Source organism: Vigna umbellata, chromosome 1 (genome assembly GCF_029865625.1).
Source record: "Vigna umbellata cultivar VRB3 chromosome 1, Vumbellata_1.0, whole genome shotgun sequence".
NCBI classification, from domain to species: Eukaryota; Viridiplantae; Streptophyta; class Magnoliopsida; order Fabales; family Fabaceae; genus Vigna; species Vigna umbellata.
Window position 1 is genome coordinate 42,941,336 of NC_142165.1, and position 72,089 is coordinate 43,013,424.

General features: G+C 28.8%; 6 protein-coding genes and 2 non-coding genes across 9 annotated transcripts in view; 6 read left to right on the forward strand and 2 right to left on the reverse strand.

The window, feature by feature from the left end:
* LOC124827296 (protein ROH1A) overlaps window positions 1-70 on the reverse strand; it is a 1,683-nt gene extending 1,613 nt beyond the window's left edge. The window contains exon 1 of the mRNA XM_047300320.2: window positions 1-70. This exon is cut by the window's left edge and continues 1,613 nt beyond it. The gene's annotated coding sequence lies outside the window, so the exon portion shown is untranslated.
* A 15,029-nt stretch (window positions 71-15,099) lies between these two features.
* On the forward strand, window positions 15,100-19,045 carry LOC124819927 (transcription repressor MYB4-like). Its single transcript, XM_088103223.1, has 4 exons — window positions 15,100-15,354; window positions 15,712-15,841; window positions 16,774-17,015; window positions 18,118-19,045. Exons 1-4 carry the CDS (start codon window positions 15,222-15,224, stop codon window positions 18,543-18,545), a joined length of 933 nt encoding a protein of 310 aa, XP_087959349.1. The 5' UTR covers window positions 15,100-15,221; the 3' UTR covers window positions 18,546-19,045.
* Window positions 19,046-22,577: 3,532 nt separating this feature from the next.
* Window positions 22,578-25,131, forward strand: LOC124819926 (small ribosomal subunit protein eS10z-like). Its single transcript, XM_047291536.2, has 5 exons — window positions 22,578-22,712; window positions 22,796-22,844; window positions 22,942-23,221; window positions 23,427-23,559; window positions 24,886-25,131. The coding sequence occupies exons 1-5, from the start codon at window positions 22,710-22,712 to the stop codon at window positions 24,958-24,960; spliced, it is 540 nt and encodes a 179-aa protein (XP_047147492.1). The 5' UTR covers window positions 22,578-22,709; the 3' UTR covers window positions 24,961-25,131.
* Window positions 25,132-28,239: 3,108 nt separating this feature from the next.
* LOC124839907 (mitogen-activated protein kinase homolog MMK2-like) lies at window positions 28,240-31,464 on the forward strand. Its single transcript, XM_047315842.2, has 6 exons — window positions 28,240-28,681; window positions 28,784-28,913; window positions 29,037-29,174; window positions 30,013-30,345; window positions 30,817-31,000; window positions 31,102-31,464. Exons 1-6 carry the CDS (start codon window positions 28,497-28,499, stop codon window positions 31,275-31,277), a joined length of 1,146 nt encoding a protein of 381 aa, XP_047171798.1. The 5' UTR covers window positions 28,240-28,496; the 3' UTR covers window positions 31,278-31,464.
* Window positions 31,465-31,826: 362 nt separating this feature from the next.
* On the reverse strand, window positions 31,827-34,067 carry LOC124839906 (putative polygalacturonase). Of its 2 annotated transcripts, none has more exons than XM_047315840.2 (6): window positions 33,913-34,067; window positions 33,460-33,798; window positions 33,245-33,365; window positions 32,983-33,157; window positions 32,797-32,867; window positions 31,827-32,690 (listed from the first exon to the last, which is right to left on the reverse strand). In XM_047315840.2, exons 2-6 carry the CDS (start codon window positions 33,793-33,795, stop codon window positions 31,984-31,986), a joined length of 1,410 nt encoding a protein of 469 aa, XP_047171796.2. In that variant the 5' UTR covers window positions 33,796-33,798; window positions 33,913-34,067; the 3' UTR covers window positions 31,827-31,983. The 2 variants fall into 2 exon arrangements, with proteins under 2 accessions (XP_047171796.2, XP_047171797.2); XM_047315841.2 differs by having other exon boundaries at window positions 33,460-33,806; window positions 33,913-34,038.
* A 6,701-nt stretch (window positions 34,068-40,768) lies between these two features.
* Window positions 40,769-40,884, forward strand: LOC124839915 (U5 spliceosomal RNA). Its single transcript, XR_007028972.2, has one exon. It is a non-coding gene; the product is annotated as a U5 spliceosomal RNA (small nuclear RNA).
* Window positions 40,885-43,633: 2,749 nt separating this feature from the next.
* On the forward strand, window positions 43,634-43,749 carry LOC124839916 (U5 spliceosomal RNA). Its single transcript, XR_007028973.1, has one exon. It is a non-coding gene; the product is annotated as a U5 spliceosomal RNA (small nuclear RNA).
* An 18,832-nt stretch (window positions 43,750-62,581) lies between these two features.
* Window positions 62,582-66,584, forward strand: LOC124839908 (uncharacterized). The gene is made up of 3 exons (XM_047315843.2): window positions 62,582-63,925; window positions 65,496-66,038; window positions 66,185-66,584. The coding sequence occupies exons 1-3, from the start codon at window positions 63,017-63,019 to the stop codon at window positions 66,284-66,286; spliced, it is 1,554 nt and encodes a 517-aa protein (XP_047171799.1). The 5' UTR covers window positions 62,582-63,016; the 3' UTR covers window positions 66,287-66,584.
* The last annotated feature ends 5,505 nt before the right edge of the window (window positions 66,585-72,089 follow it).

Here is a 72,089-nt window from a genome sequence, read left to right on the forward strand (position 1 = left end):
TCTCTCTTCCTCGTTCCCTGTTTTTTCCCACACTGTCCCTCTCTATTCCCCCACAATTACAACACTAAAACTGGAACCATTTATTACTCACCGTTACAATTTTTATTTCTCAAATCAACGTCTCATTTTACACCTGTCACTGAAAGCAACCTAGATAATAATCAATTACGGTTCTATTTCCCTCACTCCATCTATTCAACTTCGTTCACTTCACTCTTTTTTCATTTTTTTTATATAAATTCATTTGTTGTGAAAATAGAGTACCCAAATACATAAAATTGTAATAATTTTAGAAGGAGCAGAATTATCATGGAATAATTAATTAGTTACCCTTTATAAATATTCTATTTGGAGTTAAACTCTGGTGGTTGTAATGTATAATATTTACAAGTGATTGAAAGTTTCAACAATGGATATTTTTATGAATGTGACTCAACTTAATTAGAAGACCAACTAATCCTCGTATAAAAGAATTAAACCAATTAATGCTTAAAATATTAAACTCGGTATGTGACATCACCACCACTAATGAAATCAGAATATATCAAAGTAATTGACAATCCTTCTGTTCCTGAAGTGATGTGAGGAATTTTAAAAGTAAAGAGTATGAAAAGTTATAGTTTTATCCATTCTTATTTACATGCATGTTAATACGTGATTAATGTTTTCAAAAGTAGGTAATAAAGAGGGGAAGTTCGCGCATAGAATTTACATTGCATTTGCGTATCTCATAAATCTTATAATATTTAATGCATTGAAATTAAATGGAGGTTGTTTTAAATTTACTTATTTTTTAAATATTTTGTTTGAATAAAGTAATTTTAAAATATTGAAATTATTTTTTAATTTAAATGAACTATTTTAATTATTATCAAATAAAAAATTTAATCGTTATATACTTATTATTACTAAAAGTATCATTATTTAGAATTTAGTTTTAGGATTAGCATTTTTTAATTGATTTTGATTCGTTTTTTCTTTTGTTAAAATTGATTAATAAAATATTTATATTAATAAATAAAATTCTATACTGACGTCAGTTTAAATGATTGTTAATCGATTTTGATGGTAATTATTTAGATTGTAAAATTCTATTTATGACATTGTTAGTTGAATTTTACTTGCGTTAACTTTTTATAAATGTAAGTTAAATTTTTTCTCAGTTAGTATTAATAATAATAAAAAAGTTCATTTTCAATGTTAATTGAAAGTCTTTACAGTTAACATTAGAATAAAAAATTCTAATAAATTATTGATAAAAGAAAATAATAATATTGATATTTTTGGTAAAAAAAATGTAAATATTTAAAAAAAAATCATGACAAACTTCAATAGAATTAATGTGGTTCATATTCATAAAAAAATCTCCACATTAGCCTTTAAAATCCTACTTAGTTTGAAATTTTTTTAACAATGTAATTAAAAAATAAATCCTATTAATATCTATGATAAATTATAATACCTATCAATTAAAAATTGAAAAATAATTGACTTACACTGTTCAAAAAATAATTTTAATTGACATTAGTTGAAAAATAATTTTGACTCAAATAAAAATAAATATAATTCACAAATTAAAAAATAAATCTTTAACCAAAACATATTGTTAATATTAAAATTCATGGGTCTTTACAGAAAAATCCATTAAACACCAATGAGATATAATCTAACAAATATAAGAAACTTATATCATTTTTAACCTAAAACTTTAACACAAATTTATGGATATTACTCAATTAAGATATTACACAAATTTATATCATTAAACACCAATGAGATATTACTCAATTTTTCTATTTCTACTAAACGTAAAAGTTAAACTTATATTTAAATTTTTAAAATTAAGATATTCAAATATTGTTAAGATAGCGATTATTTTACTCTTTGTCAAACCAACAATATTTGTACTAAAATAAATAAGATTATTGAAACTTTTAATGTCTAACGTTTTTTTATTAGGGTAGAGTTTAGATTTTTCTAATTTTAAATAATTAAATTATTCTAATGAAATTTCAAAATTTTAATTTCTTGTATAATTTATTATTCATACGTAATGATTTTGAAGAATTTTATCGGAACATGACATCAGGGATTGTACTCAGAATTATCCCGTTTCAACATTATTGTGTAAGAGATTAATGAATTTAGAAATATTTTTGTAGTAATCTTTAATTATTGTTATTTTTAACTGTTTGAACTGAAATCTTTTATGATAAAATCGTTTTAAGTATATTCAGTTTTAAATGTTTCTATTCTTTAATTTTTCCCATTTTATGCTTTCATAATGTTTAATTTATTCAATTGTTTGTCCCAAACGGGCTGTTTCTTTCATAATAGATACTTGTAAGAATTACTTTTACGCACGAAAACAATGTTATTCCTTTTTATTCTTGCATTATGTTTGAGTTTGTCAATAATGATGATGTCATTGGCGAGGTTATAGATATACAGAAAGTAATATAAGTAGATAATAAAGACTTCAAAGTTGGAAGCACACTTCGAGAAGTTCTTACAAATAATAAGAAAAAAAAAAGGATTTAATTACTCTTTTAATTTTCACTTTTGTTAGAAAGTTTTAAGTAGATATTTGTTTTTGAAAGAAAGTTTTAAGTAGAAATTTGTTTTTGAAAAGGTTTTAATTGTATCGCAATCTTAAAAAAATGTATAAGGGTTTTCTTTTTTAAATATTATCAACGGCATTAACGTACATGTGTGTATTTTTTTAAAAAAAAATTGTAAAAAAATGTTAGGACTAAATTGAATAAATTCAATGAAAATAGAAACAAAAATAGTATTTAAGTTAAAGAAAAAAAAATACTAAAATAAATGAAGAAGAAAATGAAGAAGTAGATGGGTTCATGCCTTATGGATCCATCATTTCATAATATTTTTTTTTTGTACATTCCGGATAGGGTATTTTGAAATTTTTACATTGATAAATACTCAATTCCAAATATATTTTGAATGAGTGTTATGAAAGATATTTTCTAATCATGAAATATTTTTTAAAGTTCAATCCCAAAAATATTTATATTTAAATTGGATTTTCCAAAAGTTCCTTTTGAATCCGAAAATATATTCTAAAATAGTTATTTTGAAAATATATTTTGAAAATATATTTTGAATTGGATATTTCGAAAGATATTTTTAAAATTGATATTTTTATGAAATATCCAATTAAAAAATTAAAAGAGGTTCAAAGATTTCATTATATTTTTATTGAGAGTAGTTTGAGACTTTCAAGTTTTATAAGGGTGCAGAAAGAAAAAGGAAATGCAAAAAGAAATGTCCTATAAAATAAAGAAGAAAAAACCATGTAGATTAGACGATTTCTTCTTACAACCTTCTTTCTCTTCCTATGACGCCAAAATTTTGAAATCTCATATTTGTCCTTATTAAAGTTATTAAAAAAAATCTTCTCCTTATTTTACTTCTAATGGTTCATTATACTTATTCTTCTTAACAATGTATCTTGTCACAATGCATCTCATTTTCTTAGTGCTTGTTGTTTTGATGTGTAGTAAGAGCTTATCCATCAAAAGTTTTATTGATCTTAATAAAGAAAAATAGGTATGAGTTTTTAAAATATTTTGTAGCTTTTCTAGTAGGGTTCTGGCAAATGTGTGGTAATCAAGTATTAATTCCTAAGTTTGAGAATGTTAATCGAATTACAAAAATTAGAAGTTTAAAGTTGGTTGAATATCGAATTGAACTATCTGGTATGCATAATCGGATCTGAAAGATCATTTCATATTAGTTAATCCGGTTTGAAAAAGTGCATACCAGATTAAGTAATCTGATAAGTTCTCTTGTGTCGATAATGCATTATCAAATTGGGTAATCCGTTAATGCAGTATGAGTTTTTGACCTAAACCTTTTGTTCTTTTTGAAGGTGTTTAACGTGTTGGACATGAATAATTATTTTAGTAGAATATCAAATGAAGTTGAGCAAAGTTTATGCATGGAAGAATATGAAATATTAATGAGTGGAGATATGTTACATGAGGAGATTATAGTGGACAATTTATGACAAATGATATATTTGCCATGTGTGATTATTTACTTAAATGGATGCGAGATATTGCTTTGGTCTTAGTTTTTTTGTTGTCATTCTCAGTTATGACAAAACTAATAGACAATCTAAAGAAAGACATATTGCTATCAAGTGAACGAGAGAACAACTTCATATAGACTCTTTGAAGACTACACAATTGTTATTGAATTATGATGCATTGCCAAAAATTATTGTCAATGATAAAACTCGACTTTGGTTAATGTTATAAACATTATATTTCTTAAAGCTTACCATAATTGATTTCACATCAATAATAATGTCAAAGAAAAATACAAGTTAGTGGATTTAGGTGAAACATAGAATGTTGTAATGAATGCATAAAACACTGTCATGGATTATGCAAATGAAGAGCTATTTGATGAATTTATTTCTCGATTTCAAATAATTTGTTTTCTATGTCAATTACTTTTTAAGTATGTGAATAATACATGGATATTCTTAAGAAGAAAAAGTTTGTAGAGTTATAAATTGATAAAATTATGCATTTAAGGAACACAGTTTCAAATCGGTTTGTGACAGTTCTTTCATGGTTGAATGTACTATATTTGTAGGAGTGTTTCATCCTACACCTCCAACATCTCATCCTGCACTTCCAAAAATTTCATTTTTAACCTTGTGACATCCTGCACCTCCAACCTTTTTAACTTTCTTCTCTTTCTTATTAAAGATATTTTAATAACTATCTTTTTATTTTCTTCTCTTTTTTATTAAAGACACTCTACACCACCTTAAAATTAATTTTAATTTAATTTAAAATTTAAATATTATTTAATATAATTTTATATTTTAATAATTATTAAAATATGATTTATATTATAATAATAGCTATATTAAAAAAGTAAAAATAAAATAATTAAAATAAAAATAAAAATAAAATAATAATAATAATATAAAATTTGACTTAATATATTCAAATATATTAAATTATATTAAAATATTAAAATAAATTAAACAATTATTAAATTGTAAATAAAAACAAAATTTTTTAAAAATTTGTTATCGAAAATCAGTTTTGTTTTTTATTTAAAATTTAATCAATATTTAATTTAATTAAAGTTATAGCATTATTTATTATATTTTTATATTTTAATAATTATTAAAATATGATTTATATTTTTATAATAGTTTTATTAAAAAATAAAAATAATAATAACTAAAATAAGAGTAAAAGTAATAAAAGTAAAAATTATATTAAAAATCATATTTAATATATTTAAATATATTAAATTATATCAAAATATTAAATTAAATTAAATAATTATTAAAATTTAAATAAAAAGTAAAATTTTAGAAACGTTAGTCGGATATTGACGTCCGATAAATTTATAATCGGATATGGATATCCGATAAATAAATTTTTCTAAAATTTTGATTTTTATTTTAATTTTAATAATTATTTAATTTAGTTTAATATTTTAATATAATTTAACATATTTAAATATATTAAATGTGATTTTTAATATTATTTCAGTTATTTTTATTTTTAATTTTTAATAAAACTATTATAAAAATATAAATTATATTTTAATAATTATTAAAATATAAAAATATAATAAATAATGCTATAATATTTAGTTAAAATAAATATTGATTAAATTTTAAATAAAAAACAGATTTTCGATAACAAGTTTTTAAAATTTTTTGTTTTTATTTACAATTTAATAATTGTTTAATTTATTTTAATATTTTAATATAATTTAATATATTTGAATATATTAAGTCAAATTTTATATTATTATTATTATTTTATTTTTATTTTAATTATTTTATTTTTATTTTTTTAATATAGTTATTATTATAATATAAATCATATTTTAATAATTATTAAAATATAAAATTATATTAAATAATATTTAAATTTTAAATTAAATTAGAATTATTATTAGGGTGATGTAGAGTGTCTTTAATAGAAAAAGAGAAGAAAATAAAATGTCTTTAATTAGAAAGAAAAAAAAGTTAAAAATAAAAATTTTAAAAAGGTTGGAGATGCAGGATGTCAGAAGGTTAAAAATGAAATTTTTGGAGATGCAGGATGAGATGTTGGAGGTGTAGGATGAAACACTCTATTTGTAGAGTAAGATTCCGGCCCAAATAAATAAGTCCTAGTACTTGATAATTGGCCAGCTGTTAAAGACACTGAATTATCTTTTTTTTTTCGTCAGAACCCTGTTGCCCAATTATGATGGCAGTTTCTTTCTGCACCTCCATAATCTATTGTGTAATTCAAAAGATAAAAATAAATTTAAAAAAATTGAAAAGGGTTAAAAGAAAAATAAAATTAGATAATATGAAAGTAATTTAATTTTTATTTATATAATCCAAACATTATTTTTAATTTTCAGATTGTGGAATTTAAAAATATGTTTTTTTAAAGAAACAAAATGGTTTTCGTATGATCCAATGAAAAAGTTATTCTTGATTGTTGGATGGCATAAATAATATTTTACTTCTGAAAATGAATTCCTAAGTTATAATATTCAAAAAGCACATAAACAAAATTTTCTATATGGAGTGCAGGGGATTTATAGAGGTGCAGATACCTTCCATCATAAATTGGGCAACAGTTTCTGACAAAGAAAGATAATAAAGTTCATCAAGACTTGTGATAATTGGGTAAGAAGCTCATGTGTCAATTAAGTTTTTTTTTTAATTATATGCACTCATAGAAATCTATGCTACAAGTAAATAAATTACTATAAAAAAAGTGAATTTTTATACAAAACGAGTTTTATCAATTTAATTTAGTTTTATGATAAATATTTCAATGTTATATAAATATTAATTTGTAATGGTTAACAGTATAAAATTACTTTATATTTTCCTTACAAGATCATTTAATTCATATCTTATTTTTACTTTTACGTAAGCCTTTTAAATAAACTTCGGAATTCTAATTTACATTCACAATTCTTACAGGAAAAATTACCCCTTTTTTTCACAAAAATTGAAAAATATTTAAAAACTTAAGAAAAATAGTAATTAAGCTTTATTTAAATCCAACTCAACTTTGTATTAAAAAATAAATAAAATCTTGAATTCACACTAATATTTCATTTCCAAAAAATTATTATTCGATATGCAATTGATGCAAAAAATTCACCTGCTTCCCTTATCACAATTTTTGTTCAAAAACATGACCATTAATCTCTTTTAGTAGAGTGACTTCATTAATCACTTTTTGTTTTCAAAACTTGAATGTGGGACTTTATTTAAGAAAATCACTTTTAGTATCAATTCGATTGATTTTGTACTTTGCATAATTTAAATTTAGCTAAATTTAGATTTTAAGTGGCATGTTGGATAAAAAATAATAAAATTAAATATCATAAACATAAGATAACATATTGTTTTAAGATTTTAGATTGATGATTTCAACAATATGAATTAAATTAAGATTTCATTAGTCTTGTTTTCTCAATTAATCCTCTCAAAAAAAAAATCTATCAACAATATGGATGTTTAAAATATTTATAATAAAACAATCACTTATTATGATTTTTAATTTTTAATAGTTATTTAAAAGCATAAAAAAACAGTTTTCTACTTTTATGAACAACCTGGAGTTACTTATCATAATAAAAAAAACATGACAGAAAGGAAAAAGTTAAAAAAACAGTAAAAACACATCCTTGTTTAAAAATGAGTTAAAAATGAAGAACTTTTTATGAATATTTATTTACAAACAATAATATTATTGTAATTTGAAAGGTTTGGAGTTGGAATTAAAAAATATCCAGAAAAGAAAAAGAAGCTATAATGATTGTTGATATTGACACATTGCAAGAATTTCAACTGAGATAAGAGGGGCAGTGTGTGTGGACCAGAAGCAGAGAAGCAGAGTGACTTAAAAGTGGAATTGGGAGTGTATTCAAGGCTGTGATTTGGATAATAATCAGACGTACAAGTTCATTGTCATGTCCACTTAAGCACTTATAACCACACACAACCAAACACTGCAATCACATGAATTTCTTTAAAGGTGAAAAGTGCTTTTCCTCACTCCAGCTTTTTAGATAACTGGGAAATCAATTCATTTCATATTCAATATACTGCAATAAACATCATGCGGTTTAGACTAATACAACTCCTCACCTCATCATGTTAAAAGAAAATGCATTGGTTAGATATGGCTTTTTTAAGAGCATATGTGAAAAGAATTGTTGCGGGAAACAAAACTTATTCTACAAAAAAAAAATACATTTTACAAAAATAATTTCTTATTTTTCTGACTATAAATTTAGAGATACTTTCATGGTGGATTTGATAGATATGAGAAAAATAGAATTGATAAAGAAAAAAAATGAGTGAAATATTGATAAAATGCTTCTTTTTTTTAGTTTATCGTAACTTTAAAGTTGAAAAAAAAAATCATATTTGGTTTAGTTTTTAAGAATAATATTAGTAGAAAATAATTTTCATAGTTTTTTATGAAAAATCTAATTTATAGAATAGTAATACTGATAATTTATAATTTTTTATTTTGACAATGTTTAATGTATGTGATTTTAATTTGGATTCACACAGTAATAATTATATATCTATCATATTTTAAATAATTTTTATACATGTTTTAATGTATGTATCATATATCATATCCTATTATTTTTAAAATAAACTTATAGACATATTTGATACGTGTTGTATCAGCATCACAAGTTTTGAAATATTGTATATAAATAATTATATTTTATATTTAGTTTGTTAATATATATATTTATTATAAACAACTATTACTATTTATAAATTATATACATCGTGTTTAATTAATTATTTTATATTAATTTCTTGATATAAATTTAGAATCTATAACGATTAATATTTAAATGTTACCATGTCATTTGTTATTTAATGTTTTTCAATTTCTATATTTTTGATATCTCAACACGAAATGTTTTTTAATTTCTATATCTAATAATTCAACACGAAATGTTTTTCAATTTCTATATTTAATATCTCAACACTAAAATGTATTGATTAAATATAAGATTAATTTATAGTGAGAATAAAATTTCTTTAGTATAGTTATTTTATATTCCACTGTTTAATATATAATTGTTTTTTTAAAAAAATTTGAAAAAAAAAATTACAAAAAAAAAATTATTTTGATAACCTTGAATCTCACGTGTAAGCAAACGTCGTATGTCGCCATTGAATGATAGGTCCACCGAAAACCCTATTAGTTATGGAGGTGAGATCATGCTGCTATTACACAATGACACTGCCTCTAAAAGCATTTTCATGCAATGAACTACCCTGCTCTTCTTCATGCTAATATATAATCATTTTCCTATAAATTAGTGGATTCCAAGATCCTTTCTTTGTCTTGAAAATGATTGGATAAGACAGTAAGTTGCAATGTGCATGTGCATGTGTCATATATAGCAAAATATTATATATATATATATATATATATATATATATATATATATATTAAAATATGAATAGATCACTTCAAAAATTCAACTAAGACACTCAAACAAATGAAGTTTCAAACTTCATATTATTCCGAGAGATAAACCAAAACCATAAATGATCAATCTGTTGCTTGTTAGAGTGCTTCTTAGTCTATTTGTCATGTAATAATTTAATATCAAAACAACATGTTTTTCATAAAGACCTCAAAGAAGAAAAATACGGAGAAACAAGAAATTTTACGTAATTTGAAACTAAGTCTTGCTTATGATCTAAAACCAGTTTCAAGATAATAATACAGAATGGCTGATCTCTTCTTAACCCAAAACATTTTCAAGAAGATTTACGTGTACATTGTGTGTTTATGAAGAATAATAAAATGGATTTTCTCCACTAACACAAGGATATTTTATTAGTTTTACAATGGGAGTTATTTCTTGAGAGTTCAAACTTCAGAACTATATTGCATAAAAACCTAAAACATGATCATATTATTTGCAACAAAGCTTCGAAAGACATGCTATGAGTGAAGAAGTTCCTAAGTAGCTTTAGGGTTTACGTATACTGAATTGTGATTATCATTCATTTAGTTGAGAAGATTATGTATGTATTCATACTTCAAACATATCATATGTATAATTGGATATAAGATAAATTGTTGATGAAAACATCTATGTGATATGATGATTAAGACAATGCTATAAAAAGAAATTGTTGTATGAGACTATGATATGATAATACATACAAATTAAGGAAGGATTTTTTAAAAATTTATTTCCTTAATGGTTGAATTACAATTAATTGTTGTGCATATATACTCAAAGTATATAGTAAAGACTACCATTTCTTTAATGCATTAGGATGGTAGATAAATATCCACGTTTTCTTTTGAAGTTCCATTTCACATTCAATTAAGATTTTTTGCCCCTCTAATAAGAAACTTCTGAATATTGGCTATTATCAAAGAATTTTTTCCATAATTAAAATTACTTAAATTTCATCCAGTATCAACAATATTTTATTAAAATCAAGACCCAAAAGTTTATAAGGTTATTAATAATTTATTTTTTACATTACTTTAATATCTTTACAAGTTTTACCTTTTGAGTCCCAAATTATATATACATAAAATAGACACCAGTTAGTTAAATCTAACTAGATAAGGTTAGTTAAATAGATTAAATAACACCATCAATTAATACCAAATCATTAACTATAGACATTATTTACCATGATATTTCTCTTAAACAAAATAAAATTCTTCAATGTTCTTCATTATCTCACTCAGTGCTCTGTTTAGTTTTCCTGTGGTCCAACCACCTAAACCTATTTAAAGGCATCTCTCAAATGTTTCTGTAATATCTCCTTTTACACAATAGTTTAATTTCTTACACATGTGGAAAAACGCTTATTCAAACACCCTTATTTTTTTTCCATACTTCCCTTTAAATTCAAATAATAAATTCACAAAGTATATAGTTGAATATATTCTATTATCAAACAATGTCTTTAATTTTGGTAAATACTTTGGCCTCACAACCCTAAATGTCATTCTCCATTTTAGTCGTCTCACTTGCATCTTATGTCTACTACTTATTCTTCCATTATCTTGTGGTATTGATCTCAAACATTGAAACTTATAAACATTAATCTTTTCTTGCAAATCCCATTGATAAATTTGTAATGCATCTTATCTTACTCCTACTTAAGAGAAAATCCTTAATATTCTAGACCTTTTCAGATTATTCATTGATATTTATCTATAATTAAACTCGCTTTTTTTTTCATTATTTTGAAAAGTTTAATCTACTCGGAGATCATCTAAATTTTTAAAGTTATTTAATTATTTGATTTAACTTATAATATATTTTGAGATATAAATAAACTAATATCTACCGTAACATTCATATTAGAATTATCTATTCTTGCCAACCCAGTACGAAATTTGAAACGTTTGATATTAATTTAATATGAAAAATAATATAGTTAAGTGGGAGTGTTGAAAGGGGAGAGGTGATTGATGCGAATGAACCACCACAATTGATGGAAAAGAAGAGAAAATGACATTTGCTTGTATGAATAGCAAGCTAAAACTTTGATAGTAATACATATATAAATGATTTTTAAAAAAGACCTTTGGGAGGAAATGAAAAGGGTAAATGATTATAGTTAGCTTTAAGGAGGAGCAATGGAGTGCAATTTGGCCCTACCACTTCCATTTCTATCTAGTAATTACATGTGAAAATCAAACATCTACATTTAATTCCTTTCACCCTCATGGATGAAATGTCTCTATTCCCCTCCTCAATTCTTTTTCCATTAATAAAATTAACCCTACCATAAAATTTAATTTACTTTCAATATATATAATATTTTTATATCAATTAAAGATAAAATTAATTTAAAAAATATAACTGAATTAACCTAAAAATCCACTTGATATTAAAGATTATTAAACCTATCGTTTCATACATGTGAGAGTGATTGAAATGTGGTTGAAATCATATTTAGCAAAACTATATTTAAGTGAATATGACGGTGATACTTCATGCTTACATAAAAATTCACAAATATTTATATACTTATAATTAATTATGTATTGAGTTTGGACGCATTCACATATGGATTCTTTCCATCAAAAGATGTTATATTGGGAATTACTCCATGAAAAAATGTGTCGGCGTTTAAGATAAAACCAAGCCAAACTTCAACGAGAAAAATTAACAGGTACAGAAAACAATAATGCAGAATCAGATTGAAGATCCATGTTTTCAGTAGAGGGCAAAAATTAGATTCTGAAGTACTGGTGAAATTGAAAACATAGAAAATGACAATGTTTATCAGAGACTCAAAGCTGCAATTCTTGTCATAAGCATTGCTTCTTATTCACCCAAGACTTTTTTTTTAGTATGATTAATTTTATGTATTTATTCTTGTTATTAAATTATTTAAGATTTATTAATAACATTATTATTCTAATTGGTATTGCTTAAATTAAATTTAAATATATTTTTACACTTTTAAATACTACATATTCTTATTAGATTTCCCTACTTTTAAAAACTTCAAACTTAATAGTTGTAAACGATATTTTTTTTTTCATATATTAGTTTATTTTTCCTTCCTATCGCTTTTATTAAGTTATTTTAAGTTAATTTATTAGTTAATCTCACCAGACATTTTCAATTGTTAATTTATAAGTTTCCCATCTTCTAGTTTTGCAGAACATCATATTAAAAATGTGATAATAAATATTTTTATTTACTACCCTGTAAACAAGGCCACTTTAATTATAAAAATTTCTTCCATGGCTAGGTAAATCAATAAATTAATGATATGATTAAAGTGATCGATTATTAAATTTAATAATAAGTGATGTGGTAGTTATCTTTGTTTTTTCCAACTGCCACACAGGTAAACTTGTGGTTGTCGGACAGGACATAATTAATATCAATCACAAACACCAATAATTAGACGCATTCTGATGAACTTAAACTTTTTCAATATATTATTATAACAAAAAACTATATATCACAAGTTTTCTTAATAATTTAAATTTAGCTTATGATTAAAATAAATTAAAATTAAATATAAATTCCTGCATTCTCAAAGTAAATTTAGAAGGTATCATAGATTAATATTTGAGTCACTAGAAGAGAATACAGCATAATCACGGATAGTACGCAAATTACCTCTTAAACTTAAAGACATTTGATTTGACCAATACTGTATTGTTAAATTCATTATTGTGTTTATATTTTTCTATTCCAACATTTTCAATCATTGAAAAGTCGAATGAAACTCAGATTATAAAAATCATGGACAAAACTATCAAACGTTTATAATTCGAGCGTGTAGTTTAAAAAAAACTTCTCGAGTAAATTATTTATCCGTGAATCCAAAGATCAAAATAACAATTTTCAATTAGCTTAATTAAATTTTAAATCGATAAATTTAGAAATTAATTTAAAATTGAATTCTCAAAAAATTTAAAATTTTTCAATTTAATATTAGATTTTTTTATTAACTATGTAACATAATAATTATTTTATTTTGTTATTATCTTAAATATCGTCATATAACATATTATTACAAAATATAATCGTAACTTTTAAAATTAATTTTCAATAAATGTAACAAATCCTAAAATGATTTCTTGAAGACTACGTATGAATATGGTGACATAATTAGATAATTGTCATATATTACATAATTAAAAAAATATAATTAACAAAAAAATCTAATTACATAAATTTAATTAAATTTTGAAGATTCAATAGAGCACAAATTTAATAGAGATTCAATTAAGAGTTTAAAATATAACAGAGATTTAATTTCCTCTCATTCTGACCAGTTCTTTGTGTTTCATTTGAAAAATAAGTGAAAAAGAAAGAAAAATACCCTTTATGAATAAAATACAAGCCCTGAGTTTTTTGGGTACACCATTTATATTTTCACCCTTACTTTTAATAATATAGAGATAGTTTTATATGCAAGACCTGTTAACTAATTCTTTGATCAATATAAAGACTTTGATGTGAAAAATTGATATGAAAACTTCAGGACTTCACTGAAGCTCTTTTTGAAAAAAAAAAACAAAACATATAAAGCAAATAACCACTTCTTCTCATAATTGCTTTGCATTATAGTATGAGTTACGTATGTAATCACTTTAACAATACTAATATGTATTTACATCTCAAAATTTTCTCTGTCATCTTTTTCTTTCACCATCTTCTGATCTCTTTCTAAAAGTAGACTGTCTTGAGTACGAAGGTATTCCTTGTTTTAATTTTATATGTACGACCATATACCAATTCTATCTTATTCCTGGTTTCGTGTAGTGTACAAGTTACGAGGAGAAAACTATTGACACATTTTTTACCTGTTATAAGTTTCTCTAAGTTCATTTCGACCAGAGATTTTGAAACTGTCCCAGTAGTATTGTATTTTCGTATATTGTTCAACAGATAAAAATATTAATAGGAAATAAATTTTAAATTTAATTCAATTTTATAATATTATAAAATATATATATATCTTAAACATGGACTAAATATTAATAGATATATATTAAAAATTGAAGTTTAAACCTAACGAATGTTAAATCTTACAAATTGCAAATAAAATAATAATGAATGAAAAAAGAATCTGAGTTTAATGTGTCTAATCATGGTGGGAAGCATTAAATAAAGCATTAGTGATTAGCTTGGAGATAATAATGTGGAGATAATCCTGGAAGTCAATATCAGAGAGAGAATCCACTTGCTCTTGATATCATGAGGATGGTGTATAATTGCAGCAGACAGGGAGAAGGTGCATAAACAACCGGCAATGATGTTATGATTACCTAGGCTCCCGTTTTCTTCTCTACCCCTCTTTTTGTTTTGGATTTGGGCGAGGGTTTTAGATGTAGTGGTGTATGAGGAAGTTTGGTTACGTAAGTGGTTCAGAGGTACGTAGAAAATGGTTACACGGTAATGAATAGTTAGCAATATATGGAGTTAGGTTGATGGAATGTCATTGTAGGGTTAGATGGAGATGTGGGTCCATTGCATGGAGCCCAGATGAGGTTCTGAATGTATGTCGGCTAGGGCATGTACTTTTAAAAGGAGAGGAGGAAAGAGAGTCTTTAACTATTGCACACAAATTTCATCCAGGCAATAGAAGCCACTTAGGGAACAAGAATATAAAAGAAGGAAAAAGAAGACGACAGAGCAAGAAGCCTAGAAATATGGGTCACCATTCTTGCTGCAACCAACAGAAGGTTAAAAGAGGACTTTGGTCTCCTGAGGAAGATGAAAAACTCATCAGATACATTACAACTCATGGATACGGCTGCTGGAGTGAAGTTCCAGAAAAAGCTGGTCTGTTCTTCTCTCTTTTTTTCTTTCTAACAGGAGAGACTATACAATATTTAATAAATTCAACAAATTCTTTTTCAGTAGCTGGTCTAATATGAAAAAATATAACTCAAAAAACAGTATTATTTACTCTCGATGAGAATCAACAGTTGATAAAACTGATGATAATAAATTTACGAAAAAAAATCTAATTATAAGACTTTTGTCATGGTTATTTTTTAATGTAATTGTAGAAATAATTCTTTTAGGGTAGTTTCTGATGAGACTGAAATGAATTTTAGTGATTAAATTTAAAGGACCAGAATCCCTGTGAGTGTAGTGTTTATTATTGTGATCTGTGGTTTGTTAATTGGCTTTCAGGGCTTCAAAGGTGTGGGAAGAGTTGTCGTTTGAGATGGATTAATTATTTGAGACCTGATATTAGGAGAGGAAGGTTTACACCTGAGGAGGAAAAGTTAATTATAAGCCTTCACGGGGTCGTAGGCAACAGGTTTGAATTACACTATATCCCAGAATTTTGAATCATCATCACTTCAATCTTTCTCTTGCTTTACCTGCATTTTCCGCCATACACATGCCTTCTTCTCGGTCCTATATCCCACATCATTAGCTGTCGTTGAGTTGAGTTTAATAGCTTTCTATTAGGCCAAAAAAGAGAGAAAACAATTTGGAAATTATGATATTGGCTATATATATGTGTGATTAATTTTCATTGATTGTTATATAAATGAAGGACTTATGATGATGGCTTATCAAGGCATTCCTTGTCTATGGCTCATCTTTCAATTTCAGTTACATATGAACTTCAATTTTCTGATAAACAACTAAACAAATAAACTAGGTATAAAAGCAGCATTGCACTTCTAGTCTCCATGTATTTGATCTACACAAACTAGTTGAACAGACTATAAGCCAGATTTCTAATTCATTTACCTTGTTTCATGTTGACACCATTCTCAATTATCTCTATCTATTGCTTAAGTTCTTTTTGTCATAAATATCGCAGTCAAAAAGTAATGACACAAGTTGTCCCGTTTTTTTTAAACAAAAGCAAATTTGTTTCTAGGTAAAGGCTACCTAGCTATCAACAGCAGTTTTAGGGAGGTCAAGAGATCAATACTTTAGCCCTACATTTTTTTGTCCACCTTCCCAGTAGATGATACATATCTTACTATTCGTTTTCCATTATCAGGTTTTTCTTCGCACAAATGTTTCCAAACTACAGAGAGAAACCATACATGTCTTAAAAAATACAAGGGTTTTATGTACACTTTTTCTCTCTCTCTCTCTCTCTCTCTCTCTCTCTTCGTATGTCTAAACTTGCTTGATTATATATGGATCTATAAGCATCTGCTACTGAACATATGTTTTCCTTGATTTAAACGGTGGGATTCTATTGATTATTGAATCTGTGAAATGCAGATGGGCTCACATTGCAAGCCACTTGCCAGGTCGAACGGACAATGAAATAAAGAACTATTGGAACTCGTGGATAAAAAAGAAAATAAGAAAGACTTCACTGTCTTCAACCACTATTGCACAAAGTATCGATCACAATTCTTCCCAGTTCAGCTACAGTTCCAATCTACTTGGCCATTTTTCTTCCAACCTGGATAATCCACAGACAAAACCACCATTTCAAGAAACCTTGTTTTCCTCTACATGCTGAAAGAATCATTGGGCCCTTACAGTACTCTAATCCTATTGACTGTGCACAAGGTGAGGGTAGCCCAAGTACTACTGCAGAAGCTGAACACGGCCCAACCAATACTCCAGAGGCTTCTATTGATCGACCTAAGAGGGTTGTGCGTCAGCCAATTTATCTTAGGGATTTTGTTACTAAGTGACGTGTCTCCCTTTTAGGAGAAACCGTTATACCATGTGAAGGAATATTAGCTGTAAGGAGTAGTGCTTATATAAAGCACCTTTCTGTTATGTTGGGAATAAGAAAGAATTATTACGTGTCTCTTCTGAATTTCTCCTTCTCTGTCCTGTTTTCTTCCAGATTATTCTATTCTCTGTTTTTTTCCCCTTACAATTGGTGCTTTCATTGAGTCTTACTTCCTCCATCCATGGCCGACTCACCTGACCCATTCACCTCCCTTGACCGCAAATTAGAACAAATATTACTAGCCCAAGCCAATTTTTCCAACACCCTCATGGACATTGACAATCGTACATCCCACCTTGAGAACCAACTCTCACTCAACCCTAAACCTCTCAATACCCCTTACCGATCGATGAAAATGGACCTTCCGCCCTTTGATGGAACGGATTCCCTTGGTTGGATCTTCAAAGCCAATCAGTTCTTCGCCTTCCACCAAACTCCCCTGGAACAACGCATTCAGCTCGCTTCCTTTTCTCTTGAAGGAAAAGCCCTTTCCTGGTTTCAGTGGATGCACAACAACGGGTTACTCACCTCGTGGGACTCTTTCCTCCGAGCGCTCGAACTCCGATTTGCTCCGTCAAAATTTGACGATCCTATCGCAACCCTGTGCAAGCTTTCTCAAACACACTCATTGCAAGACTACCTCTCTGAGTTTGAGAAACTCTCTAATAGGATCTCTGGTTACCCCACCAGCTTTTATCTGAGTTGTTTTATCTCGGGCCTCAAACCCCACCTTCGTCGAGAGGTCACGGTCCTCCAACCGTCAGACCTGAACCAAGCTATTGCGTTTGCCAAGCTGCATGAGGACAAACACTCTAGCAACCCCCCATTCAATCGTTTTTCCCGTCCATCTCCATCAACCAACACACCACCACTTACCCCTCTGTTCATGTTTGACACACCTTCGCTGGAAGGACCAGCAACAGACTGCAACAGTGTGCGACCTGAAAATTTTCAAGATGCAGTGGGTTTGAGCACTGAAACGTGGAACCTGAGCCATCATCAGGTTCAGGCACTTCCTCCTCTAACAGTGACTGTGGGCTTGGACACCACAAATTATTTGCCACCATTGATAGAGAACGTGGACAACATGGTCCCGATTGAGGTACAACGTTGTCCCATGGACGAGCAAGGAGATATAGCACTAGAGTGCTTGCAGAGGCAAGGTTTAAATGAATGGGTGGAAACGCAGCAGCAATGTCCTAACTTTCTCTTTTGGGACAGTGTTGAAGGACATATTGGTGGGGAAGAACTAGCCACAAATGTGGAAGCAAACACACTTTCTCCTTTTCCTTCTTCTTTGTGAGATTAAAATGCTTGTGGAAGGTGTCCCCACTTTCTTGTATGACCTCTCTGACTAGCTAGGAAGACATTTTCATCAAATGGTCCAGGCCAGGCTTGTGAATTTGCAGAGGATATGCACGTTTTCTTTTGATTGCTGATTTGTAAAGATTGTGAAATGTGATTGAAGGTAAGAGAAATATGTGTTGTATGTAACAATGGTGATGTTTGTTGGGTGTTTTGACGTGGAAGAGGGAAAAAAAATAAAGGTGATTGCAACTAGCGGCAAAAGCTTTATTTTGAAGACATGTAAAGCATCTTCAAGTTGCTAGATATTTGGCTCTACATGTTTTGTGGATTTTCAAATGATAATAATGCATGCTTTTGCCCCCATCACATAATTCTGTGTCTTCTTATATACAATGTATCTTCTTCTTTTGTTCTATCACAGATTTTTTGTTATTTATTTGGTAGAGATTAATATTGGTATCAGCAATTTCGTTTTTTAGCTGTATAGTTTGACCGTGAGGTGGTTTGAGGACGACAATAATGAGTTTTTGTTCTTTGCATTTACATGTCCTTTTACACCAACAACCTGTCTATGAAAAGAGAAAAAGTGAAAAAAAAAACATTGACTTATCACATGTATGTTCCCCAATTCGCAAGTCCCAAAAACACCAATTGCAAAAAGATAGAGAAAAAGAGATTCTGCATAAGGCTGTGCATGCATTGATTACTTTGCCTCTTCATAGTGGCGCGGGTAATTTGGTTTAATCAACAACGATAATGCCCTCTCAATCATGTACCCTAAACCCTAAATATTTTCAATGTCAAAATAAATTATACCTTAATATTATTATTCAATCTCGAATGAATTAGTTGAAGTCTTATAAGTAATTAACAAATTACTTGTTGAAGTCTTACGAGTAGTGAATGAATTAGTCAACCAAATTTTATAAGTAATTAATATATTAGTCATTGGGGACTTATTAGTAGTTAATGAAATAGTCGTTTATGATAATTTATAGTCTATTTTATCTATTTTGAGTACAACAATTAAGAATAAGTGAACCTATAAATTATATTGTTGAGTACAATGAGTAAAACAATAACAATAGAGATGAATCAAATTTTTTTACAATAAAAACTTTATTGTTTAATGTACTTTAAATTTAGTCAGTTTTGTAATAATATTATACTACGAATTATAAAATATAACAAAATTTTTTGTTAGTTTATGAAATAAAAAATTTACATGCATATATTAAACTCGCTTTTTTACTACAGATTTCTCTATTTGTTGTCCTAGATTCAACATAGTACCTGTTTGTACAAAACACAATTAACTCTTGAGAGTTAAAAATGATTAATACTCCTATATAAAAACTTTAATAAATTTGACAACGAGGATATATTGGTACAATCAAATATTATATATATAGTTTTTAACAAAATTTTAATACTTTTCATTCTTTACAGCAAAACCATTTTAATTTATTATTGAGCTAGATAATAATTTGCAGACCCAAATCTTATTTTGGAAAATATAAATCAACTTAATTTTATGTACAAATTAATAATTTGTTTGGAAGAACGTGAGACAAATACGCTTTTGAAAAAAAAGTGTCCAAAAGTGAAAAAAAGAATTTAAAAAGTAAATTTTACATCTAACACAATCTTAAAAATATGTTGTGAATTGATATATTCTAGTCCAATAGTTAACTGAAAATAGATTGAGCAATAGATTCAATAAATTCACTAATATATGTTTCAACAGTGTAATATCATGTTAACAAACTTAAACCTAAATTGACTTATAAAATAAAATTTATATTTATTTATATATTATAATTTGATCTTATTTATGAGTTTCAACAATTTGTTTAGTTTTCACTGTAAATTTTACATCTAACACAATCTTAAAAATATGTTGTGAATTGATATATTCTAGTCCAATAGTTAACTTAAAATATATTGAGCAATAGATTCAATAAATTCACTAATATATGTTCCAACAGTGTAATATCATGTTAACAAACTTAAACCTAAATTGACTTATAAAATAAAATTTATATTTATTTATATATTATAATTTGATCTTATTTATGAGTTTCAACAACTTGTTTAGCTTTACAAATTAAAATGAAGTTAATATATATATATATATATATATATATATATATATATATATATATATATATATATATATATATATATATATATATATATATATAAAGTATGTCTTTTATAGTGGATTAATAGTTTGATACTAAATATTATTAGGTGATTTCCTTAATCGAAGTTTTCAACCTACATGTAAATTACTTAATTTCACTGATAAATTTAACTATAATTTGTTTAATATGACAAAAACCACTTAAGTTTTAGTTTATAATAACTTGTTCAAGTACACAATACCCTGTGACAAAATTACAGTGAACTTATGTTTGAATATGACTTATGGTTTACAATTATTGTTTGAGGGAGGTGAAAATAAAGTTCCGTTTTCGCCAGAAAATGGTTTACAAACTAGAAATTACTGTTGTTATCTTTGTTATGTATTGTGTATGTGTAAGATGATTGAAATATTAAGTATTGTTAGTGTTTATTTTTTGTTCATTGTTGTTGTTTTAGGAAAAGACACAGAGTGTATTTAATGTTGTATTTGCATGAACGAATTCTAATGCATGTGTTGATACACTGATTTAGGAGTGATTGCGATCACAAATTTGTGGGATATAAAATAGGATTATAATAAGTTTAAAACTTTTCATAACAACTTTTTAATAATAAATCACATGTTATTATTTTATTAGTTTGTTTGAATTTATTTTCAGAAAATATTTAAAAAGACCAATCATAAATGTTGTAAAAAGTTAGTAAAAAAAAAAGTTAATAAAAAAACATTTTTTTATAAAATATTCTTCATCTTAAAAATTTGCGTGGAGTGTGTTTTTCGTAAACCTAACCTCGTCATGAATTTCAAAATGGCTTGTTATTGTTGGTTAATAGTTTTGGTTTTAGAAATGAGTTGGAGACAAAGAAGAGGGGAAAGAGATATAGAACCATTCCTGGAAACTCCAATTAGTGAGAGAATGATTCATATATATTTTTATTTTATTAATAACATATTTTGCTTTTACTTTTTTTTTATTATTATTATTAATAATAATATATTAATTTTTATTATAAAAGAAAAATAGGAATTTTATATTTTAATATATTAAAACCTTCTTTTTTGTCTATTATATCATTCAAATCATTCATAACTTTCACAAACTTCATCCCAAAATTTATTATTTTCACTTTCAAATATTTTAAAAGAAATCATACAAATTTTATCTCTAAATATACTCAATTTCATTGATGCATTCTTTCTTAAATTCATTTTTACAAAAAAAAAAAAACACACCCTACCCTAACTGAGAATGAAGTGAAAAAAAAATAAAAATCATATAGATATTCAGCCATTTTACTTTTGCATATGAAAACGTATAAACATTACGTCGACCATGTTTATGCATCTATCTATACGCGCGGATTCGATTAAGTTCCGGTACAGAATTTTGTTTTTAAATTTTCTTATTTAACCATTATTTTAAACTAAAATAATTACATTTCTATTTTTTATTTTTTAAATAGTTATTAATTTGAATTTAATTATTTCATAAATCAAAATAATATAATTTTACTTTTTTAGTAAATATTTTTTAAATTCAAATAATTATTTATAATAAAAATTTGCCATATGTACTAATTTGGTTCTTATTTTTATTTAAACTTATTTAATTTAGTTATATTTTATTTTTATTTTTTTTATTTTTATCCTATTTTTTTTCAATCTGTTCAGTTTCATCTTTTTATTAGTTTAAATAATTAGCCGACAGTTAGTAGTATTTGACACAGTGAATTGGAGATAAAGTGAATTAAGCATTTTAGAATACTTTTTTCACCTATCAACGATTTGGATTTTTCACGCAACAGGGGTGTTAAAAGTCACTTTCCAAATAAGTGTTTATAGGTCGTGGTCTAATGACGCAGTCTCGGCCCATGAATAGGCCCATTTAATACGAAAAATCGATCAAGTTAGAATTTAGGGTTTATAGACAAGAAGGCAGCAAAGATAACAGTGTCGACGCCGAGCTCTGTTTCCTAGCCTCCGTATCTTCATCATCCACCTTCGCACACAATGGTACGTTCACAATTTCGTTTTTTCACTGTTCCGTTCAATTTTCACTCTGACGCAGACTCTTGCATGCATTTTTATATGTTCAGATTATCCCGGAGAAGAACCGTAAGGAGATCTGCAAGTACCTCTTCCAAGGTAGGTTCGCTATAGCTTATCATTAGTGGTGTTTGTTCGTTAGGGTTTCATCCCGTGGAATAACGAGTCTTACCTTTTGTCGGTGTTTATGGTGCAGAGGGAGTTTGCTATGCGAAGAAGGACTTCAATTTGGCGAAGCACCCTGAGATTGACGTGCCTAATCTGCAGGTGATAAAGCTGATGCAGAGTTTCAAATCTCGCGAGTACGTGAGGGAGACCTTTGCTTGGATGCATTACTACTGGTTCCTCACCAACGATGGCATAGAGTTTCTCAGAACTTATCTTAACCTTCCTTCCGAAATTGTCCCTGCCACTTTGAAGAAACAGGCCAAACCACCTGGCAGGCCCTTTGGCGGCCCATCCGGTGATCGCCCTAGGTATGCGAAGAAAATCACTGTAAATCATTGAATAATATATAATACGATACAACGCGCATTTGTAGGATTAGTATGATAGTGTTGTACTATGAGCTTAACTGGCTTAACTTAGAACAAGAGATGCAGGGATTTGGTTATAATTAACTGATAACTATTATTTCTATTAGTTGATTGCAATAAGCCTGATTTGTGGCGCTTTGAACAGGGGTCCACCACGCTTTGACGGCGAGCGTAGATTTGGTGGTGATCGTGATGGGTACCGTGGAGGTCCCCGAGGCGGTGGGGAATTTGGAGGAGACAAGGGAGGAGCTCCTGCTGATTACAGACCCACTTTTGGGGTAATCGCTTTTTCTACTGCAATTCATTTTTTTCTTATCTGTTTAGTGTAATCATGGTTGTCATTTGCTTTCAAAGTAGTTTTCATCATCATTTTCTTGTCTTTCTTTTGATTGGATCCGTTCTACATGGTATGTACTTACACTGCCTCCTATTTGAAGAAATGATTTTTATCTTAGCTCATTTTGTATTAGCTTCTAACTTACAGAGCTTTAGTCTGGATAAGTATTTTGTTCCAAACCCTTATAAATTATAGTTCCCTTTGTGGAGAGGTTCTGAACAAGTTGAAAAAGAAGTTAAAATTAATTAATTTATGTGCAAAAAGATTTAAAACCTTACTCCTATTAAATCCCTTCATTCCTATATCTTGTTTTTATTCTCATTTTCACCACTAGAGTATGTTAGTGACTAGGGCTATGTCTGTGCTCAAGTTTTAAACTACTAGAGTATATTTGTGACTAGGGTTGGATTGTTGTTATTGAACATTTATGAATAAGTATGGGTAATGTGATTGTGAAGATTTCTTGAATGGTGAAAACGTTGCTGTCACAATGGTAGTTGCATTTGATGATTGTAATTTGTGAAATCGAATGATTTGTTAAAAGGCCGCCGGTGTTTCTGCCTGTTGTTCGCATGTATGTGGTCGTTTCCGTTTAAATCTTTGAATTTCTTTTCTTTGCCATGTAGAGTAGAATTCCAGAGATATTAAATTATGGCACAAGTTATGGGTTGCCTTCGGCTGGAAGAAATGGTTTATAGTTTTGCTCAGTTTGGCTTATTTTTTAACTCGATAGAGTTCTTGTCTTAGTTAAGTATTTGTTTTCAAGCACTAGTAGAATTGTAAGTAGTTGTGGGGAGATAATTTTGAACAAGTTTAGGTGTACAGGTTAAAATTAACTTCTTCAAGGAAGGTTGATTCATTTTACTTTCTCTTGCAAGTTCTCTTGGGAGTATTTGCTTATAATTTCCTTTTATTTGCTCCTTTTTGTTGTAGAAAATGTGAAACCAAGTCCTGGGTTGGGAACTCATTCGATTTGTACATGTGCAATATATTCCTCATCAATAGTGTCATGTAATTGATGAATCTGATTAGAAATTCTTGTTAATGTGCAGTATAGAACATTTTTAACTGATCTCAGTGTCTTGTGGCTGATCATTAGGTTTTGTAATTACAGTTATGGTAGATGTATCCTTGAAGCAGTCGAGTTCTAATGTAGATACCTAGCTATATTTGTATGAGCTTGGGACATTTTTTGTGCTGTATGGGATTTTTTGGTTTCTTTTTCTGTAATGTTTTTCCGTCTCATAATTAGTTTACCATATTGCAGGGTCCTGGCGGAAGGCCTGGCTTTGGTCGTGGATCTGGTGGTTTTGGAGCGCCAACCAGTTCCAATCTTCCATAAGGATAATGTTTTCTGTTTTATTTTTTGTTTAATTTTTTAGAGAATGTGCCTGTAGTTGGAGTTAATAGATTACCCTCTCGTATTGATTGTTTTATCAGCTTAAGAGTTTATATTCAGTTTTCGTTCAATGAATATTTTGAATTGAGTTTATACTAATTGAGTGTTACATCCCTCCGGTTCGGTCTAGAGCCCAACTTCTAATGCTCGAAGTTGGTCAGAGCTTTTGTTACTGCATTGCATATTTCGGACTTGCTGCCAATATTTATACCGTACATGAAGTAAAACATCCATGGCAGCATTTATACTTACTATGGACTTATTACGTAAAAAAATCCTTTGATCAATGTAGTGCACCAGAGATTTTCATATAGTTTTCAAATCTGTAAAACTATGGTGAACCATCTTTTATTGTCGTTGTCTTGATTTTCTATAAAGTAAGTGGATTTGTGTTTCTTATCCGTCGTTTATGTATATGTTTTAAAATCAAGTGGTAGTTTTCCATATTCAAATCTTGTGTATTTTTAACTGTGGTATTAGTAACTTGCCTATTACAAAATTATTGCACTGTCTTGCTTTATTTAAACATTCGCTCATAAATGTTATCTTTTTCGATCAATGTTTTTATTTTGGCTTTGGGTTCCATATTATGAATTTTCTTTCAAAACGTTCTCATTAAAATGGCTTCGTCTTTGGTGTTTCTTAATTCTTTTTATCGTTTTTCAAGAAAATTCTTAGTAGGCTATACTTTTATTTGTAGAAATTATAAGTTTTGTAAGACAAAAGTTAAGCTTGTAAATAGAAAGAAAGTCAAAAGTACTGTTACATTTCTCTCACTAAAACTGCAGAACTTTTTATACTTTTGAAGACAAAACTTCAAATTTATTACATTACAAGGAAATTGTTTTCATTGAAAAAAAAAATTCAATTAGGAAAGCTTAATTAAAGGTTGATGATCGCCCATATCGGAGAAATCCAAAAAGATTTGGACGTACTGTTGATTTGGTTCGGATGAGCAAATAAAATTAAATGATTAAAATTGGATCAAATAAATCATACTGGTTTACAATTTTATAATCATCGGACCGAAAGTAATATTTTATTATTTATGAATTTATAGGTATATTTTAAATTTAATTTTTTAATATAATATTGTTTTATTAAAATTTAATAATAAGCTATTTAAAAAAATATTCCTTATAAAAAATAATTATTAAATTACAGGTAGGCATAATTCATTATAAAAAAATCATTGAAATTAAATATATATAATATTTTTTACTAAAGATTCAATTATTTATTTCATCTCTTCCAAACTAAAATTAAAAATATTTCTTAAAATTTTGATACCATATAAACCAAATTAATCCATAACCTAATCAATTCATAATTAACTAAATTATTGAATCAAATGATCATATATAATTTTAAAATATTAAATTTGAATTATATGGATTTATTAGGTGGAGTCTAAACTATCATATATAATTTTTAAAATGTTAAATTTATATAGATTTGTTAGGTTGAGTCCATCTTTGCTCGTACTTATATTGTAATTCTGATAACAAAACCACATTCATTTTTTTAAAATACATAAACAAATTCTTATTCCATTTTAATCCTTTCAAATATATATATATATATATATATATATACATATACATACGTGTGTGTGTATTTTTTTATTTCAATTCTTATAACTATATCACTTTCGTATTTCAATATTTGATGACGTTATAATATATACTTTGCTGTGTTATTATTGCTAAAATGATAATTTTACTAACATATCATGTAATTATATCACACTGTAACATGATAATGACATAGATTATCTATTATAAATTAAAAATATAATTTATATATTTAAACAATTTATTAAAATTTCTAATTATAATATAATTATATATGAAAAATTAGTTATTACATTTTTAATTCTATAAAATAAATTGCTGAAATATTAATTCTTCTGTTAGTCATACTCAAGTTCCTTCTGGAGTGATTCTCTTGTCCAAACATATGGTTTTTTCTTGTTCGCAGCTTATTATATCTTACTTTACGGATCTGATATTCTCTGCAGATTTTCAGAATTTGAAGCTGGTGAATTCAACACAACACCACGATGTAGCTTTATTTTACGCGCATTGGTTTTTCTCAATAAAAATTTAAAATATATGAAGAACATTTATTTGAACAACACAAACATTGCAAGAATTAATTACCATAAATTGCACTTACATCTCATTACATTTAACACAATATACAAGATTAAGAATTTTGCTCTCTAACACCGTCTCCTTTAGTTTCTTATGCAATCATACAAACGGAATGATATGTGAAAAGAGAAACAGTATTGAAGGTAATTACTTCATGTTATTTATACTCCATGTCTCTTCTTCATTAGACTACTACAGGTTCGGATTCTCTCCAGTTTTTGCAGCTATATGTAGTGAATTTTGTAAACTTACACTTGACATGTAAAATTGCAGGATCTAGTTTTTCTGCATTGTACAAAGAATGGCTGAATCTGATGTGTTATGAAGCAAGTCAAACGCTGATCTCCAACAATGCTTTGCTTCAAGTTTTCAACCAAGATAAGTTGCATCATATATACACACGCATTGAAAATTTGAACAGAAAACAGCACTCGAGTCGATCACCATCCAAATCCTTCCACACACCACACCCCAGTAACAATCACCACAGAATAATAGAATTTTGGCATAAAAAAGAACAGATTTCAAACAAAGTTTCTTCAGAGCGATAAACAAGCTCTCTCGGGAAACTTGTGCACACTTTATTTGTGTTGAATTGGCCTAAAGCCACCAAAACAATCAGAGGCTCCGATCGAGCATCACATTTTTTATAACTAGCCTTTTTCATTTCATGTTCAATTAGTCCATTTTTTTCCCTCTTTTGCACACCATAAAGTACAATACGTGTTGTACTTTCAACCACAGCACACGATTCACCATGCAACTTATCACAGGCAATTCGTGAACTCAGAATGAGACGTGATTCTGAGGAGTATACGTACCTAAAAAGGAAACGGGCTAGGTTTCCACTTTCTAGAGTTTTAACGATGCATGAATGCAAGAAAATTAACAAACATCTCGTGATAAATCCTATGCTTTTAGAGATCACGTTACATTTTAGGCTTTTACTTTTACAGGTAGAATGATCAATATCCAAGTGGCAAGCCCATGACCTAGAAAACGCCATTTTCAGATTTCTATTAAAAGCTTTATTACAACTCACTTATCCTACAACTACTTTTTTCCTTTATGATACGTTCTGCAACCACTTTTGGTGTATGTGTCAAAATTATCTTGTAACTTTGGTCTATGAACACACAAGTATCTTATATTTTTTTATACTATTTGGTGGAAGGTAGTTGTATTTACGTACGTTCCCACCATCAACTAATAAACTCAACCAGTGAAAAATGCTATTTTCTGTTTGCTATTGGGTGGCGTAGCTTTTGTAATTTTGATTGAAAAGGTGAACACCCTTTTGCTCTTGGAGTTCGAACATTGAACATGGCCACAAAAGGGTCAAGCTCTTCTGCTGCTGCTTCAGCTTCTGGGGATGCAAAAATCAAAAGGGTTCTCACACATGGTGGTAAATATGCACATTACAATGTGTACGGAAACTTGTTCGAGGTGTCTTCCAAGTATGTGCCTCCTATTCGCCCAATTGGTAGAGGCGTTAATGGCATCGTCTGGTAAGTGTTTTATTTCCTGCTTCAAGTTAAATCTGATATTTGCTTCTTAAATATATGCTTGCAAGTAGATTTTATGTTCACTTGAACCATATTTTTTGTTAGTGCTGCTGTTAATTCCGAAACACACGAACAAGTTGCCATCAAGAAGATTGGTAACGCGTTTGACAATATAATTGATGCTAAGAGGACATTGAGAGAAATCAAACTCCTTCGTCACATGGAACATGAAAATGTAAGTGCTCATTTCCTAATTCAGTCATATTCTATTGAACTTTGATCTTTTATTGTCTTAGTTTACATCACTGAAGCTTGTTCTCTCTGTTTGAATACTTATAATTGCTATCATCTTTCACAGATCATTGGCATCAAGGATATCATACGACCCCCCAAAAGGGAGACCTTCAATGATGTGTACATTGTTTACGAGTTGATGGACACTGATCTTCATCACATAATTCATTCTGACCAACCTCTTGGTGAAGAGCATTGCCAGGTTTTGGTCAAATGATATGCTATTGGCTCTTAATTACATTTTGTTTTCAACCACTTGTTATATTTTCTAGCATAGAATTATCTTCTTTTTTTTATGACATATCAATATGCAGTATCTACCTCTGGTTAAAACAATATAGATATAACACTTGTAGGGTTCTACAATTCTCGGTTGTTAGCAGTTGCTTTTTGTTTAGACGTTTGAATTAAGAATAGGCTTTGAGTTTGGACTAAGATCACAAACTATAGACTTAGCGTATGTGGTTTTAGCATTCTTTTAAAGTAATGGATACATATATGCCTTCTTTTCTATCGCAGCATGACACTTATTTGCTGTTAACTCATAACTTTTGCAACTTAGCAGGTCTTATTTTCTGATATAATGTTCCCATTTCAAAAGGACATGGATCGTGTAAATAGGCTTTAATATAGTTTTTCTTTGGATAAATGTTATTACCATGTCGAATTTTTGAGACATTGTTTTGGTACTTCATATTTTTTAAAGGATTCATTTTGGTAGTATGTGTTTTTAAAAAGATTTATTTTGATAATTTTTAGTTAAGATGTTAAACGGGTTAATGCAAGTAACTTTACTTAATTCTTTTGTTAAAAAGAATTAAAATGAATCCATTACAAACAAAAATAAAAAGTTAAGACTTTTAAAATTTAATGTAACAAAATGAAAAAAATATTAAAACCCAAATGAATAAAAGATGTATATATATATATTATTTTGTTTTCTTTGCTATGATCATAAGAAATGACTTACTCATACAAAAACTCCTTTTGATTGAGTTTGAAATTAAGCATGGAATTGATATTGAAAAAAACTTTTGCAGTACTTCTTATACCAGCTGTTACGGGGGCTGAAATATGTGCACTCAGCTAATGTTTTGCACCGTGACCTTAAGCCCAGTAATTTACTTATGAATGCAAACTGCGACCTTAAAATTGGGGACTTTGGGTTGGCAAGAACAACATCTGAAACCGATTTCATGACAGAGTATGTAGTCACACGATGGTACCGTGCCCCAGAATTGCTCCTTAACTGTTCCGAGTACACCTCTGCAATTGATGTTTGGTCTGTTGGGTGCATACTTGGTGAAATTATGACCAGAGAACCCTTGTTTCCTGGCAAAGACTATGTTCACCAATTAAGGCTTATAACAGAGGTATGGTTCTCGTTTGGTGCTTCCAATTATGATCATGTCAAGTTCCTCCCTCATGTTATTATCAACCATTACCTATACTTTTTCAATGCTGTTATTATCAACCAACTAGAGAAATGCATAGTTTATATACCTTTGCAAATATATCAGTTTTTGTTATTAGTTGGGTAAATTTATTTATGACCCCTATATAGTTTAAACATTTCGATCTCTTTTGTTACAAAAGCTAAAAGGGTCAAGCATTGTCACATGTTAACACCACATTACAGAAATGCTAACTCAACAATACTGGAAGGAATCAATAAGCATTTTTTGTAACAGAAGTAGGTAAGGACCAAAAGGAGAAGTTTGAACTTTTTAGGATCATCAAAAGAGTTACAGGAATCGAAAGAAAATATTGGTATATTTGTAGCAATAAAAGGGATATTTAAGTGTAACACCATTCGTACATTATGTTTTCCTATTGTACAAAAGTTATTAGGTTCACCGGATGATGCAAGCCTAGAATTTCTCCGGAGTGATAATGCCAGAAGATACATTAGACAGCTCCCACAGTACCGGAAGCAAAAATTCTCCGCCAGATTCCCTAACATGTTGCCTGAGGCACTGGACCTGTTAGAGAAGATGCTTATATTTGATCCAAACAAACGCATTACAGGTATGCATTCTCATAGAATCTGAGTTCCAAGGCAGGTTTATAGTTTTCTTATGGACAGCCTCATTTGTTTCATGTTTGTGAGGTATTTTCATTGTTTGCAGTTGATGAGGCACTATGTCACCCTTATCTTTCATCACTTCATAACATCAATGATGAGCCAGTCTGTCCTAGGCCATTCAGTTTTGATTTTGATCAGCCAACGTGCACTGAAGAGCACGTGAAGGAGCTCATTTGGAGGGAATCAGTGAAGTTCAATCCAGATCCACCCTGCCAGTAATTCTTTCTTATTTGTATAAATGTAACAAGATGAACCTCTTTCACCTTAAATGTATTGCCTGTGCAACACCAACGAGGGTACGCAAACAAATTTCTCCTGGAAAATGGGTAATCGTTAGAAATCTAGTTGGATGTCACAGGCCTTTATAAGAGTAATAAAAATGCTGTGTTGTATTGTGCTCGCTCAAGTTTTCTTTTGGAGGAATAGGGAGCACACAGCCTCTCTTATTTCATCGCAACCATCTTTAAATTTCACTTTCCACTTTCAACGTTTGGATATGACACCGTTTGTTACATTCCAAGTCTAAGATGCACGACTTTCACGTATGGTGATTGGCGATTCTTCTTGTGAACTGGTTGACCGGTTGAATGTGGCAAAGTGATATGTTAAAGTAACACTAAAGTAAAGAGTTGTAAATCAACAAGTCTGCATAATGAAACTATCTGCCTCAGCAATAGCAATCAAAAGAATTATGTGCTCGTTGCTTTTACCTACTTATATTTTGCAGGGTTTACGCAAGAGGGAAAAACAGTTAATTTCAAAACAAGATGACAAATACAAACATGTGTATTTATTATTGACTCATTTCTAAAATCATTTGTTGTCATTGTCCTTGTACAGAGTCTTCATAAGTACACAATGTTTTAAATACAATTTTTGAAGTATGACATTGTTTGCATTGAACTGAGCCATTCCTTTTACACTATCATAAATTCCTACTGTAAGTGCACGTTTGAACCTGGATATCTTCTATCGGCAAACTTTCCTCTGGGAAGGTACATGCTCCAATCTTCTCTTCTCCTTGTTCTGGCAACAGATTACATGGTGCAGGAGTGACATCGCTTGAAATCCCATCAATATCAGTGCAAGTCCATGGAACTTTTTTAGCCTTCTTTGCCATTTGAATGGTTACATTAGATATGCAGATTCCAGTAAAAGGGTCACCAGAGATTCCTTCCAACCTCGCAGCCATAGTGACATTCTCAGCAACCATATCACGATAGTTTATGTTCTGAATCACAGGAAGTGCATTAGGGTCATACTTGTCATCAGCATGTGACCCGTAATTTCCTGTCATCCAAAATGCCCATTTCATGGTGTTCATGGTCATTCTTCTAACAAAGATGTCCTTAACATACCCTCCTCTTCCCACAGCAGTTTTGATTCTAACCCCTGATTCTGAATTGATGGCTACAATGTCCTCAGCCCTCACATCTTGGATCCCACCAGACATCTCACTCCCTAAAGCAATCACAGCACTGAATGGAGAAATACAAGTGAGTCTTCTGATTACAAGCTGCTTTGTTGGCATTCCATAAGCTATACCATACTCATCCCAACCACTCTTCACAGCCACACAGTCATCCCCGGACACAATATAACAGTCTTCAATTCTTGTGTTTGTGCAAGAGTCTGCACCAAAACCATAAACCTTAGCATGTTTGGCCAACGTTTAGGCAGTAGAACCATGAACTGTTTTATCATCTAGAAGAAGATATGGAGACGTATTCTAACTTACCAGGGTTGATTCCATCTGTATTTGGAGATGTCACAGGAGCAAGAATTGTGACCCCTTGAACAACAACGTTGCTGCATTAAATTTCATATGTTGATTAGAAACAGGAAACATTATAGTAAATTAGAACCAGTTGTAAGGTCAATTATTAAAGATAATAGGTAAGAAAAGAGTGAAAAAAAGATGAACCTGCTGTATACAGGATGAACATTCCACGATGGAGAGTTCACCAGAGTGAGATTGGATATCTGAACATTATCTGAGTACATGATTTCAATCAGGTAAGGCCTGGTATAACTGAGCTCCCCCTTGTGGAATTTTTGCCACCAGAGATCTCCTTGTCCATCCAATGTGCCATTGTTCCCTGTGAACAAATTTTGATTCAGTAATTAAATGAAGTAATTTCTTAGTTGGACAAAATTTGTAATCCCAAAAGCATAACTTTCGTTACCAGTTATGATTACATCAGTGAGGTTGGTCCCAAAAATTAGGCTGCTAAACCTTCCACCTTGGGTGTCCCTCCCTCTACCGTAAGATGGCAAGGGATCAATCACTGGCCAGTCATTTTCATCCTAAAACAACAGTTTCAAAACAAATACGATATCAATACACTTAAATTACATTAAGTGAAGAATAACATAACATTAGCAAATTACTCTGTTAGACCTGAGAGCCAAGAATCACGGCATCCTTGTGTAGGAATAAAGTGAAATGGCTGGTGAGATTGAAGCTGCCAGTTAACCATCTTCCTGGGGGAACATAAAGTTGAGACCCTCCACTTGATGCATACTGACTCAGATGATCTATGGCTGCCTGAAAGGCTCCGGTGTTCAAAGTTGTTCCATCACCAACACCCCCAAATTCTTCCAATGAGGCACTATAAGCTCTGCAGCTCATAGCACAATACTCAAAGTAGTCCAAAACTGGAGCTTTGCGGCTCTCCACTACAGCCACGTTTGGCAAAGCAACCAGAAGAGCACATAATAACAACAAAACATCCATGACCTGCCAAACTTCACATGTCAAATAATTCATATGCAACCCAAAATGTCGAAGTTGATGTTGTTTTACTCAACGCAAGGACAGAAATATAAGAGTATAATGGAGTGGTTCTTGTACCTGAATTCTTGAGGGGAGAACTGGTGCGGCGTTAAGCTATTGGTATGTTTACATAGAAGACAATGTAGGTATATATATACGCATAATTATTATTCAGCATTATGTTTGCTTTCGTTTTGTGCTACCCCACATAATATATTTCTTATTCATCATGTGAATGTGATAACAAGGACGTGTCTTGTAAGGCGATGTTTCCAAACGTAGCCCGTCAATTTCTTTTGGATTCAATTCATTCCATTAGATGGTGTGTGAGGGATAAAGTTTGAACAGAATTACTCATCCCAAAATATTACATTTTAGTCGGAATTTGTCAAGTCGAAGTTTACACGAATCATTTCTGCCAAAAGTAAAACAGAGAAATAAATTAGATGTTTTCATTATTGAGTTGGAAAACTTATAATTCAGCATCTGATTGTGATATACCGAGGATTGAAGGAAATAATGAATTGGCGTGAGAATTTTGTATAGATGATATTTTCAGCTGAACAGTTTGGAAGACACGACCCATTATCAATGTTGAGTGCACTGCGTATGCATAATCCACATATTATGAGTTCCATCATCCATTTTTTAGGTTAATTTTTTGTATGTATCTTATAATGTGTGGTTGAGCTTGGCTAGTCCCCCACTTACATGCGAGGACAAATATGATGCATGTTGTTCCTTAGAAGTCTAAGTGGAGCACAAAAGAGTGGCGTAGGCAATAGACCATGTTGTATCGTGCATCAATTAGTGTCTTTTCTTCCACTGCATAAAAATATTCACACATGACTTATCTGTCACTATTCATCTGTGTTTCATGGTGGACATTGCTACATTTGATACCCTCCACTATTATCTTAATCCTTAATTTTTAAGAATGAAAAGTAGAAGTAAATTGAGTGCATAAATTAATGTGGTCTGGCACTGTTGGCTGAAAATGGTATTGGGTGGGAAATAGCATTCTTTTGTTGGGCGGGGTCCCACATCGTCACGGAACTTTGTCGAACATGTCTGGATTACCTTCCATTGCCAATCTCGTGACTGCATTTCTAATCCCAGAAACAAGACGCTCACATGACACTCTTCCGTGACTGTGATGCCACTTCCACGTGGCCCAACCTCACAGCTCAAACTTCCTTTTCTTCACCCAATTTTTTTTTTTCCACTTTCCTCATTAATATTATTATAAGAAAATTTTCTAAAATAATTTTAGGTTATTTTCTAAAATAATTTTTTTTGTCCACTTTCTTCACCATACTAAATTTATTCACTTAAGTAATAAGTATTTTAAATTTCATGTTCTCTGTTTTTAAGACTGGTGTGATTAGAAAGTGGGTGGATGAGAACTACTCAAACATTTTAAAAAAACATTGACTTTTCCAGCATGATTTTGCTAGAAAAAACTTTTAAACTTTCATTTTTCTATGTTCTTTTTTTGTGAAACTATTCAAACATAGAGTTATGCTAAAACAAATACAAAGATAATTAATGATTTAATATTATTGTTGCACCATAATCAAAGTTGAAAATGAAAAAATGGAGTTGAAAATGAAAAAATGGGGTCTGATTTTTGTGAAAGATGCATAACCACCTTGAACATAGGAATTGTTACACTCATGTATACATTTGAACCTAAAGAGTTTCATCTAACTATGAAAATAGTTTTCAGACATGATATTTTACTTTTAACAATATAGAATTATGATATTCAATTATTTTTACTCAGTTTCTGAAACACTTTTAAAATCGTTTTCTTAACTTCTTTCATAATAGCTCTCATATTATGTCTTATATTTCTCCATCTTTCTTCATAGCATGGGTAGGAATAAATGTTTGAATGCACACAAGAATTGAAAAGTCTATAGTTTGCCCTTCCAAATTTTACGAGTTGAGCGGTGGCAAATTTTTTTTGTCATACAATAAAAACCTTTGGATATGATTTGTAGTTACGAAACTCAAAACATGGAAACTACTGTACATAATAAAATATCACCAAAGTAATGGTTTAGTTAGGTAACTTTAATAATAATAAAAAAAACTCATGTGAATTACATTTCCATATTTAAAAATACAAAATGTGAATTTCACTACATGGCATTCTTAAAAAAATTATTTTAAATTTTGTTTCAACAGAAGAGAGGTAAAGAATTCTAAACAATTAGCAATTTTATACTCTTTTTTTTTTTCACTTTCTCTTGCTATATATGTGCATACTCTCTATTAAATTCTAAACAAGTCGTTTCAAAATCTTGAGTAAACAATTTCCTTGGAGATTCTCTTATATTTGTATTTATTTATTAGTACTATTATTATATGTCAAAAGGTCTCTCTTGTTAAAAATTGTGAATGTCATGATACTAGGCTTGGCCCAGGAAAAAGTATTAGCATGATTTTTTTAGAATTGTTCCCTCCACCACCATCAACCGCTCCCTGCACTTTCCCATACCTTATTTGTCTTTCTATAAAACGGATGTCAATATCCGTTTCACCTTCAACGGAGGTTGACATCCTAACATCCATTTACATATTTTATATTTTAGTTTATTATTTTTATTTAAAAAAAAAACTTCAACGGATGTGTCACATCCGTTTAATAGATTTTTAAAATGTTTTTTATTTATTATTTAAATAATAATATATAAATTAAAATAATAATTATTATTTTATTAAATAAAATAAAATTAATTTATAAATAATTAAATAATAATTTTTAAAAAATTAAATAATATTTATATATTAATTTAAAATATAAAAAATTAAAAAACTAAAAACTAAAATACAAAAAAGGCAACGGATGTGGCACATCCGTTTTAATATATTTTTTAAAAAAAATTAATTATTATTTAAATAATAATACATAAATTAAAATTAATAATAATTATTTTATTAAATAAAATAAAATTAATTTATAAATAATTAAGTAATAATTTTAAAATAATTAAATTATATTTATATATTAATTTAAAATAAAAAATAAAAAAAACTAAACTAAAAAATAAAAAAAGCAACAGATGTCGCCACATCCGATAACGGATAGGCACATCCGTTTTAATATATCTATAATAAATTTTTTAATTATTATTTAAATAATAATACATAAATTAAAATTAATAATAATTATTTTATTAAATAAAATAAAATTAATTTATAAATAATTAAGTAATAATTTTAAAATAATTAAATAATATTTATATATTAATTTAAAACAAAAAAATAAAAAAACTAAAAACTAAAAAATAAAAAAAGGCAACGGATGTCGCTACATCCGTTAACGGATGTGGCACGTTCGTGGAAGAATTTTTTTTTCAACGGATGTTGACATTCGTTGAAGAAAAGAAGTGGGGTATAGGATATTTTAAAATATAAAGGATAGTTTTGGAATTTTAAAAAAATGTGGTGGTGCAGGGAGCAAAGTGGGTGGTGTAAGGAGTAACCATCTGATTTTTTTTATTGTAATTACGTTGGGCTTACAGCATACCATAATTTCTATGTTGTTTCTTCCTCCACTCCATATTTTCTTGCCGCACCCGATAGTCTAATGGAAAAGTGGTGATTTAGAAAATGGAAAAGTCTCTACCATTACAACTTTTAATCATTAGTATGACTGGGTTATATATTTTCTCTTAACAAATTACTTTTATTTTTGTTCAAATAAATTGTTATACATCATCCAATAAATAGATATTTCTCCTAATATTTTCTTGTAGTGAATTTTCATCTAATATATATAATTTAAACTGATATATCTATACCTCACTAAATAGGAATGACTATGACGCAGGATATGAAGTTGGCGTAATGTGAAAATAAATTAGTTATTTTTTTTAATGTTAAGAATTTGTAAGAGATTTGAAGTGTAAATTTGGGGATGACCATCTTGTCTGGTAAGATATTGTCCGCTTTGTGTCAAGCCTTCACGGATTTGCTTTTAGTATCACTCCAAAAGACCTCTTGCTAATGAAGGTATCTTATGTGTATATAAACCCATGTCTATCTCTTATTTTATCGAGACTTTGTTTGTACCTAACAGAGAATTTGATTTTATGGTGTGTGTGGGGATGGAATCAGTTTCATCATGGTGTGGGTATGTGTTTGTTTATATATATGAGTGATGTAATCGATTTCATACTTGATTGAATGTTTGGTTTATATATGTATATATAATAATTATTTTTTAAAATTTTATTCATTTAATAAATAAATTACTAAAATAAGTGTAAAGATCTTAAATCTCATGCATAATATACGTGAAAAAAGTACGATAATTTATCTTAAGGTGGTAGGAACAGAGTCCATTCATTATAAATAGGTTAAGAGTGTTCACGTTTGTGAATCCCTTGACCACAAATGTTTTTAACAAAACCAAAGGAGGCCAAAACTTCAACACCAATTTTGAAAGATCTTTTAACCTTACGAAAGGTTTATCATCAAAAAGAATTTCAAAGTGATAAAAAATGTGGTAATGAGATGAGATGCGGTAGAAGTACATTGTCTCGTAAGGTCAATGTCATGCAATATTTAATAAGATGAGCCCAATTAATCTTTTTTTCGGTTAAGAACGCCTAATAGAAAATCTCACTGAAAAACATATCAGTTTGAAGAAATGAAAGTTTGTTTATTTTTTGTTGTATGTTATATTTAGTTAAGTTAGCTAGATTTATATCAATTCAAATTAGGGGTGGACAAATAGAACTGAACTGTACTGTACTACTAAAATCTGTACTGAACTAAAAACTAATTTATATAAACTGAACTGAACTGTAAAACAGTTCAGACAAACTGAACTGAACTGTTTTTTGTTTTATCAAACTGGACTGAATTGAAATATACTAAATTGTACTAAACTACAATATAAACTAAACTGAACTACAAACTACACTAATTTTAAACTGAATTATACTAATTTTAAACTGAATTGTACTAGTTTTTAAACTGAATTGTACTAGTTTTTAAACTGAATAGTATAACAATACATGTTCTTTTTAATTGAAATTTATTTTAATATTTATTTTATTTTATTCATAAGTGTCTTACAAATTAACTTTTTAATTATTTGATGTTATTATTTTCTATTTTATTTATATTTCTTTTATTATTATATGTGTATGGAAATTATTTTATTATTTATTTATTTATTTTATTTTATTTTATTTTATTTTTATTTTTTTATTTATATTTATTTTGTCATGAATATTATTTTACTTTTATATTTATTTTTTTAATTTTTTATTTATATTTTTTTGTCTTATATGTGTATATAATTTATTTTATCTTTTTATCTACTTATTTTATTTTAAAATAATTTTTTATTTATATTTATTTTGTTCTCTCGTAAATTTTTTTTATTAATCAATTATTTATTATTTATATTTTATTATGTAAAAATTAAACTAATATTTATTAATTATTATAATATAATAAAAGATGATATTAGAAATATTACTCTTAATAAACATATGTTAATTTTTTTGTCATTTGATATTTCTAATATATTAATTATTTTTGCTACATTACTATTTTTTTATGATATTTCATTATATATTCATTTAATAAAATTTAACGTTAAAAAATATATTTTAGTTTTAGTATGTAAAATACTATCATTTAAAAATAATAATATTGATATTTATTTTAAAGTAAGTTGATTTTTAAAATAAATAGTTATTTTAGTGTGTGCACTTACACACATTTTAATATCATTAAAAGTTTTTTTAACATATTTTTACATATTTAATAATATGTTAAAGAATATAATACATTTAAAGTATTATTTTTTTATATAGTCTTTTTTTTATGATTTATATTACTTAGTCATTTAATAAAATTAAATTTAAAAAAATATATTTTACTTTTATTACTTAAAATAATATTATTTAAAAAGTAATATATGTTTATTGATGAAAAAATATAAAAATTTGTGATAAAAAAATTTTGTCTTAAAAAATTCATTATTAGTTTTTTATTTGAACGGTTTCTTTTATTAATATTTTATTATTAAATAACGTTTTTTTAAAGACAGAGCAATTGAACGGGAACTATAAAAGAGATAAGAGTAGATACAATTCTCACAGTTAACTAAACCGAAACTGGTATAAGTTCAGTTTTTAAAAACTAAACCATAAAATAGTATACTGAACTTTTAGTAAAAGTGGATCAGTTTTTTTAAGTATAATATAGTATAGTTAACTATAATACAGTACATATAAGTTATTTTTGTTCAGTCCTAATTCAGATCATATATCTCATGTATTGTTTGTTTTTGAGTCTTATTCGGATTATGACTTTAGAAGACACCTTGAAAGATTAAAAGAGAAAAAAATATTTAAACTACACTTCGATTTCGATTCCTAAATAATGTAAAATTATTAAGTTAACAACTTTCATCTTATTCATATCTTTTGAAACAAACCACCCAAAAAAGATAAATCTTATCTCAGTTCATTAAGCACCAAGTTGAATGAATAATGTTGTGTTGGGGTTGTTTAATATGGATAGCATCCCATGGATTTAATTTCATCAAATCCACAATGTTGTATCTACATTCATATCTTGTTTGTTACATCTATTCAATTTTGTACAATACCTTATCCCAGTTAGTTATATACATGGAAGTTGATTTTATACACAAGAAAAATTAGTTATTTTCTTGAAGTTACCATGTAGAATTCAGGATGTATAGAATAGAAGAAGTAAATAAGATAAAATGTGTACATTACTTTGCAGATGTTATTAGGTTAAGTGATAGTTGCTTGCTTAGTTCAGCTGTCTGCGGAGGTGTCCAAGTTCTTATCAAAGCCCACATCACCCAGTTTGCTAAGAGCTAATAAATTACTTATGCTATAAAGATCAATGTTTGCCACTTATGCAACCATGGAGCCGTGTGTTAGAAACAAAGCGAACTACTCTTTCGCCTTTTACTAAAGAATACCGTGTTTCTGACATTTGATGCGGTATACATAATTTTTGGAAGAGTCTTATTAGTTTAGGACTCTGTAAATGTACATTAAATTTTTTAAACCACTATCATGTGAGTTATTATTTCTTATGCAGCTGTTTCATTAAGTACTATTTATTTAAATTGAACAGATCTCTTTGGGTCTTTTAGGAATTGTCAACATTTTTAATCTATCTTTTTAAGTAGCTATTTTTTAATGCAGACCTCCAGCTGATGAGACTGAACAAATAATATAGTGTATTACACAACTCTCATCCTATATAACAAGTAATCTATCAGTGATATAGCTATTCTCATTACAAATTATAGTTATAGCATCATGAATCATATTTTTTTAAGAGACACTCTGAAAATTATTTATCTTCTCACTACAATTTTAAAAAAAGTTGTATTTTCACACTATAATTTTTAATTTCAATTGAATATATGCAGTTCTTTGGTAACTTTTCTATTGAAAGTCATTTTATCCTTACATGACTTCTATTGACTCCGGATTTTAATTTTTGACATACGAAAATCGTATTGAGATTTCACGATTTCTTCGTACCATGTGTCACTCCCTGCACGATTTGTCTAATAATAATTTTTAATACCTATTTTCGTACTTTTCAAATTTGTCAAATTTCGTAAAAAAAAAAATAAAACCCAATTTTCTTACTTACAAAGAACCAAACTTGGTTGTTTATATGTTAATGCTTGCAGCCACAACAACAATAAAGAGTATATAAAATATAGAAGCCCAAAGATATTAGATACCATGTTGTCACTATATTCTCTTGTAATAGTTTTCAAATTTGCTTATTTTTGTACTTTACTTTTCAAATTTAAGTTTCGTAAAAAACAAATCCCAATTTTCCTACCTACAAATAACGAAATTTGATTGTTTTTCCTCCTAATGCTTCCAACCACAACAACAAAAACGGGTATATAAAATATAGAAGCCCATAGATATTGGATAAGTTGCCTTGTCAACTCGCTTGACTTGAATTCTCATTTTCCCTTAAAGTCATGACATCAATTAAACATAAACACGTATTGGTTTAAAGAAATAAAAGTTTGTTAATTTTTTTGTTGTAGGTCATAGTTAACTAAATTCATTAGTAATAGTAATGCATGGTAATTTAACTTACATTATATTCTCATATCTAATACCATAAAAATATGTATTCAGCTAATTACAAGGATACTTTTATAAATATTAAAACAATCAGACATACTACTTAAATATTGAAAATTACCTTTGTAATTACCTTATTCAAATGTGTTAAGCAACACAACCCAAGCAATAAAAACGGGTATATAAAGTATAGAAGCCTAGAGATATTGGATAAATTGCCTTATCGACACGCCTAACCAGAATTCTCATTTCCCCTGCAAATGATGACAATAATGATGCACATACACATATCAGTTTGAAGAAATAAAAGTTTGTTAATTTTTTGTTGTAGGTCATAGTTAGCTAAATTCATTAGTTAGTAATGCATGGTGTTTCAGATATAGGTTCAAAGATATTTCTAAAACGTTCTTTCACACTTTTCTCTAGGTTAGCTTGGGTTATCCTGCATCCATTTAGTTAAAAAATTTTCTTATCCACGCTCTAAACTGTCTAGGTATACGTGTAAAAGGAATTATGATGTTCAAGTCAGTGATCAATCCAATTGGGAGTCACAGTAGATTCTTAAACTCACAATAAATGCAATCAATTACTTTCTTATCTTTGACCTCTATTTATAGGTTTTGAGATGAGTTAGTGATTAATGGAATCCTAATCACGACCCAGTCGCGACCCATTTCTCACTAAGTAACTCTTATCGGTAATTTTGATTAGAAACAATATTTAAGGGTTCTTACTGATGGGGTCGTCTGGTCTCTCGGTTTCCTATCTCCATGACTGTGCGATAAGCTAATAAACAATGTTTACTAACAATTTTAATTGAACTGTGCCTAATATTGTTGACCCCAACCTATTCAGACTGGTCGTTCTTTCTCATTGTCTTATCTGACCGACTACTCTATATATCCGTATGGTCATATAGTATACATGATAATTTAACTTATATTATATTCTCATTTTCGAAAGTATAAAAATATATATTCACTTAAACAATGATGTTTTTATAAATACTAAAAATAATCAAACATACTATTTAAATACTGAAAATTAACTGGTCCAAAATGTGTTAAGCAACACAATTCAAGTATTTGATGAAAAGAGAAAAAAATATTTAAACTGTCATTTTAATTTTTTAATTTTTAAGCAAAAGACTATTGAATAGTAGGAACAACTTTCATATTATTCTTATTTGTTTGAAACAAACCACTCAAGAAAGATAAAAATTATCTTAGTTCACGAAGCACGAAACTGAATGAATAATGTTTTCTTGGAGTTGTTTAATCTGGATAACATCCCATGCATTTAATTTCATCAAATCCACAATGTTCTATCTACATTCATATCTTGTTTGTTACATATATTCAATTTTGTATAATACCTTATCCCAGTTAGTTATATCTGCAAGTTGATTTTAGACACAACAAAAATTGGTTATTTTCTTGAAGTTACCATGTAGAGTTCAGGATGTATAGAATAGAAGAAATAAATAAGATAAAATTGGTAAATTACTTTGCTGGAGATGTTATTAGGGTAAGTGATAGTTGCTTGCTTAGTTCAGCTGTATGCGGAGGTGTCTAAGTTCTGATCAAAGCCCACATCACCCGGTTTGTTAAGAGCTAATAAATTACTGATGCTATAAAGATCAATGTTTGACATTTATGCAACCATGAAGCCGTGTGTTAGAAACAGAGCGAACTATTCTTTCGCCTTTTACTAAAGAATACCGTGTTTCTGACACTTAACGCGGTTTAAATAATTTTTGAAAGAGTCTTATTAATTTAGAACTCTGCAAATGTAGATTAAAATTTGTATGCAAGTAATAGTTTTAATCTATACCTTTTATATCATTTTATTATGGATTTTAATTTATTTTGAAGTCTATATGATTTAGTGATAATAACCGTGTAAAGGGCAATTCTATGAAGTGAACAGTATTGCTGCAGACAACCAGTGCTATTTGAAGTAATTATTGCTTAAATTCTTAAAAGTATAATTTCTTTTAAACTGCATTGTGTTACAAATATTATACACATTGTTATTTAAATTATGGTATTGCAAAATATATGGGGTGATAGGTTAAAATTGAAAAACCAAACCTATATTTCTTTTCCAATTTGATTGAGTATTTTTTAGATAATTTACATACCAGACAACTAATAACACACCCTTCAGGGTTTTAGATATATGCATGCAAAAGTATATAAAATCATATACCCTTTTGAACCTAAAATAGGAAACTCTTCCATCACAAATAGTAATATATAATATTAGTTAGAAAGAGAAAAATGAAAAACAAAGTAGCTACTTCTTAATGCATACAGCGAAATCCTTGTACATCCTTCAGCCCTGCTTCAAGCTAAGCTTTTAATGCAGACCTCCAGCTGATGAGACTGAACAAATTATGGAAGCAATGAAATGAAAAACACTAACCACTATCTTGGATTTAATCTGTCCTCTTTTCAGAGATGATTTTGTGTTTTTGAACCTGTTCCTGTTGGGAACTTCTGAAACTGGAACATGCTGTGGAGGGTTCTTCTTCATGTTAAAGGAACTCAAGTAAATGGATGATTTGATACTCAGCTAGTTGTGTTTCAAAAATGAGGATGCGGAGGAGCACGAGGTTCCAGAGTTTATATAGATCTCAAATTATCTTATTAGAATATAAAACTCTACTACAGAATTTATGGTACAATAAACTTATCCATCTCTACTTGACATGAGTTTAATTTATGTTATAATAAAAAAGTATCAGATATATAATTACTTGTCAACTAAATTAGTCAGCACTTAGAGCCAACAATAATTCCTCTTTTGTTGGCTACATTGTTGATTTAACAGATAACACTATTAATAAGAGATTGAGTTTCAATATTCTTTGCATTTAAACAGCAAATTTTACTTTAAGAGTGTTCATTGATAAAAATACTAAGGATGATAACATTTAACCAGACATAACTTTGCAATTGATAAATATTAGAATGTTATATTAGTTGTCAAAGGTTTTGGTTTAAAATTTTCCAATTTAAATTCAATGAATAAGTTTTTTCTAGATTTTTTGTTTACTTAATAGAATGGAGATGCAATAGTTTTGTTTTTTTAATTAACATATGCAAGTGGAGTTGAGGCTGGGTTTTAAACCTTGGTGCTGGTTTCTGGTATATGAGATTTGGTCATTATTTTTTTTTCTTTATTCCTTTAATTTTGTTTGCATTTCTTAATAGCAGCTGGCTGGGACTAAAGCACCAACTTGTGTATATATTCAGATATGTAAGTACTTTATATCATAAACACGTGATAAAGATAATTTTTCTTGCCAGAGAATCAATTTATCTGCTAATTTTTCTCAGTTTCTCTTCGTTTATGTGAGTGATATCATTTGTTATATTTTCAAATCTCCCTTGGTATCTAGAAAATTATACATCAATGGGCATGTTTCAGTTACTGTTCTGTCAGTACCCAGTTGTACAATCAGAATTTATTTGTCAGATGACGATGAAAATATAAAGAAAATTGCTGTATGATATAGGTGACATAATGGAATCAGAAAAGAGGAAAAGAAACTTAAGTTCTAACTAAATTGTTAGATTAAGGAAGAGGTAACACCACACGAAGTCAACCACACAACAGTATAATAAGCCAAAAGAGCAGAAGGTAAAATAATGAATGATATGATATGCCATTCAAAAAATACTTATAATTTCATATAGAGTTATTCTTTGCCAAACTTTCTGAGATATAACATTCCAAGCTGTATATGCTATAAAGCATGTAAGGAGAAAACTAATGTAATGTTAACTAGCTTTGAAAACCATTAAACCAGAAACCAACTCACCCTATATACCTATATACCTATAATGCACTGGTTTTTGTTGTTCTACTTATCCAGACAAAGTTTTTTTATTTGACCAATCAGATTCAGATTCATAAACAATGTGCTACTACCACTGGCCAGTTACAAAGTAATAGTTTCCTCAGTTTGGTATCAGATAGTACCCGAAAGAATTTGAAAACTGAGTTTATCTCTCTTTCAATTATTTATCCGCTTTCCTACATTTGAAACCCATCAAACTCAACCAACTTAAGTATCTCTATGTGGCTTATTAATTAGTCAAACTAAACCATAGACGAATTCCATATCAACTTGTACAATTATTGAAACTGTTTGATTTAAAATGACACCAATCATGTTGATACAAATGAACGTGTTTGGTCAGTGGAGTAGAAAACATGTGACTGCGGATTAGTTGCAAGTAACTATTTTCGCTATAGTCCATTTTAAAATGAGATATAGAGGAAGGTGAATGAGTTTTATAAGTAGGACATAGATTTGGAAAAGAAAAGAAAAAACATCATTTGTATATCTGAACCATACAATTTTGTGAAAATCTAACTCCTTGCTTGAAAGTTGAAATACTAGGGGCGTCTTAAGTATGACAGAAAATCTCTGGAGCTCTTTGAGTGGTCACAGAAATAGGATTTGTCGGGTTTTAAGAAAAACTTTTTGTTGAAGCCGTAGGCTGTCATATTTTACTGAATTCAAACTTAGTCATACATGGATCTGTGTATTTTTCCACCTTTGAAGTTAAAAAGTGAAGACATTTCTGTGAGTTTAAGGTATATGAAAGTACTCTGAACCTTCTTTTTCAGAATCCATTCTTGGAATCAGAATCGATAATTAGTATTAATGACTGACTCATTCGAATACACTGATCACTGTATTCTACGAAAAAGTTCAAGTAAACGTGTGTTGCTAAGATGAATGAGAGTACGACTAAGTGATACTCGTTGTCATAAACAAAACAAACTATTCTTTCTCTTTTATTAGTAAAGAATATCACACATTTGTGACACACCAATTTTTTAAAGGATCTCTTTTTGTTACCTGAAAAATAGTTAAAACATAGCATTTCAAAATTTAAAACCTGCATAATATGTATGACCAAACAAGTGGGCTAAGTGATGATAATTTGTCTTTTTTTTTATGAACTAACAGTTGCAGTGGGTTTTATCGGTTTTATTGTGTGACCATAAACATCATCTATTGTCAATATCTGCACCCATCTTTTAAGGCCTAACTTCATAAATCACAAGCAAAATAAGATTGTAAAAAGAAAAAGCAAGTTCTTCTACTCGTAAACATCAACAAACAAAATACTAAAGCACAAATATACTACACTACTCCTAAGAATATTTTTCTTAAATGTGTCCATTGTGGTTAAACTATTTTACTCTATCTCTACAACTTTAGCTAAGGAAATTTAAAATATTATACAAGGCTAGATTGATACGTATGTGGTTGGTCTTTAATTTACCAAAGCATAAAATTTCATTTTACATGGAAATAATTTTGATTTTAACCTTCTATAAAACTTTCTATTGATGATTGGTTTTAATTGTGTGCTTCGACAGTGTTTCTGTTGTTAATAAGAGCATATAAGGTTTCTTATACGTTTAGAGCTGAATTTTTAGTGTTGTTTGGTCATTAATAATTATGTAAGAAAAGATAATTACATTGATTTTAACTTATAATTACTTATTGTAGGCTTGTGTGATGGTTGATTTGTGAAATTGAGTTGTCTGATGAATTATATCCTGTTGAGTTTAATTAGTAGTTTTGAATGTCTTTAGCGATTAGACGTTGAAATGTTGATATGTTATATGGTTGAGATTACATTTGAGGTGATTAAATATAATTTGATCCTTGGTTGTTTTGGCATCTATGGGTAGTGTTAGACTTATTTTACAGGGTTGAAAATTGACATAAATCTGAAATGCAGACTCGCTGGGTGAACATATATTCACTGGTGAAGTCAAAGTCAACGAGCTACTGACCTAGTAGTCGTTGGGCGAGAAAAATCTCGTTAGACGAGACCAAAATCAAAGAGTTCACTGACTTGATAATCATTGGACAAAAATATATTTATTGGATGACTTTTAAGAGAATTTAAATCTGTAAGTTACAATGGTATTCTCATGAGGGAGCTATTTGGTTGTTGGGTAAGTGTGTTGTTAAACACTACTCGTTGAACTAGCATATGGGGTGATTGAGCGAGTGTGTTATCAAATATTAGTGGTTAAACGAACATATATGGTGGTTGAGCGAGTAATATATCAAATAATTAGGATCACCTCCTTAATTATTTTAGTGTCATTATTCATTTTATTAATTTATTCGCAGAAAAGAAAAAAAAAGATTTTGTGATACTCTTCTTCCTTTGTAACACTCATGTTCTTTCTCCTTCCTTTAAAATAAAGTTAATGAGATATTACATAATTTCAAATGACAACAATAAAATTCGTCAACTGAGTTTGAACCGGACAAAGCCGAAAAAAAACATCAATTATACTAAAAAAGTTTCAATTTAATTCATTTCTATGTTGAGAATTGTTTTTATTTTAATTATGTGTATAACACTTAATTAATTAACTTTTTATTCTAAACTTTGACAATATTTTTATCAATTGCATTAAAAATTTTGACATGTAAAATATATTTGAGTTGTTTACATATTTTATTTTTATTCTTTGATATATTTTGATTTTATACTTAAAACAATAAATGAATATAATTTTTTTAAAAATGATATTAAACTTTTTATATATTTTAAATGTTATTTATGTTAATATGTAAGTTTTTTATATGTTTTAACACATTTATACTTCAATATTAATAAAAATACATATTTATTTATAAAAAGTTAACTGAATTTAAAAGATTTTATCTATTATCTTTTAAATTTAAACATTAAAATGTGTCAAAATTTGATATAGTAATGAATTTAAGTAGTCACTTTTTTTTCTACACATAAAAAGAGCGAGTTTGCCAAAAATATATACTTTATCCATTATTTGTAACCTCATAAAAATAAATAACAACATTATTTGAATACGCTGAAAATAAATTGACGCATTAATTTTGATTTAGTGCGATGTGGTGAACGGAAAGCGCGTGGTTTTGTCTGAGAAAAATTCACACAAATGAAAAAAAGCCAATTTCGGATTTGCCTAAATGACGCACACGAGTTAAAGAAAAACAAAATATGAGAACACCGTTGTTTATTCTTTTTTTCCTCCAACACGTGAGTGAGGATATGATCCAGCCCTTGGATTCACTGAATTGCATCTCCTCTGACATGTGGCCCTATGAGAGAAAAATCCAATGCATATGTTATAAAAACAATTTGTATTTATACATATGTATATGTGGATGGTATGCATGGTAATTGGGAGGGGTGAGAAAAGATGGTGGGTTTTATTGGCTTGTCTTCTACTGTGTAGATTTACTATGGAGTGACAAATTAAGTACTTTGATTGCAGTGAAACTTGTCTTAAGGCAGTTGGTTTACCTGAAAAAAATAGTTAAAACATACCTAGCATTTCAAAATTTAAAACCATAAACTTGACAATTCTAGAAAATAATGACAAAACAAGCTTAAGCTTAATATAAGGATATGCTTTGTGTTTATGTTGATTAGTGGCTTTAACGTTGTGTTTTGATTGTACTAATGTTGTTCATATAAACATATAGAGTTTCTTGTGTATTTGGAGGTGTTTTAGGATTTTTAGAACTGTTTGGTCATCAATTAGGTAAGGAGAACTAATTATATTGATTTTAACTTATAGAAAACTTATAATTACTAATTGTAGACTTTTATGATAATTGGTTAATGAAATTGAGTTAATTAGTGAATGACATGTTGATTTGAACTATAAGTTTTGAATCGTCTATAGCGATTGTATGTTGATGTGCAATATGGTTGAGATTGTATTTGAAGAGAATTGAGTCGTTGAATTGTGTATAATATGATGGTGGATTGTTTTGGCATTTGTGGTTAGTGTTAGACTTATTTTAAAAGGTTGGAATGACATAAATCTACATAATTCTATTCTATAAAATTATGCAAGCTCATTGGGTGACATATACTCATTGGGCAAAGTCAAAGTCAGAGAGCTCCTGACTTAGTAGTCACTAGGTGAGACCAAAGTCAAAGAGTTCACTGATTTGACAATTGTTGGACAAGAGTATACTCGTTTGGTGACTTTTCAGAGAATCTAAATCTATAAGTTTCAGTGATATTCTCGCTTGTTGATAACGGGAGCAAATTTAAGTAGTAAACTATTTTCAAGATGCCCCAAATATGTTTAAAATTGTTTTTTATGATGTTTCAATGTACCTGATGAATTTAACGAATTAGTAAATATGTTAAAGTGCATGTATAAAAGAACAAGGTTATTAACTTATTACTAAATCTGTTAAAATGCATTTTAGGAAAAGCTAGCTCTCTGTTTTAATTGATTACGTCGATTAAAATTACCATAAATGTGTTTTTGCATATAAATAGGTATGGTTTCATTTCCTAGAAACATATACATATTCATAACATTAATTTGAGAGCAAAAAACAACAACCAAGCATTCTGGGAGGACAAAGAACATCAATTTGTTAAAATCAAGACTACAAGCATTCAAGCATGATTGGATGTGGCTAAAGAGTAAGGGATTCAGATGTAAAATCTGCATTAAGGTATTTTCGTATCTTAGTTTTGCTGTAAATTTGATTAATGACTTAGAAATGTTGTGTAGGCAAGGTTTTTAGGGTGTTTGTATTTAGCATCGCCATAAAGAATTATTCTTATTTGATTAGAGTTAATATTACATAGGTGATCTTGTAATATTGTAATCTCTATATTCTTTTAGTGAATTCCCTTCCAATTCAAGTTGTTTGGAAGACGACTAGATGTAAACTCTTTAAGAGTTGAACTAATATAAAATCTTGCGTATCTTGTTCTTTTATCTTTGCTTGTTATTTTTTTAAAATCTTTTATAGATTGAAAAGTTCATTTAAAACAATTTTTAAACACCAAAATTTTCAAGAAGGGTAAAATCAGTTTCTAAACCAATTCACTGGAAGAGTGTGCTGTCACGCACTATTCGCAGAACGAGCAAATATGGTGGTTGAACGAGTATGTTGTCAAGTACGACTCCTTGAGCAAGTAGATTTGGTGGCTGAGCGAGTGTGTTGTCAAGCATTACTTGTTGAACGAAGAAATCTTATGGCTAAGCGAAAATATCATAATTTTAACTAAATTTGCATATATCTCTTATGATATGTTTAATGTGTGTGATATTTTGGAATGTTAAAACAGGTGATTTATAATATGATATGTGAATAGTTGGTACTAATCCAAGGAGGATTGGTGGTGGTTAAAGTAGTGCATATTGATATATGGATCCCTATTGAAAATTATCTTGACACTCTGATAACCATCCAATCTCAAGTATAGAAGAGTATGGTATGTGGTGAGAGGAGCATAAGGTCTTAGTCTAAGCGTTTTACCTTGGTCAAAGACGTTAATGGACTAACCTTGTGTGTGGTAAGATAAAACTCATTAGCGATAACTTTATAAAGTAGTATAGGTCACCACAATTGTATAACTCGCCAAATTTTGATATCAATACATGTATATGGATGATCAAGTTTAGTATGAATGATTGCATGTCTTATAATTTGTTAATATGAATGTTATTTGTATTTTTTTTAAATATTAGCTTACCCTTTCATGTATGCTTGTTTGTCTATTTTGTATTTCTTTTTTGCAATGATCACCTTAATAGTGTGACCAGATAAGGATGAGGTCTTAGTCTAAGGGTTTTACCTTGGCCAAAGGTAATAACGGATTAACTTTGTGTGTGATAGGATGAAACTCATTAACAATGACTTTACAAAGTAGTATAAGCAATCACAATTGCATCATCAATACATGTATACGGATGGTCAAGTCTAGTATGAATGATTGCATGTCTTAATATTTGTTAATATGAATGTTATTTTTATTTTTTTTCAGATTAGTTTACCCTTTCATGTATGCTTGTTTTTCTGTTTATCTTTCTCATTTACAATAATCATCTTAATTGTGTGACAAATAAGGATGTCCTATTAAATCCACTACAAGAAGAAAGTGATATTATAAAGCTTAGAGTAGACTCTTTGTTTTCAGTTTATATAAGTTTTTAAAAAACTTTATTATGCTTTTGAATCGGTTAATATTACCTTTTAATTGGATAATATATACATGTATTGTAACTGTAATGCTGTTTTATCTATTTGTTTAATATTTATTTTTTATATTAAATGTGTGACATTTTTATTAGTACTTGAATACTATTAAAAGTGATGAGATGTTATAAATAATATATCTTGAATCATATTAGTATCAAAATTAATATATTCAACAAATACGGAAAATATTTTTAATAGAAGGACGAACAAAAATTTAGATTTAAATTGCCAAAACTATATACTAATATAGAAGATGGATTTTTTGTTATAAAGTAGTAAAAAAATAATACTTAACGGCCAAACTTTATATTATTTGGATCAAATTTATATATTTGTAATTTCAATCGTATGTTTGGGGAAACAATTTGTATGAGAGGATGTTTAGGAGATTAGGAGAAATTAATTATAGAATTTACTTTCTATAAATGGAACATAAATATAATTTTAGTACTTGTAGATAAAGCTTATAATAATTATATTGAGGATTATTAATTAATTACTATTAATTATAATTAAAATTATTAATATTAATATATCAAATAATTCTCATTAATAAAATTTGTATAAATAGGGTAATCTCCTTAATTATATTCATTTTATTAATTTATTCGCAAAAAATCCGTGAAAAAAAAAGATATTGTAAATTCAATCTCTTTCTCCTTCCTTTAAAATAAATTTAATTAGATATTACCTAATTTCAAATGACAACAATAAACTTCGTCGAGTTTGAGTTTGAGTTTGAGGACAAAATCGAACAAATAAAATCAACTATGCAAATTTTCCAATTTATTTTGTGCGTTTTCTTTCTTCCATCACTAGTCAAGATTCGGACACTATGAGCAAAAAAAATCTTTTTAAAATTAAATGTTGATAATTCAATTCAATTAGAATTATGAAATAACTTTAGTTATGGTTACATATTTAAAAGGCTTAATATAATTGTTGATCCCTATTTTCGTCAACATTGTTCGATATAGGATTCATTTTTTTTCGAATTTTCAATGTAGTCTTTCATATCGTAATTTATGTTCAATTTAGTTCTTTTAACCGATGACGTTTAAACCATTAACGAGTAAATGTCCATAACACTCATCAGTGAATTACATGACAATTATTAAGGACACTTAAAGACATAGTGATGCTAATTTTTTATTTTTAGAAGTGATGTGGATTTGTTGGTCTAGGGCCAAGGCCTCTTCTCTTTCTCTTCCTATCAAAAATCACTCACTAGGGTTTCTTTTTTTCTTTTCTTTTGGAAAGAGAAAAGAAGCCTATTGATGTAATTCACTAATTGATGCTGTGGACATTTAGCCGTTAATGATTTAAACATTTAGTCAAAAGGATCAGATTCAACATAAATTACGATATAAGAGACTACATTGAACACTCGAACAAAAATGAGCCTAAACAAAGTTGACAAAAATAGGGACCAACCTATTTTAAATTACAAATAATTTTATTTCATTTCTAATTGTTGAATATTGTTTTTTTATTATGTATATAATAGTTAATTAATAAATTAAATATGTTTTTAGTTTTTTAATTTTAATGTAAAAATAAAATTCATTCATTCGAAAATTTAATATATTAATTTCTAAACTTTGATTATGTTTTGACTAATTATATTAAAAAACTTTGACGTATAAAATATATTTGAATTATTTACATATTTTATCTTTATTTTTTGATATATTTTGATATTTAGACTTAAAAAATAAATGAATATATTTTTTAAAAAAATTATGTTAAACTTTTTTTTACATATTAAATGTATTTAATATTAGTATGTGAATTGTTTTCACATTTAAAAATATTCATGCTTCTAATTAATGAAAAAACATGTTTAATACATAAAAAAAATTAACTGAATTTAAAAGATATTATCCATTATTTTTTAAATTTAAATATAAAATATGTCAAAAATTTGTTAGAGTAATGAATTTAAGTAGTCACTTTTTTTTTATTCTACATAGAAAAAGAGCGAGTTTCCCAAAAATATATAGTTTATCCATTATTTGTAACCTCATAAAAATAAAGAACAACATAATTTGAATAGGCAGAAAATAAATTGACGCAATAATTTTGAACTAATGCCTAAACTGATGTGGTGAACGGAAAGCGCGTGGTTCTGTCTGAGAAAAATTCATACTAATGAAAAAAAGCCCGTTTCAGATTTGCCTAAATGCCAGCACACGAGTTAAAAAAAAAACAAAATTCACACAAATGAACAAAAGCCCGTTTCAGATTTGCCTATAAATGTCAGCAAACGAGTTAAGAAAAAAAAGACAAATTCACACTAATGAACAAAAGCCCGTTTCAGATTTGCCTAAATGCCAGCACACGAGTTAAAAAGAAGAACAAAATTCACATTAATGAAAAAATGCCCGTTTCAGATTTGTCTAAATGCTAGCACACGGGTTAAAAAAAAACAAAATATGAGAAGACCATTGTTTATTGTCAGTTCCCTCCAACACGTGAGATATGATCCTGCTTTGGATTCCCTGAATTGAACTGCACCTTACAATTTTGTGAACATCTAACCCCTTGCTTGAAAGTTGAAATTCTAGAGGCGTCTTAAGTATGCCAGAAAATCTCTGGAGCTCTTTGAGTGGTCACAGAAATTGGATTTGTCGGGATTTAAGAAAACGATTTTGTTGAATCCGTAGGCTGCCATATTTTACTGTCTTCAAACTTAGTCATACATGGATCTGTGTATTTTTCCACCTTTGAAGTTAAAAAGTGAAGACATTTCTGTGAGGTGTAAGGTATATGAAAGTACTGTGAACCTTCTTTTTCAGAATCCATTCTTTGAATCAGAAGCGATAATTAGTATTATTGACTGACTCATTCGAATACACTGATCACTGTATTCTACGAAAAAGTTCAAGTAAACGTGTGTTGCTAAGATGACTAGAGTAGGGGTTGTTGGTTTGAATGAATTTAGAGGAGAATAATTAAGGGGATCTGAGAGGATATGAAAATAAACTTTTTTATTGTTTATTTGAGTGAATTTAGAGATAAATAAGAGGAGATTTGGAAGTAAATTTTTTTAATCTATCAGGTCAATCAAATCCTATACTAATTCTCACAAACTATACTTTCAAATTCATTCTCACTTACCTCCAAATTCACTCAAATAAACAACAAAAAATTTTATCTTCAAATCCTCTCAAATCCCTTCAATTATTCTCCTCCAAATTCATTCAAGTGAACAAGATCTGCTCGTAGTCATAAACAAAAAAAACAAAACAAACTGTTCTTTCTCTTTTACTAAAAATATGACACATTTGTGAAATACACCAATTTTTGAAAGGATCTCTTTTATTAAAAGGATCCTGCTTTTACTGTGAAATTTTTGTTTTAATGTTTAGTAGTGATTCTGCTGTTAGTGTGAAACGTTTTGTTTCATTTTCTAGAAGTAAGCTTTATTTCTGTTTTGTCGAGAGGATATGCTTTTAGAGTGAAATTTTTTATATTATTTAATAAGGTTTTAGACTATATAAGTTGAATAATTTGTGAAATTGTGATTGTTGAAATAGTCTGACATCTGTAAATTAGAAATTTAATTTTTTTGAAAGATGTGACTTGTGAAGTGTGTAGTTTATAGTCTTGAGTTTATGTTAAAGTGTGGATATAGTCTTTAGTCTTTATCAGTTATATATCTGTTATAGCTTTTGGTATGAGCGGGGAAGACAAGGCATGGGAAGGGAGACTTGACTTAGGATACTCAAACCTTAAACTTAGCAATTCCATAAAATAATGGCTAAATATGACCAAACAAGTGGGTGGAGTGAAAATAATTTGGTTTTGCTTTCTTCATGTAATTGTTTTTTATTTTTTCTTGCAAAAAATAACAGTTTTACTGGGTTTTAGAATTTCTAGGGTTGTTTGGTCATAAAGTAAGAAGAGGTAATTATATTGATTTTAACTAATCAAAAACTTATAATAATTTATTATAGGATTGTATGATAGTTGGTTTATGAAATTAAGTTAATTGGTGAAGTATGACTTCTTGAGTTGAGTTAGAAATTTTGAATCGTCTCTAGTGATTGTATATTGAAATATTGATGTGCTATATGGTTGAGATTGTATTTAAGTTGAATTGAGTAGTTGAATACTGTAAAATATGATGGTGGGTTGTTTTGGTATTTGTGGTTAGTGTTAGACTTATTTTAAAAGGCTAGAATGACATAAATTTGTAGAATTTTATTCTGCATAATTATGCAAACTCATCAGACATATGTTCGTTGGAGGAAGTCAAAGTCAGAGAGCTACTGACTTAGTAGTCACTAAGCGAGACCAAAGTCAAAGAATTCACTAACTTGACAATCGTTGGGCGAGAGTATACTCGTTTGGTGACTTTTCAACGAATATAAATCTATAAATTTAAGTGGTATTCCGGTTTGTTGATAACGGGAGCAAATTTGAGTAATAAAGTATTTTTCATAATGCCTCAAATATGTTTAAAAGTGTTTTTGATGATGTTTCAATGTTCTTGATGAATTTAACAAATTATTAAATATGTTAAAATCAAGACAACAAGCATTCAAGCATGGTTGGATGTGGTTAAGGAGAAAAGGATTCAGATGTAAAATTTGCATTGAGGTATTTTCGTTTCTTACTTTTCTTGTAAATTTGATTACTGATTTAGATTTGTTGTGTAGACAAAGTTTTTAGGATGATTGTATATAACCTCACCATAAAGAATTGTTCTTGTTTGATTAGAGGTTAGGATTACATAAGTGATCTTGTAATATTGTAACATCTATATTCTTTTAATGAATTTTCTTTCAACTCAAGTTGTTTGGAAGACGACTTTACTTGTTATTTTGTTAGTCTTTGATAGATTGAAAAGTTCATTTGAAACAATTTTTATACACCAATTTTTTTTAAGAAGAGTAAAATCAGTTTCTAACATTCTAACATCATTGAACGAGCTATTTGGTCGTTGGACAAAACTCATTAGCAATGGTTCTATAAAACAGTATAAGCTACCACAATTGCATGGCTCGTGAGAGTCTTATATCCATAAATGTATAAAGATGAATAATTACCCGTGTTATGATTTGTTAATATGAATGTTATATGTATTCTTTTTACATTTGTATTTAAAAAAAATTTAACTGAATTTTAAAAGATTTTATCCACTATTTTTTAAATTTAAACATTAAAATGTGTCAAAATTTGATACAGTAATGAATTTAAGTAATCTCTTTTTTTGTACATATAAAATGAGCGAGTTTCCCAAAAGTATATAGTTTATCCATTATTTGTAACCTCATAAAAATAAATAACAACATTATTTGAATAGGCAGAAATTGACGCAAGAATTTTGATTTAATGCCTAAACTGATGTGGTGAACGGAAAGCGCGTGGTTCTGTCTGAGAAAAATTCACACCAATGAAAAAAAGCCCGTTTCAGATTTGCCTAAATGCCAGCACTCGAGTTAAAAAAAAAATAAAAAACAATTTTGTTCCCTCCAACACGTGAGGATATGATCCAGCCCTTGGATTCCCTGAATTGAACTGCACCTTACAATTTTGTGATAATCTAACTCCTTGCTTGAAAGTTGAAATTCTAGAGGCGTCTTAAGTATGCCAGAAAATCTCTGGAGCTCTTTGAGTGGTCACAGAAATTGGATTTGTCGGGTTTTAAGATAACGATTTTGTTGAATCCGTAGGCTGCCATGTTTTACTGTCTTCAAACTTAGTCATACATGGATCTGTGTATTTTTCCACCTTTGAAGTTAAAAAGTGAAGACATTTGTGTGAGGTGTAAGGTATATGAAAGTACTGTGAACCTTCTTTTTCAGAATCCGTTTTTGGAATCAGAATCGATAATTAGTATTAATGACTCACTCATTCGAATACTGATCACTGTATTCTACGAAAAAGTTCAAGTAAACGAGTTGCTAAGACGAAGGAGAGTAGGTTTTGTTCACTTGAATAGATTTGGGAAGAGTGATTGAGGGAATTTGAGAAGATTTGAAAGAAAATTTTTTTATTATTTATTTAAGTGGATTTGGAGGTAAGTGAGAGTGGATTTGAAAGTAAATTTTGTTAATCTATCACATCAATTAAATCCTATACTAATTTTCAGAAATTTTACTTCCAAATTTATTCTCATTTGTTTCCAAATCCACTCAAATAAATAATAAAAAAATTTACCTTCAAATCGTCCCCAATCTCCTTAATCATTCTTTCCAAATTCACTCAAGTAAATAAAGCCTAAGTGATACTCGTAGTCATAAACAAAACAAACTATTCTTTCTCTTTTACTAAAGAATATGACACATTTGTGACATACACCAATTTTTGATAGGATCTCTTTTGTTAAAAGGATCCTGCTATTGGTGTGAAATTTTTGTTTCACTGTTTAGTAGTGATTCTGCTGTTAGTGTGAAACGTTTTGTTTCATTTTCTAGAAGTAAGCTTTATTTCTGTTTTGTCGAGAGGATATGCTTTTAGAGTGAAATTTTTTATATTATTTAATAAGGTTTTAGACTATATAAGTTGAATAATTTGTGAAATTGTGATTGTTGAAATAGTCTGAGATCTGTAAATTAGAAATTTAATGCTTTTGAAAGCCGTGACTTGTGAAGTGTGTAGTTTATAGTCTTGAGTTTATGTTAAAGTGTGGATATAGTCTTTAGACTTTATCAGTTATATATCTGTTATTGCTTTTGGTATGAGCGGGGAAGACAAGGCATGGGAAGGGAGACTTCACTTAGGATACTCAATCTTTAAACTTAACAGTTCCAGAAAATAATGGCTAAATATGACCAAACCAGTGGGTGAAGTGAAAATAATTTGGTTTTGCTTTCTTCGTGTAATTGTTTTTCATTTTTTCTTGCAAAAAATAACAGTTGTACTGGTTTTATTTGCTTGTCTTCTGCTATGTAGATTTACTATGTAGTAACAAATTAAGTACTTTGATTGTAGTGAAACTTGTCTTAAAGCAGTGGGTTACCTGAAAAAATAGTTAAAACATGCATAGCATCTCAAAATTTAAAACCTTAAACTTGACAATTCCAGAAAACAATGACAAAACCTGCATAATATGACCAAACAAGTGGGCTAAGTGATGATAATTTGTCTTTTCTTTTTTATGAACTTGCAGTCGGTTTTATTGTGTGACTCTATACATAATCTATTTTTAATACTAATTTTCTTTAATACAATTAGTTTTGTTATGAATAAATTTTATTATTTTAAAACACAATATTTTTAAAAATTATTCTTTTAAAGTTGTAAAATTTCTTTATAAAAGTTTATGTTTCAATCTATTTGAAGATAAAAAACTATTAGAGTGATCGTTGAAGTGAACTCTTAACTTCTTTTCGACGAGTTTCTCAAACACAATAAGTATTTTGTTTTCCTTTACATACGAATTATATGGGGTTGTATGTGATGTTGGAGTTTTCTATAAAACTCTCTACTCATAGTGGTCATAAGAGTGTGTTTTGATTATGTTTCTATTGTTCATAGGAATAGATAGGATTTCTTATGCATTTGGAGTTGATTTAAGATTTTTAGAACAATTTGGTCATCAATCAAGTAAGGAAAGCTAATTGCATTAGTTTTAACTTATAAACAACTTATAATTACTTATTATAGGCCTGTATGATAATTGGTTTGTGAAATTGAGTTGTATGATTAATTATGACATGTTGACTTTAGTTAAGAGTTTTGAATTGTCTTTAGGGATTGTATGTGGAAATGTAGATATGTTGTATGGTCGAGATTGCATTTGAGGTAAATTAAATCATTGAGTTGCGTATAATTTGATGGTTGATTGTTTTGGCATATAGGGTTAGTGTTAGACTTATTTTACAAGATTGGAATGACATAAATCTACAGAATTCTACTTTACAAAATTATGTAGACTCAGTGAGCGACGTATATTCGTTGGGCGAAGTCAAAGTAGGAGAGCTACTAACTTGGTAATCGCTGGGTGAGACCAAATTCAATAGTTCACTGACTAGACAATTGTTGGACGAGAATACACTTGCTGGACGACTTTTAAGAGAATTCAAACATGTAAGTACTATTGGTATTCTAGTTGAGCGAGATATTTGGTCGTTAGGCAAATGTGTTATCATGCACTACTCATAAAGTGAGCATATATGGTGGTTGAGCGAGTATGTTGTCAGGTACTACTCGCTAAGCAAACAAATGTAGTGGTTGAGCGAGTATGTTGTCAAGCACTACTTGTTGAGCGAATAAATTTTATAGTTGAGCAAAAATATTAGAATTTTAACTAAATTCACACATTTATGTAATGATATATTTGATGTGTGTGATATTTTGAATGCTAAAACAATAGTTGGTTTATAATATGATATGTGAATGGTTGGTACTAATCCAAGGATGATTAATGGCAGCTACAGTAGTGTGTATTGATTTATGGATTTCGTATTGACAATTATCCTAACGTTTTAATAATTATTCAATTTCAAGTAGAGAAGAGTAGAGCACGCGATGAGATGAGGAGAAAGTCTTAGCCTATGTGAATGATTGCATGATTTATAATTTTGTTGATATGAATGTTTTTGGTACTTTTTTATATTAGTTTATTCTTTTATATATGTTTGTTTGTCTATTCGTTTTTTTTGTTTACAATAATAACCTTAATGTTTGTAGATAAGGATGTTTCCAGTAAAGTGATAAGAGTGGTGTTGTAGCTTAAAGTATATTGTTTGATTTCAATTTATATATGTTTTTGTAAAATTTTATTTTGTTTTTTTAATGATGTAAATATTTCTTAATTGTAGAGAACGCTTTTTATTTATATATATATATATATATATATATATATATATATATATATATATATATATATATATATATATATATATATATATATATATATATATATATATATATATATATAATTATATTTGAGGTGACAAGTATTCTATATATTTATTTAGTATATTATTTATATTTATTTAATATATGTCATTTATATTAAATATGTGACATTTTCAACCGTATTAAAAATGAGATGTTACCTATAATAATATATCTTGAATCATATTAATATTTAAATTAATATAATTAACAAATACGAAAAATATTTTTAACGGATGCACGAACAAAAATTAAGATTTAAATTGCCAAATATACTAATAGACAAGAAGGAATTTTTTTTATAAAATAGTACACAAATATACTTGCCGGACTAACTTTATATTAAAGATTTAGATTAAATCTTTAAATGTATATTTGTTATTTCAATCGTATGTTTGGGAAAACAATTTATATCAGAGGATGTTTAGGAAAGATTAGGAGAAATAATTATAAAATTTAGTTTCTATAAATGGAATATATATATATAATTTTATTACTTGTATATATAAAGCTTATACCATTTATGTTAAGGATTATTAATTTCTTACTATTAATTATAATTAAAATTATTAATATTAATATATCAAATAATGCTCATTGATAAAATTTGTATAATTAGGGTAATCTCCTTAATTATTTTAGTGTTATTATTCATTTTATTAATTTATTCGTAAACAATCTGTGGAAAAAAGAAATACTGTGGATTCTCTTATTCTTTAGTACTTATCCTCTCTCCTTTCTTTAAAATACAATTAATCAGATATTACATAATTTCAAATGATAACAATAAACTTGGTCAAGTTTGAGTTTGAACAAGACAAAGTCGGAAAAAAAAAAATCAACTATGCAAATGTTTCAATTTATTTTTTGCGTTTTCTTCCATCACTAGTCATGGTCCGGACACTATGAGCCCAAAAAAAATATTTTTAAAATTAAATATTGATAATTGAATTCAATTAGAATTATGAAATATTGTTAGTTATTGTTACATATTTGAAAATTACAAATATTTTAAACACTATGGTAAAAAGTTCTAATTTAATTCATTTCTATTATTGAGAATTTTTTTTATGTGTACCAATAGTTAATTATGTTTTTGGTTATTTTATTTTGAAATAAAATAAAAATTAATTTTTTAAAATTTTAATACGTTTAAAATTTTAAACTTTGACATAAATTTTTATATTAACCGCATTTAAAAAATTTTGACATATAAAATATATTTTGTATTAATACTTTAATTGTTTACACATTTTATCCTTATGTTTTAATATATTTTGATTTTTAAATTTTAAAAATAATGGCTATAACTTGTTTACCTTAATTACATTAATTTTTTTATATATCAAATCTATTTTATGTTAATACGTAAATTATTTATATATTTTAACACATTCTTACTTTAATATCAATAAAAAAACATGTTTAATACATAGAAGAATTTAACTGAATTTAAAAGATTTTATCTATTTTTTAAAATTTAAATATTAAAATGTGTGAGATAGAGTAATGAATTTAAGTAATCACTTCTTTTTTTCTACATAGAAAAAGAGCGAGTTTCCCAAAATATATAGTCTATCCATTGTTTTTAACCTCATAAAATAAAGAACAATTTTATTTGAATAGGCAGAAAATAAATTGACGCATTAATTTTGAATTGATGCCTAAACTGATGTGGTGAACGGAAAGCGCGTGGTTCTGCGGAGAAAAATTCACACCAATGAAAAAAAGCCCGTTTCAGATGTTCGTAAATGCCAGCACACGAGTTAAAAAAAAAAAAAGGAAAACATGAGAGGACCATTGTAAATTCTCTGTTCCCTCCAACACGAAATAATGTGAGGATATCGCCAGCCCTTGGATTCACTGAATTGACCTGCATTTCCCTGACATGTGGGCCCTACTAGAAAAAAAATCGAATGCATATGTTATAAAAAAAATAGTATTTATACGTATGTATATGTGTACGGTATGTATGGTAATTGGAAGGGGTGAGAAAAGGTGATTGGCAGTGGCACCATGCTCCATAGTTCTTTTGCTCTTCCTCTTTAAGATCAAACTGTGGGCTTTTTTGTTATTTGTTTGTGGGCTTTGAAGGCCCTCTGTTGTTCCTCCCTGAATCTGAATTTCTGAAGCATCTGCAATGGGCGAGAAAGAGTCGGAGAAAGTAGTTTGGGAACCAATGAGAACCTCTGCTGCCACTCTCATTGCACCAACTGCACACCACCGAACCACACCAAAGCTTTTAGTCATTCTCGTCCTCTTTGTCTCCGTCACCTACGTCGTCTACACGCTCAAGCTCGTCGCAACCTCACACGCATGCGGCCACGTTTCATTCCCCACCGCCACCTTCTCCAAAACCGTTCCCGCCGGCAATGCCTCCGCTACTGTCACCGTCCAAGCCATACCCTCCGTTCTCCGACGGGAGTCCCGCGAAACGAACTCCGACGACCGGACAGACCTCCGCCACGTGGTGTTCGGAATCGCCGCGTCGGCGAAGCTCTGGGAGCAGAGGAAGAACTACATCAAACTCTGGTATCGCCCACGGGAGATGCGCGGCGTGGTGTGGCTCGACGAGAAGGTGAAATTGAGGGAGGATAGGGATGCGTTGCCGCCGATTAGAATCTCCGGCGACACCGAGAGGTTCCGTTACACCAACAAGCAGGGGCACCGGTCCGCCATCAGGATCTCGCGGATCGTGGCGGAGACGCTGAAGCTGGGGATGAAGGATGTGCGGTGGTTCGTGATGGGCGACGACGACACCGTTTTCGTGACCGAAAACCTAATTAGCGTTCTGAGGAAATACGATCACAATCAGTTCTACTACATTGGGAGTTTATCGGAGAGTCACTTGCAGAACATTTTCTTCTCTTACAACATGGCTTACGGTGGAGGAGGTTTTGCAATTAGTTATCCTCTCGCTAAGGCTCTGTACAAAATGCAGGATCGCTGCATTCAGCGTTACCCGGGTCTCTATGGTTCAGACGATAGAATGCAAGCGTGTATGGCCGAACTCGGTGTTCCACTCACAAAGGAAATCGGTTTTCACCAGGTTCGTAACTCGCTCACACTCACTATTTTTTCAAACTCACTCATTGTTTCTGTTAATGGTAATTATTATTTGCAATCAATGTTTTATTTATTTATCATTTATTTTTTATTTTGTTACTGTCGCTGTCTTATCAATTTTTGTCGGCATTGGTTGGGTTTGTTGGGAGTGGGGACTGGTTTCTCATTTCTGCTTTTTATGCTTAATTTCCTTAATCTCAATTTCCTATGTGATTATGCAATCCATTGCTAATATTAATTATGGATTAAATGAAAACTGTGGTCGTCCCCAGAATTGGTGACTGGGAAAGGGTCTAGTTTACTCGCGGGTATTCTGGACCCGAGTTGGGATTGAAGTGCTGACTTTGCTTGTCGGTGTGGAATCGCATTAATTTTTCTTTTTTTCTTTTTATATTTGTGCTTTCTTGCCAGAATTTGACTCGCGTTCAATTTCTGTCTACCGGATTTTAATTATCTGCGTCGGCTTGCGGGTGATTTACGCCTCCCAATAACTTTTTATTCGGCTAATAAGTTCTTGTCATACTCACATATTTATAAAAATATAGTATAATGTATTAAACAAAGCCATTTTTGAAATGATTTGATTGGTTGTGACTGGTATACAAGCTGATGTAAACTTAGGAAACCTGAAATAGGTGCACTTCATAATTACGACTGGGGCCATTTAGGGAGAAGGAATTAAGAAAATTAACAGAACAAGATTAAGGGTTTTGAAATTTGACAGGACTAAAATATACTTGTAGAAATTATTAGCTTCTGCAAGTACATGAAAATAAAAAGCGAGGCTAGATTAGATTATCTGGAGGGTGGGCGGTGGAAAACATGGTTCTTCTGCCATTTCTTTTGGTTTCGACAATTTGACTTTAAGCTGCAGATTTACGACTAGGAGAGCTCTCTTCTATATGCGGTAGAAATTTAGGCACTAAAGATTTTTGACTAAAAAGCAAACCAAGTTTTGAGTTGTTGTCAAAGTTCGAAGACAATTAAGATTTTTGAGTTGTTGTCAAAGTTCGAAGACAATTAAGATTTTTGAGTTGTTGTCAAAGTTTGGAGACGATTATGAGTTTTGAGTTGTTGTCAAAGTTGTCGAGACGATTAGGAGTTTTGAGTTGTTGCCAAAGTGGCGGACACAATTAGGCTAAGGGTATAAGCTTTTTCTCCTAATACTGCACTTTAAAGAGTAGAGACAGTTGCTTTAAATTCATTGATTTTTCCGTAGTTTTTCTTCCTAGGTGATTTTGATGGGTTTTGCTAATGTTTTACTTAAGGGCGTGTGTTAATGAAATAGAAACATTTATCACAATGTATTAAACTATTCTAATCGCTCCAAAAAGAGAACGTTAAACATGATTTACTTAAAATTTTCAAAACATGGATACTTTGATCATTCACAATGAAACTCTAGCATTTCATGATTTTCATTTCGTTGAACAAAATGGAAAAGTCATATGATGACAGCTGCTATGAATATGGACAAGGAATTGGTTTGTAGTCTTGCAAGTGTATACGTTCTGATAACATCCATGCTGATCGGCGCTGATTTATTGGAACAGTATGATGTGTATGGAAACCTGTTTGGCCTTCTGGCATCTCATCCCGTGACTCCATTGGTGTCACTGCACCACCTTGATGTGGTTGAGCCAATCTTCCCCAACGTGACCCGACTGGAAGCCCTTCAACGGCTCACTATACCAATGAAGATTGACTCGGCAGGGCTCATGCAGCAGTCCATCTGCTACGACAAATCAAAAGGCTGGACTATTTCCGTTTCGTGGGGTTTCGCTGTTCAGATATTTCGTGGTGTATTTTCACCACGTGAGATAGAAATGCCTTCGAGAACATTCTTGAATTGGTATCGAAGAGCAGATTACACAGCATATGCATTCAACACCCGTCCAGTTACCCGAAATCCATGCCAGAAGCCTTTTGTATTTTACTTTTCCAACGCAAAATACAGTTCTGCGATGGAACAAACAGTGAGTGAATACGAAAGGCACCTTGAACCTCACCCGGAATGCAGGTGGAAGATGGATGATCCTGGTGCTCTTGACAGAGTGGAGGTATACAAGAAGCCAGATCCGAATCTGTGGAGTAGAGTAAGTTCTTCTCTGACTCTCCTAATTAGATATTATACTACTACCGACACATGAAGGTGATTTTAAAGTTTTTTTAACAAACAAAAGTAATTCATAATGTTAGATTTGGCTTATTAAGTAATTGACTTGGGTTTGTTTTGATATAGGCTCCGAGGAGAAACTGTTGCAGAGTGAGGAGGTCGAAGGAGAAAGAAAAGATGGTGATAGATGTGGGTATGTGCAGAGATGGTGAGGTAAGCGAGACATAATGGTGATGTTAATGATAGTTATAAATTAAATTAGGGAGGAGGGATTCTCGTGGAGTTTCTTAAAAAGCTTATTTCTTTATTTATTGGGTAGCTCACTCTCATTTGAGAATTTTTTGTAATTTTTCCCTGGATTCACTGAAAAGGGGTGAGATTTGGGAAAGGTCAATCACAATGTACAAAGCGATTTGTCCTTTAATTAACAAAAAATGTAGAGGGGGGTCACACAAGGAGAAGTGTAATAAAACTTGTAATTTACTTGCCATTCAAGAAAATCATTAGATGCGTGCTTATTGTGCCACTCTACCATTTCCTCATGCTTTCATTATGCTTTATTTGTCCTGTTGAGTTTACATTTTCAAAGAAAAAATAAAAAATAGTATGCAATAATAAATAATTGACTTTTCCAATTTTCTCTCTCGTATATCTCCATATACGAGTATCTGATTCTGCATTAGGAATACGAATTACTAAAATAAGATGCTAACAAATCTATTTGCCTTGCCCACTACGTTGTGTTGTCTTCTGTAATACAGCTGTTGAGTCACATGATGAATCTAAATACTGTATTATCAATGTCTAGGAATCTTTCAGAGGTAGAGGGCCTGTTTACTCGGTATAATTAATTTTGATAGAATTATTTTATATTATTGAACTAATTAGAATGCGTGCTATAGCTGTGTTGATCAATTTTTCAGTCGAAACTCAATGACGTGTATTAAATTAATAATAATTATTTTGATTAGAAGGTGTATTTGTGTATGAAAAAAGAAATGAGAAGTAAGTTTTTTACCACAAAACAAGAAAAGGTGCAATGAGATATACTTTTAAACCAAAGGCTCAGCTCCAAAGTTGCTCTCTACCAAAATTTATGAATACATAAATGCCAAAAGAATCATGAAGATAGAAGGACTAAAAGTTGTCTCTAGTGGAACCCACCTCTGCCCCTGACCTTTGAGCTGTCTCTAATACATCTCACTGCAATCATTCACTTTTTCTTCAAAAATAGTGTTTAGAATTATTTCTGAGTTCTGCCGGATTTAAATGGTTTCTGTTATCTTAAAGAAATGAAAGTATAGTTTAACGAATACTATTTTCAAATGCAAAGGTAAAATTACCTTTACTTAAAAATTGGTTTAAAAAGGAAACTTTTCCCCTTTGACTCCATAGCCGTTTTTTTTTTTTTTTAATATCAATATCTAAATTCAGTTGTTATCTGATTTTAGTAGCTTTTCCTTTAATAATAGTTGTTTTTCAACTACCCAAAATGATAGTTGTTTTTCAACCATATACTATTACTTCTAACTCATGCTTTAATTTATTTCTTTAACCATTCCTCTCACTCCTCTAATATATGTCCACATTTCCCTTACACAAAAAGAAACCTATTTCAAAACCACTACCTGTTGTACAACACTATAAGCCCACTTCAAAACATCATTCTAAGCCCACTTCAAAGGTTCCTGAAACTTTAGTCCATACGTAGGCCCATTACATATAGGTTTGGGATGCCCTTCAAGAGGAATATTTACAATATATTCTTTTACATGTCTTCTTTCAACACGCTTCCCACTATTTATAATAAATTTTAGTTCACTCCACATCCAATTAACTCTTTATGGTTTTCTTTTTTCTGATTATTTTAATTGTTTATAAATTTGGAACAGTAAATGTGTCTTGACAAAGTTAAGTTAGAAAATACATCAAGTCAGTTTGTTTGAAATTATTTATTCAATGACATAAAAAAATTCAAATGCTTGTATAATGCGTCTGTTGATTGTAAAAACGATAGTGTCTATCCATTTTAATAAGTAAATCCTATCTACTTTTTAATTTAGACACTCCAACTATTAATTTTTCGTTTAACAATATAGTGTAATCTATTATTTTATTAACAATATACTTTAATATAATATTAAGATATTCTTACTATTAATTTTATTAATTGTATACTGCAATATAAATTAATGTATCATTATGATTATTAATTATTACCATATTTAACTAAATTAATTAATGTCATTAATTAAATAATAATGATATATATTATTAATTGTTTTCGTATTTAAAATATAATAATATACATTATTAATTATATACTTTAACATAAATTATTTTTATTAATAAAAGTATTGCTACGTTTAGTTATATATTTAGTAATTTCATTAATTGAGATAATAATGATAAACATTTATTGTATTACTGTTTGACATAAAACTGTTTTAAGCGATTAAAATCGATTATTATTATTTTACTCTTCTTCAAAGTAAATTAAATTAAACTGTAATTAGTATAAATTATATTATAATGAGATGTGAGTGATTATTTAAAATATAAAAAAATGTTTATTGATAAAAACATATTAAATTAAAATGTTATTTATGGAAATTAAGTTGAAATAAATTGTTCGTGATCAGTTTTAATAAAATTGAGTAATAATTTTAATTGATGAAATTATTTAAAATTAAGATGTAGTTGTTTAAAGTTAAAATAAACTAAAATAAGAGTAATTTGTTTAAAAATTTATTTATTGATGAAAATAGTGAGAACCATTTTCACATTCTTTTCCAGAAATCATTTTGTATGATTGGAAACAACCATAACCACCCACTTTTCTGTCTCCATCAACTGTAAACGCATGAAACTAACACATGCTAAAGGTATTATTTAATATATCATTAATTAAAATAATAATGATATATTAATACTTATTATCGTATTTATGATATACAATATTAATGTATTAATTATACAATTCAATATAAAACTATTGTTATTAATTTTATTTAATTATTATCGTTTTTAACTATATTGTTTTGAATATGGCTAATCAAATAATACTGACGTAACTATTATATTATTGATTGATATGTAAATTTAATATAATTTTAAAAAATATATTTAATTCTAAAATAATATATACTAATCTATAATATACTATTATTTAAATATAAGTAATGTAATATATTGACTAGAATACATTTATATAACAATATATTAATAACATATAGATTACATTAATATTAAATAACTTATTGATATTATCAAATTTGAGTTTCACAATAGAAGTATTGATTATTGATTCCAGTTTCTCATGTATTCATGTTGATATTTATCCATCCTCTACTTTCTCTTATAAACCCTCCTATCAAATTAACTACATTGAACTTAAAGAAATCCAATCATTTTAAACATTTAATTTATTTTTTGTAAAATAAATAAAATATGTAAAGTATTAACGGTAACATTTTATTTACATACATAATTATTTTGTTTTTAAAAAAATTCTTTAACGCATATATAATTGCCAATCAAACCTACACACATATTACCCAATCACATAGGTGTCTTCGTAAAGAATGGGAGAAGTAATATTATGAGAGAAGAAATCGAGGTTTTAGTTTACATTATTTATTTATATTTTTTTATAATATGTAAAGTTTATCTATTTCTCGTAATGAATTCGGTGTGATTTTTCATATTTTATATTTTATTTTTTTAATAAACCTTTATATAATTATAAATGATTGATAAATTTTAAAGTGTGATCATAACTTATATTAACAAAACCTTATTTATTATTTAGATCTGAGGTTTTAATAAGATAAAAATATTAAAAAGAATAAAAATTCATAAAGGATTGGTACCATTTACCATATATAAATCTATAACCAACTAGTTTAGTTAGGAAAAACAAAGACAGATATAGATTTTAATACAATAATAAACATCTTAGTACAAGTATTGCGTAGGAAAAATGTTTGTTTTAGCACATCGTTGACACAAACCATCAAGCATTTTGAAAACAAGAAAAAAAAAAGATAAAGATGACGCACACATATTCATGCATGACTCCTAATTTTGTACCTTTTAAGTATTTTGGCTACCTTAATACGTAACCATAGCTGAGGCTTATTATATGTAATATAGGACATGCTTCGTCGTATAAAATTTAATAAGGTGAATCGCATAGAAGTAGCAATAGGTCAAATTCCATACATAAAAATGAATTTAATTTTACTAATTCTGTTACTCGATCTATATTTAAAAAATATTTACAGAAATTTATAAATATTTTTAAAAAATATTTATAAATTTTAAAACAATATTATAAAATATATATAAAATATTTTGTCTATTATTAAGATTTTGAAATTCATCTATAAAATTTATCAACAAACATTTATTATGTCGACAAAATATGTACATTGATAGTATGCAATTTGTTTTAGTGATATATCATGATCCAATAAGAAATATGAATTTAAATAATGGTCTCATTATTTACAAAATTGCTCCCATTTGCTCTTTCAGTCATGGGAGTACCTTCGCAGAACTCATGAACCTTTCTCCCATTTTAAAACTGTAAAAAGTTGAAAAAATATATTTCAACGCAAAAAAAAAGTATCTTGCCACACTGAAATTGTTACACATAGTGATCATCAATTACGGTAATTTATAAAAAAAAATCATTTATTTTCTTTTAAATAATATATATATATATATATATATATATATATATATATATATATATATATATATTAATATCCTTTTATTTCTATCTCCTTACACTTTATTTCGTTTTAACTATACGATATTTGTTCACTTTATCTCTTTTTTTTTCATTATTCTTTCTACACTTTTTGCCCCTACCAAATAAAGTTAACCTTTGTTTATTTTATTTTCCTTGTCTACCAACCTATTCGCTTGAGTAATCTATTCTTAGAGTCATAGAGGTTAGTAGTCATGAAAGATAAGTAATGACGATGGATTACTCATCCATTAGAAACATTTTTTTATTTTAATAATAGAATCTTAATAATGAATTTAATTAATTTTGTTGAAAGTTTCACTTGAGAAAAATAAAGTTAATTTATAATATAAGACAATGAAAGCTTTATTTTATAAGTCGTTTTTAAGAAATTAAATTAAATTTAAAAGAATCTCTTGGCGAATCTCAACTACTGCTGATTTTGGTTGCCTTTAATTCTATATGATTGCATCCTGAAAACAATTCGAAGAAGATTTCTCACAGTAATAATGATTATAGAAATACCCAAACTATGCGACAACCGAGTCTTGATGCGATGAAATGTGGAGAAGATTTTCTAACTTTGACGAACAATATAAGAGAGAACACGACACAAGGGTTGTGAGGTTCGATATTTGTGATTTGAAATAGTAAGATTCGAGTTCGAGAAATTTACGTTGCATGCAAAACAGTGAGAAATACATTGGCATATGCTTCGTGTCTAAATTAATTGTCTTTATGAGTCAATCATTTTTACCATTCTCATGTTCTTCTCAAGCAAATCCATCCGTGGATATAGTGTTTACGATCAAAAGCAATAAAATAGTTTTTTCTTATAGAGTGAGAAAAAATATTATTGAAAATCAACATGAAAATAGACATGGGAAAAACACATAAAAGTGAGTAAAATCAGAGAGAAAAGTAGCATTTTGTCCTGCAATTACAGAGTAAAGCAAGAAAAGTGAAACACTCCACCACTGCCACTGGCAACTCTCTGCAATCCATAGTAATGGGAATTTGTTATATAGCACAATGACGTATTCGTATGCTATTAAAAAAACTTATCGATTAATGGTGTTCCCGTTCGTGTTCAAAATAATTTGATGACTAGAGATTGAAACTTATGTATTTAGACAAGAAAGAGATATTAATGTTAATGGTAGTTTTAAAAAGTAAATCTATAACAAATTTTATAAATGTTTTACCATAAATAAATTAGATACCGTCACGATTTTACTTTTTGAAAACATACTATAGAAAAGAAATAAAGAATAT

Excerpts from the sequence above, each read along its gene's own strand:
- LOC124839908 (XM_047315843.2), top strand. The coding sequence starts at position 63,017 with ATGGGCGAGAAAGAGTCGGAGAAAGTAGTTTGGGAACCAATGAGAACC. Across the intron at positions 63,926-65,495 it reads AGGAAATCGGTTTTCACCAG|TATGATGTGTATGGAAACCT; the intron begins GTTCGTAACTCG and ends TTATTGGAACAG. Across the intron at positions 66,039-66,184 it reads ATCCGAATCTGTGGAGTAGA|GCTCCGAGGAGAAACTGTTG; the intron begins GTAAGTTCTTCT and ends GTTTTGATATAG.
- LOC124839906 (XM_047315840.2), bottom strand. The coding sequence starts at position 33,795 with ATGGATGTTTTGTTGTTATTATGTGCTCTTCTGGTTGCTTTGCCAAAC. Across the intron at positions 33,158-33,244 it reads CACTGATGTAATCATAACTG|GGAACAATGGCACATTGGAT; the intron begins GTAACGAAAGTT and ends ATTTGTTCACAG. Across the intron at positions 32,868-32,982 it reads GTTCATCCTGTATACAGCAG|CAACGTTGTTGTTCAAGGGG; the intron begins GTTCATCTTTTT and ends AATTTAATGCAG.
- LOC124819926 (XM_047291536.2), top strand. Across the intron at positions 23,222-23,426 it reads CCATCCGGTGATCGCCCTAG|GGGTCCACCACGCTTTGACG; the intron begins GTATGCGAAGAA and ends CGCTTTGAACAG. Across the intron at positions 23,560-24,885 it reads ATTACAGACCCACTTTTGGG|GGTCCTGGCGGAAGGCCTGG; the intron begins GTAATCGCTTTT and ends ACCATATTGCAG.
- LOC124819927 (XM_088103223.1), top strand. The coding sequence starts at position 15,222 with ATGGGTCACCATTCTTGCTGCAACCAACAGAAGGTTAAAAGAGGACTT. Across the intron at positions 15,355-15,711 it reads TGAAGTTCCAGAAAAAGCTG|GGCTTCAAAGGTGTGGGAAG; the intron begins GTCTGTTCTTCT and ends ATTGGCTTTCAG. Across the intron at positions 17,016-18,117 it reads AACCTTGTTTTCCTCTACAT|CCCCTCTGTTCATGTTTGAC; the intron begins GCTGAAAGAATC and ends CACCACCACTTA.
- LOC124839907 (XM_047315842.2), top strand. The coding sequence starts at position 28,497 with ATGGCCACAAAAGGGTCAAGCTCTTCTGCTGCTGCTTCAGCTTCTGGG. Across the intron at positions 29,175-30,012 it reads TTGGTGAAGAGCATTGCCAG|TACTTCTTATACCAGCTGTT; the intron begins GTTTTGGTCAAA and ends AAACTTTTGCAG. Across the intron at positions 30,346-30,816 it reads AATTAAGGCTTATAACAGAG|TTATTAGGTTCACCGGATGA; the intron begins GTATGGTTCTCG and ends ATTGTACAAAAG.